We start from the raw sequence: 72,089 nt of genomic DNA, 5'->3' as shown, positions 1-72,089 counted from the left end.
ATTGGGTCTAGCTAGCAAGAGTTCAGCAATGCTAAAGTCTGGATTCTGCAAAGAAATCTGGATCTTCAAAGAAGTCTGGAGTCAGCTACAAGATAAAGAGTTCTGAAACAAGGTCCTGCGCGGAAATCTGGATGTGTTCTGGAAGCAGTGTGTCTATGTGGAGTGAAGTTCCTATGTTTATACTATCAAATGACATCACCAAGTTTTATGGTGTGGGCAGAATTTCAAAACACACCCCCACGGCTGTGAGTGGCTGCAGGTACATGCTTTGTTTTGGTTGGCAGTCAGAACAGAGCTGTCATCGTTATGATGGGATTTAGGAACTCCCACACTGATTTTGCCCAAAATATAACTTTTCCCCAAATGTACATTTTTAACATTATGTGCCCTAATAAAATTGGACACATACAGTTCATATTTGATTGTCTATATTCACATTCAATCCCCATCTTTGTGAGAGCTGTCTTTGTCATTCTATGGATTTTTATCAATTTTAACCATAACAGTTTGGATTACTCATTTCTAATTCGGTACATCTCTAGGCGCTTATCAGTGGGTCATGTACATACAATCTTAGGTTTGTAACATTCATCGCTCTGCTACACTAAGAATTTTTTCATAACTTTGGTTCCTTAAATGGTACAGGTTTCATCAATGTCTTCAAATCAAAAGCCTGAAATTAGATTAATGTCTACCAATTTTCAGATTTATCTCACCTTAGGTTGCTCAGTTAAAGAGTTTCAACTTTAATCACAAATATGGATTTTAAAATGTCCCAGCAGTTTTTTTTCTTTGTACCTCCCCTTCACAGGCAACAGCTGTCACAGTCCTTTGATCAGGGATGTGTGTCCCCTTCCTGGATTGGGAAGCTCCCTTGTAGAGATCAGTTGGGCAGCTTGCCATTGTTCTTGGCTCAGCCCCAGACAAATGTCTAATGCGGTCTCATTGTGCTCCTTGTTGTCATTATGCAGGAACCATTAGGCTTCCTTTTTTCAAGGGACTGTCAAGCTGAGATATCAACTTTCTCAGGCAAGGCACTGCCCAATCAGAATTAAGCAGTTACTTCCACTGGGTTACTGTAAGATTCACAATAAAGTCTTTTCTTTAACACATATAAAAATAAGCACAGTTTATAAGGGATTTGGACATTTAAAAGAATTAAGGTCTTCACAAACATGCTTTAAATATCGCACATTTTGGGTTTGACAGCTAATTTCCTTAAGCAGATGTCAGGCAGTGAGGCCTGGATTCCTCTAATTTCCTGGAGAATCTATGATTTCAGCCTACTTTTCCTTTCAATAAGTCACTGGGAAAATGACTGAATTTAGTGCCAAAAAAGCACTTTGAAGCTTGCCATTGATAAATCTGTATTTAAAGGCATTTTTAGATTTATCCCACTTTTGTGGCCTTGCTTCATGTGACAGGTGACAGCAGTGATTCCTGTTTGTATACCAACTTTGCCTGTGTGTGGCAGGTTGTGCAGCTCTTTTGTGGTTTATGAACCATGCGCAGTTTTGCAGATTTGGCGCGCACGTCAGTTAGTGCCTCCATTTTTGGCAGTTTCTCTTTCCCCATTGGCAAAGGGGTGTAGTAGGGTGCATTGGCATGGGTAGAAATAGTCCACAGTTTTATTTTTGTGTTCTTTAGATATGGAGTTTTAGACAACTCCATAGCCATCATCTTTTACCCAGGGTTTAGATATCTCCTCTGGGACTGACTACTGTCTACCAGTGAATGTAAAGTTAAATTGATTTTGCTAGTCTTTTTAAATTGCTAGACCGAGCACACACTGCCTTACAGCAGAGTGCTGGAGGAAATGTTTCCCCAACCTCGGCCTGTTTAAACGCTCCGGTAGCTGAAATCCACCAGAGCCATGTTTTTCAAGATGGCGTCTGAGCCCCCTCTGTAAAAACAGGTTCCGATTCACTTTTTTCACCTTTTCTTTTTGGAAAGGTCCTTCGATTGTTTGTCTCTGCGCGCCAAACCAGTGTTGGTCCCTTTGTTCATTTGCCTTCATTTGCCTCTGGTGGGCTTCGGTGCAGAAGTGCCTGAGTGTCTGGGGTGGACAGGATGTGAGGGAGTTGCCCGCAACTCCCTTTATTGGGTCTCCTATTCTCCTAGGAGACCTGAATGCACTCTGACATGATTGGCTGGCTGACTGTCCAGCAAGGACAGCCACCCTGCTGGGTGAGCAACAGCTAAGCTGGAATGAATGGGAGAAAACTGTTTAAAAGCAGGTCTCTGGGACTTAGAAGGCAGAGTCAACCACTGGAACTAAAGAACCGAAGATGAGCTGAAGGAAGACGACTGCTGCAACTCCTGGACCATTGGTTTGACCGGTGAAACCCTGCTGCTGGTCCGAATTGCCTGAAATTCCCTCGACAGAGAAGCCCCTTCAAGGATGACTTCTTCCCTTGAGCTGGTGGGAACAACCAACTCGCAAGCCACCTGGAAATTTTCTTCAGAGTGCTGTTGAAAACTGGATAGCCAGTGAGAAGCATACCAGTGTGTGGACTTTAAGGCACTTACACCTTAAACTGACGTTTTGCCAAGCTTGTGGCTTCATCTCCGTGCAGTGCAGGAACCTCCCGACGTCCTCACTCTTGCCCCCACGACTGAGGCTCAGGAACAGCGAGATCTGCATGAACTGCCAGGAACAACTGCCTCAGCTACATCTTTTCTTCGTTCAAAAGGTACTGTGCAAATTCAGTAGAGAAATCCTCTTTGTCGTGGTGAAGGTTTGTGAAACTTTCCCAACTTTGGAGTCTTGTTCGTTCCTAAACCGACCTATAACTCTTTCTTGTGCAAACTACTTCTATGAACATTGGCAAAGGCTTAACTATGTATTACCAGAACTCTGCTATCCTATCCAAGACACTGAACCACTGACTTTGGCCAAGGCCTAGTGAATTGAATTACCTCTTGTAGTGACCTGAAACTATTTGCCCTGTCTGTGAAAGTAATTGTGTTTTGATTCTTATAACTTTTGTCTTTTTACCCCTTTTGAAAGTTACTGAAGTGCCATTTTGCTCCCACTTCAGGGGAGCCTAACTTGTTCTGAAACGTATTGGTTTGTTATTGTAGTGTGTTCTAGTGTGATATTGAGTTGCTTATTACTAGTGGAATGTTTTCTAACTAAATGTGTAAATAAATTAAGATTATTTTACAAAGAAACCTTAAATACATGTTTGTTTGAACCACTGTGATTGCAAGTCCTTTGTGTAACACCTTGTACTGCTCACATCCCTCTTGAGATAAGCCTGACTGCTCAGCCCTGCGACCACAAAACTGTGTAGTACAGACGTATAGCAAAGGTGAGTTTGTGCTTCCACCTGTAGTCTTAATTGTGTGTAGTGTTCCCAAAGGGTACTGCATGTAATTCTGCCTAACACTGGTGGTAAGTAGTGAGGATAAAGTATAGTTGTTACATTGAGAGTGCTGCTCTTACTTTTGTTCAAATAACCTTCACAGGGCTACGCACCACTAGAAAAGCAATTGTTTTATCATGCCTGATATGGATAGCTACAGACAGGAGACCCTGGTCATTTTAACAGTTGATCAACTAAAAGAAATGTGTAAAGCTAGGAACCCCACTATTAAAGGCAAAATGAATGAATTGATAGAAAAATTGTTGGAATGTCAAAGTCTAGGAAATAGGTCTGCTGTACCTACTTCTGATGTAAATGTGGAAAATGATGATGAGGATGATAAAGTTTCAGAGTCCAACTCCAACGTTATTGATGAGTTAGAAGAGGCAGAGGAGTCTCAAGATGTAGGCCCCAACTGTACCTCTACCTGCTCTTAGGCCTCAACCTTTAGCCACAGGGACCCTAACAGGTCCAGTACTGAGTCCAGAGTTTGTTTCTCTTGAGAGGATGAGACTTGAGTTAGAATTCAAAAGGCTCCAAGCACAAACTGAAAGTAAACATCAAGAACTTAAACTAAGGGAAATGGAATTACAACATCCTCTTGAAATGAAGAAATTGTTTCTTAAGAATGGTTCTCTCCCAGAGTCTTCTAGGTCTTCCAGTCCTAAGGGGCCTTGCATGCCCAAAGATGCAGTAAGTATGTATGAGGTTAAGCTTGATATTTTGGATTGGTTGGCTGCTTTTGAGTATAACTATGGGATTCAGGAAATTACAGGGAACCTGCTGATTCCTTGGCTTTTCTCTAGGCTACCCCAGGTTGCAACTGATGCTGTAATGGAGGTGGGGGAAATAGACAGGATGGAGTATGAAAATGTGAAACTTGCTTTTATAGCTAGGTTTGGGAAAACTCCTTCCCAGTATCTTAAGAGGTTTAGAACCCTCAAAAAGCGGGATGGTACCCCTTGGACTACCTGGTTGTGTGAATGTTTGAAAAACTTAGATGGTTGGGTTAAGGGTTACAGAGTGGCATGAAAAAACTGTTTATGTTGGAATCTATCTATGATGCCTGCTCTCCTGAGCTGAGACAGCACTTGGCTGACTCTAAAGAAATTGATCCAAAGAAGTTAGCAAAGTCTGCTGACTTATAGGTTGCCAGCAGGGCTACTCACAAGGATTCTGGGGCTACTCAAAAGAAGGATGAGGGAAAGCAGCACAAGAAAGATAACAAAGAAAATTCCAATACCTCCAATCCAAAAGAGGGCCACAAACATAACAAGGGTAAGCCACATGGGAAACCAAATCAGGCTAGTGCAACCTCTGGTGCTAAATCAGAGGGATGTCAGACCAAACCCCCATTCATCAAAACCTTTGGAAAATGTTTTTCTTGTTGGTCAACTGACCATGTGAAAGGGGATTCCAGATGTAAGGGCAAAACTTCAGGGATCCACACTGTCTCCTTAGCCTTCTCCCCAGAGGAAGAAGTACAAATGGCAAGTGGAAACGTTCACCTACTGGCTGAGGAACCCATGAAAGTCTCAGCCAGTGTTTCATTAGTGTCCCTGGGTCTGTGGGAACAACAGAACATAGATGTCTACAATTCCATCCCAGCCATTACTAAAGAGTGTTACAAAGACAGTGTACTTGTGAATGGTCAGGGGACCCCTGCCATCAGAGACACTGGGGCCAGCATTATTGTAGTGGATGAATCTTTTTTTCAAGGTAGGGGATGTTGCTAAGGCACCCAAATACCTCACAAAGCTTTCTGGAGGCCCTGTCCAAATGTTTCCACAGTTACCAGCTCTCATCCAGTGCAATGACAGGACTGTCAAGATACCTGTTAGTATGCAAAGTGGAGTACCTGGGAGAGTCCTGTTGGAGAATGACTTAAAAACTCTTGGAGTTGTATGAAGCACCCCCAGGCCTCCCATCAAAAGGAAACAGGAGCAGACAAGGAAGGCCAGAGAGAGGACCTTAAGAGGCTCTCTAGGGGAAATTATAGAGGAAACTACAGCCCCCAGTCCACAGGACTTACTGACTGCTATTTCCAAGAAAAAAGAGGAAAAGGGGAAACCTAAAACCTCAAGAAAGAAGCCAGCCAGCACTCCTGTGCTACCCACAAGGACATCCCCGAAAGAACTGTCCAAAGTCACACCTGTGACTCCTCCACCTGCTGAGGCTGAGTGTGAGGAACCACCAGGAGTGGTTGAATCAGCTGCAGAGGAATCACAGCTGGAAGAAGACCTTGTCCCTATTGGAGAGCTGGATCCTGCAGACTATCCTGAGCTGCAGTCTTTACTGGCAGAAGGTGGACCCTGTAGGGCAGACTTCAGCAGATGTCAAAGGGAGTGTGCTACTCTTGAAGGTCTTTGCCAACAGGCAGCTTCCCAGTTGGTAGGGCAAGAGCCAGTGAAGCATAGGTATTACTGGGAAGATGGCCTCTTCTACAGTGAACCAACTGAGTCTATTCAAGGAGACTAAAGAAGACTTGCAGTGCCTCTGGAGAGCAGACACCAGTTCCTACAGTTAGCCCATGAGATTCCTTTGGCTGGTCACTTGATTTCAAAGAAGACTAAGGATAGGCTTTCTCTATATTTCTACTGGCCTAAGTTGGGGTCTGATGTAGATAAATGCTGTAGGAGCTATCATACTTGTCATACATCTGGTGGCAAGAGTGGAGCCAAGAATGTAGCATCCTTAGTCCCCCTCCCAGTGGTGGGAGTCCCTTTTGAGAGGGTAGGAATTGACATTGTTCGTCCCTTAGACCCTCAAACCTCTTCAGGCAACAGGTTTTTCCTGGTTATAGTAGACCATGCTACTAGGTTTCCTGAAGCCATAACTATGAGGACTGATACAGCTCAGTCTATTACTAAAGTCCTGCTTGGTATTTTTACCAGGGTAGGTTTTCCTAAGAAAGTCATCTCTGACAGGGGATCCAATTTTATGTCCCACTGCATGCAGGCCATGTGGAAGAACTGTGGAGTGACTTACAAGTTCTCAACTGCCTACCATCCACAGACAAATGGATTGGTAGAGAGGTTTAACCGTACAATGAAGAGCATGATGGGTGCTTTAGAGAAACCGCTTAGAAGAAAGTGTGACCTTTTACTGCCATGCCTTCTATTTGCTTATAGAGAAGTCCCTCAGGAGGGAGTTGGATTTAGTCCCGTTGAGCTCCTCTATGGCCATCCAGTTAGAGGTCCCTTGGCCCTAATTAAGGAGGGGTTGGAGAGTGATCCTTCCCCCAAGCCAGTGAGAGTCACTGACTATGTGATAGGTCTCCAGAGGAAGCTCTGGTGAAGCATTGGCATGACCAGAAGGCCAACATGGTTGAGTTTACTCAAGACCAGCAAGTTTTAGTTATGGTACCTACCAGGCAGAGGGCCTTACAGGACAAGTGGATAGGACCCTTCAAGGTTGTGGGAAAACTTGGAGAGGTCAACTATCTGGTGGACTTAGACAATCCTAAGGAGGCTCCCAGAGTCTTTCAAACCAACAGTCTGAAAGCTTATGTCTCAGGACCAGAAGTAGGAGCTTTGCTTCTAGCTTCAGCTCAAGAGGAGGAGGAGAGTGAGCCTCTACCTGACCTACTCAGAGGACAGCCTTTAGATGAGAACATAGAAGGAGTCAATTTCTCTTCTAATCTGACAATGGAAAAACAGGAGGAGTGTAAGTTTCTGTTACACTTGGGGCCAGCATGAAATTCTCACTGGTAACTGTTTACCTGTTAAAAGCAAGGGATACAGGATGTCAGACAATGTAAGAACCTACATAAAGGAAACGGTCAACAAGATGCTTGATCTCGGGGTAATAGAGCCATCTACCAGTCCATGGTCTAGTCCAGTTGTACTAGTGCCAAAGGCAGGATCCAAAGAGTTGAGATTCTGTGTGGACTATAGAGCTCTTAATGCAGTCACAAAGACTAATGTCCATCCATTACCAAGCACAGATGAACTGGTGGACAAACGTGGTTCAGCCAAGTACCTCAGTACATTTGATCTCACTTCAGGCTATTGGCAGATAGCACTGACAGACCACGCCAAGGAGAAAACTGCATTCTCTACCCGAGTAGGCCTCTACCAGTTTAAGGTAATACCTTTTGGACTAAATAATGCACCTGCAACATTCCAAAGGATGGTTAATCAAGTTCTGAATGGGATGTAGGACTTCTGCATAGTATACTTGGATGACATTGCTGTGTTCAGCCCTACTTGGAAAGAACATGTTGACCACTTAGGATATGTTTTGCAGGCTCTTGAGCAGGCCCATCTGACCATAAAGCTAAGTAAGTGTCAAATTGGTCAGAGTAAAGTGGTCTACCTTGGAAATGAGGTAGGAGGAGGTGAAATCAGGCCATTGCCTAGCAAGGTACAAGCTGTACAAAACTGGGCCATTCCTACTACTCAAACCCAAGTGAGAGCCTTCCTAGCCCTCAGAGGTTACTATAGGAACTTCATAGAGAACTATGGTACCATAGCTTCTCCCTTGAATGTAATCTCCTCACCCAAATTTGCCAAAAAGGTCAGGTGGAATAAGGAGTGCACTCAAGCATTTGAAGGACTTAAGAAAGCCCTTTGTCAAGCTCCAGTCTTAAGAGCTCCTGAATACAACCAAACCTTCATTGTGCAAACAGATGCTTCCAATACAGGTATAGGTGCAGTTCTGGGTCAGCTGGATGAGAAAGTTAGGGAGCACCCCATTTGCTTCATAAGCAGGAAGCTGAAGGAACCTGAAACGAGGTGGGCAACCATTGACAGAGAATGTTTTGCTATTGTGTGGTCACTGAAGAGGTTTAGACCATACTTGTACGGATCTACTTTTGTGATTCAGACTGACCACCAACCCTTGAGATGGTTGATGCAAATGAAAGGGGAAACCCCTAAACTACTAAGATGGCCAATCAGCCTGCAAGGGTTTGATTTCACCATTTAATACAGGTCAGGTTGTTACCACCAAAATGCCGATGGTCTCTCCAGGATGTTTGAGCGAATGGATTAAGGAGATTTATCCAGGAGTGGATTACATCCTCCTGTCCCTTAGTCTGGGGTGGATGACTGTTAGGGAGAATTCTCATAAATGTGCAAATTTTCCTTACCTTTTGAGACCCCAAGCAACTTTGTATATATGTTGGTTTGTGTTTTACTTTTCTGTTCTTTGGATATGGAGTTTTAGACAACTCCATAGGCATCATCTTTTTCTTGTGTGTCACACAGCACCCTCAGTGCAGTGGCACAGGGATGTCTTTTAGATTTCCCAAGGTTTAGACACCTTCTCTGGGACTTACTACTGACTCCCAGCGAATGTAAAGTTAAATTGACTTTGCTAGTCTTTTTAAATTGCTAGACCCAGCACACATTGCCTTACAGCAGAGTGCTGGAGGGAATACCTAGTGTTCCCTATGCCTAGAAAACTCATGTAGCTCTAAAAAGCTACCCTTTCCTCGCAGAATGGCTGGTGGCAGTGGTACTACCATGATTTCCCGGACCGCAACCCGTTTAAACGCTCCGGTAGCTGAAATCCACCAGAGCCATGTTGTTCAAGATGTCGTCTGAGCCCCCTCTGTAAAAACAGGTTCCGATTGACTTTTTTCACGATTTCTTTTTGGAAAGGGCCTTCTAGTGTTTGTGTCTGCACACAAAACCAGGTTTTCTCCCTTTGTTTGGTTGCCTTTGGCGGGCTTCAGTGCAGAAGCCCCCCTTTGGCGCCTGAGTTTCTTTTTTTTTTACTTTTCTTTATTGGCATGAGGCAAGAACAGGTAAACAAAACGGTGCACATAGCACATAATTTTACAGATAACTTAATGGCATTACATACAGGAGTTAACAGAAAAGGTCAGGCGGAATCTCGCGCAGTTCAAAGCATTTCAGGGAGTAGCAGGGGCTATGAGCCCGACAGGTGGGAGGAGAGCAGTTCAATATCATCTTTACTGTTCAGATAGCTGCAAAAGTCAGACCATATATTTTTTGGGTGAGAGGACATGGGGAGAGTGTTGATATAGTCTTCTTCACACATTTGGGTCCAGGTGAGGGCCTTCAGCCACAATTTGAAAGAGGGGGGGAGCGGCGCTTCCAACACTGTACTATGCATTTTTTGGCGACCATAGACCCGATGTTCAAGAACTTGGACGCCTTTCTCAACTCAGGCCCATCCCATAGTCCAAACAGAGCGGCCAGTGGGTCAGGAGCAATGTGGATCCCAGTTATCTCAGCGAGGGCCTCTGTGATGGCCCTCCAGTATGGGCCCAGCGCATCACAAGACCAAAACATGTAAATGTGGTCTGCTTCCATGGATTTACATCTCGGGCAAGTGTGGGCCTGGCTATGTGCAAATCTCCCCACCCTATACGGAGTGTAGTATAGGCGGTTCAGGAGCTTATATTGCATGCACCGAAATCTGGCGTTTAGGGAGAACTTACATGTATGCATGCACATCCTACCCCACATAGCATTGATGATAGTAAGGCTCAGTTTGTTATTCCATGCCTCCCGTGTTGACTGAGGTGTCTCACCCGACTTTTCAAGTAGCATTTTGTATAGGGAGGATGTTATGCCTTTAACCCTAGCTGAGTTCGTTATAAAGTGAATTTCAGAAGAGTCTAGGAGTTCATCGGGGAAGGAGGGCCAAATGGCGCGGATCGCCACCCTCAGTCTAAAATATTGTAATAGTTCCAGTGCGGAGCCACAGTGTCCAGGACGCCATGTCTGCGGGGTGATAAATTTCCCTTAGGGATATAGGTCAGACAGCGCACGGTAGCCATGGCCAAGCCAGTGTTGCATAAAGAGTTTGTTGTGAGTGGGGCTGAGACCCGGCAACTGCCATATGGTCAGCCACTTGTACTACGGGCGGGAGTCAGAATGGGATTGCAATAACCGTCTGCACGCCTTGGTTGTGGCAGCCATGGGGTCTGCTGGGGCGTCGGCTTGGTATGTGTGGTGAAGGATAAGTGACAGAGTGTTGACCTCTTCGCTTGCTAGTTTCTCAAGTTTCACATGTGGGGGGGTCTGAGAGTGCATACCAGTGTGTGTAGCATGTTGTGCTTGTGCAGCTATGCCAGTATTGAGCGAGGTCAGGGGCCGCAAAGCCCCCTTTCTCATGCGGGAGAGCCATGTGTTGCCACTTTTTACGAACCGCTCCGGAGTGCCACAGGAATTGGGCGCATCAGGTATGTAGGTTCTTGAAGTATTGCTTCCCCAGCCAGCCTGCACGAAAGGGAATGGGGGAGGTTGCGCCATCGCAGCATCCGGTCTTCCATATGCTGCGCCATGGCTGTGTAGTTGTCGGCAAGTAGCAAAGGTCTAGAAAGGGATATTTGGACCCTGAGATATCTGATTCCACCTGGTGACCTGCGGAGGGGGAATTCGCATGTTGGTTGGAGGGTTGCCGTGGTGAGCGGGAATATTTCAGACTTAGTGTAGTTTATAGCAAAGCCCGAGAATGTGCCTATTCTGGTAATGTCACGAATAATCGAGTCAAGGTGGGTGGATAGGTCCCTCATATAAAGGAGTACGTCATCAGCATTTAGCGAGATTATCTCCGGAGTATCTCGCAGACATATACCCTTTCGGGCGTGCTTGTTTCTAACGTTATCGGCCATGGGCTCAATAGCAAGCGCGAATAGTATTGGGGAGAAAGGGCAGCCCTGGCGAGTGCCCCTGTGGAGTGTGAAGAGTGGTGAGGCCTGGGAATTGACCAGGACCCTAGCCAACAGGTTTGTGTACAGTAGTTTGATGTATGAAATCATGCAAGGGCCGATACCAATTTTATGCAGCACAGACCACATGTATTGCCAAGACACCATGTCGAATGCGTTCTGAGCATCGAGGGTGACCGCTACTGTCTTGGCATCGGGATCAATTCTGGACATGAAATTGAACAGCCGGCAGATGTTGAGGGCCGTTGACCGGCCAGGGATAAAGCCACTCTGGTCTGGGTGGACCAAGTGGGTCATTATGGGAAGGAATCTATTTGCAATGATTTTGGCGAAGATTTTTGTGTCTGTGTTAAAGAGATAGGGGGTCTATAGGACCCACATTCGTCCAGTGGTTTTCCCGGCTTGGGGAGGTCGGTTATGAGGGATTCGCTATGGACTGGGGCAAGGTGGCCAGACTGAGCGACTCATTCCAGACTTCGAGGAGCCTGGGTGCTAGGATAGCAACGTGTTCCAGATAAAACTCCGAGGTGTGCCCATCTGGGCGTTGGGAGCCTTACCCCTCGGGAGGCCCGAATTGGCAGCTGTGATTTCATCAAGGGTGCTCGGGGCATCCAGCTGATGCCTGGTGGCACAGGAAAGGAGGGTCATGGGGTTTTAATCCAGAAGGAGGTCTATATCCTGTGCGCTGTGCTCCTGCTGGGGGCGTACAGAGTTGTGTATCATTTGGTGAATGTCTCGAGGATGCGTTGGTCGGACCAGTGCTGGGTGCCCCCAGCGACCCGATACAGTCTATGCGGGTTCTTCCCCCTTCCGCGTGGACCAGTCTGGCCAGGTTCTCCCTGGTCTCTCACCTCACCGTATTTTCGCGCCGCCAAGTGGCGGGCATAGTATTGTACCTCCCTTTGGGCGTGGGCCTCAAAGGACTCCAGTTCCGACCTTATATGTGCCAGGATGGGCAGGGAGGGGGAAGAGATGTAGTCCCTCTCAAGTTCTTTAAGCTTTGTTTCAGAGCGCTGCAGACTATTTTTTATGTCTTTGAGGACCCCGGCCTCCCTGGAGATACACATCCCTCTAATGAAGACCTTGAACGCCTCCCACCGAACCCCATCAGGTGTATCATGTCTGATATTGCATTCAAAGAAGGTGTTAATGTCGGCCGGAATATCAGCTTTGAAAACAATCTCCCTCAGTGCCTCCGACATGAAGCGCCAGGCGGAGCGTGGAGGCCAGGCTCGATCCGCAGCGTTAATGGGGAATGATCCGAAAGTGTGCATGGTAGTAGCTGTGTGTCTGTGGTCCTAACCACCATCTCGCTTGATATAAGAAAGAGGTCAATTCTCGATAGGCTATCGTGCACTGATGTGTAGAAGGAATACTCTCTGAGGAGTGGATGAAGGACCCTCCACACATCGCTGAGGTCCAGTGTGGCAGCGTGTGTACGGAGACGGTTGGCCGGGCGTGATATGGCTCTGCGAGAAGTGCCGTATCTGTCCAGCTCGTTGTTCAGAATTAGGTTCATGCCCACCCCCCGCAAAGGATTGGGACTCCAATGTATCTCAAGAGTATGGTGGTGACTTCATCGAAGAAATCTGGGGAGTCGAAGTTCGGGGCATATGTGTTCACAAAGAAGCATTCCATATTTTCAAGAAAGCAATGGAGAATTACATATCTACCCTCTGGGTCTAAATGACTGGTGCTCAGTGAAAATTTGACTGATTTGTGGACCAACGTGAGCACACCTCTAGACTGGGTTGAATATTTTGTGTAGAACCTATTTGAGCCCCAGGCCGGAGTTAGACATGTTGCTAGGCGCCCCATGTCGTGAGTTTCTTGAAGGAGGAGTATTTTAATTCCTGCCGCTGAGCATAAGTAGTTATCCTGCGGGTTTTAGTAAAATTACTCAGCCCATGGACATTCCATGTCATAAGATTAAGGGACATAGTGCCGTATTAAGGAACATCCCTGCAGCTATATTTGTTGCCATTCAATACCATACGCACAGCCTCAGTGAAGCCACACCACCTTGTAACCATAGCCCCCACTCTCATGCTGTTTTCAATTAAACAACCCTCAACTTTACCACCCCCCTCCCTCACTGCCCACCCCTAACAGCAGTGTAGTATTCCCCACCCAAAACAGAGGTGCAAGAGTGCCATGTCCAACCTGGCAACTCCAGCCCATTTGCCCAACAGGGGCGGAACTGAGAACAAACCAGAAATACTGGTATTGCAATTGCAGCGGGGGTCGCCACTGCCGTGTACCCAATTTAGCAAGTAGTGTGGCATGAGAAGCGCCTCAGGGGTGGCGTCAGCATTTCAATGTGCTATGTTCCAAGGAAGGCATAATGTCGGATGGTAGCAGACGAGGAGAAATATGGTTGCTGTTAGTATATTGGAAGTGTAGGACACCTCAGTCATTGTCCATCGGGTCGTCTGCTGGTGCTCTTAGTGGGATCTGTGATTCAATAAATTTCACTGCTTCATCCGGAACCGTGAATAAGTATAGCTTATTATGGTGGGTGAATTTCAGGCGTGCCAGGAATAATATTGCATATTCTATTTCCCTTTCCCGAAGCATTTTCTTCACCCTGTTGAACTGTCTGCGCTCCACCTGGACCCCCACGGAAAAGTCAGGGAAAATTCGAACAGTTTGCGAGTCCATCCTCAATTCGCCCTTCTCACGTGCAAGGCGCAGTATATGGTCTCTGTCCCTATAGCTAAGCAGGTCGCTGAGGAGATCTTTGAGGGGGGTCTCCACCGCCAGTTCCATACGACCCTTAAGTGCGGACTCAGGAACCCCCACAATGCGGATGTTATTTCTGCTTGATCTCGATTCTAGATCGTCACACTTGGCCTTGACACTCTTCATGTCGTGCACCAGCTCTGTCACAGTATTTTGGAGGGCGAGTATGCCATCCTCGTTTGCCCTGATTCTGGTTTCAGCCTCAGTAATCCTGGTGCCATGTTGATATAAGTTCGACCTAAGTGAGGCCACGCTCGCGTTTATATCATCTAGCTTCTCATGCAAGGAGGCAAAGTTCTTTGCCATGGACTCCATCATTGCCGTGAGGTCGGGCTGGGGGAGGTCCGATGGCGCTTCCATGTCATCGTTGTTCGAGGAGGTGGCACCCTGCTCCGCCCTCGGTGTCGGTTTGGTAACATTATCCATGGCCCCAGCATTGGGTGCTCCGCGAGACCTGTTGGACATCCTGAGGGTGGGTGATATGGCTTGCAGATGTAGGTGGGCGCTACTTGTGCAGTCCGGGGAACAGGTCTGGTAGGCCCCTGGAGCAGCAGTGTGAGGTGGCATGAGAAGCAGGCACAGTCTAGGCGACCAAGAGCGCCGGCGCACCCGTTGGATGAACTTTTCTCAAAGTGTGCATTGATCACAGCCACAACTCCCAATTGCCATTCCAAGAAAACCTGGTCCACGGCATATAATTCCTGGATTAAGGGCAGACTCAATAATGATTAAGCAAGCGAGGAGTCACTTCCTGACTTCCTAACATGGCCGCCTCCTAATTCCCAGAGGTTACAGTGTAGGTCTAGTCATCTCCACTCTTTCCCTACTTAAGCCCCGCCCCTCGAGTGCTCCGCGCTTCACGTCTTTTCTGCCTCGGCAGTTAACGCTTATCGCGGTCCGCTCTGTCAGGAGATTAGCAGCTATATTCTTTCCACAGTTCCACAGTATCCAAGTCTTTGTATTTTCCCTTTCTTGTTAGTTTAATTCAGAGGTCCTAGTTAGTTTTCAGTTCCCAGTGTTTTGGTCAGGAGTTTCTGTCAGTCAGCTGTTTCCTGTCATCGTTGCCACGGCATCGCTCCAGGTGGTCTGTGAAGTGCGTAGCAGCATATGGAGCTAATTTCAGTCACGGCACTTATTTCACAGCAAGTATATTCGTACATTTGGCAGCCCAGCAAAACTGTCTTACGCTCTGAGGTGGTTATGTAACAGTATGGTGTGATGTTAGTACGAGTGCACAAACATTGCAGAGTAGTCTTTTAGCTCCGTTTGTTGAACTCTGTTACATGCATTAAGCGCTCGCAACCTGATTCCTGAAACTTCTCTCAGAAGTTGTTGTAGCATTCCTCCGTATTATCCTCCATATTAGAATTCATTCAGGAACATTGGGTAGAGAGAAATAAGGTTCAGCTTTCTAACCTTTTTTACATTGTCAAGTGGCATTTACCTAAAATTGGGCATTTTCTTCAGGGTATTGTTTGTGACCTGTGTAGTACTAGGTGGTGCTTCATTATTGTTGGGGTTCCTTATTTTCGTGTCCTCAGGGTAGATTACCATTTTATCATACTACTCAACTTTTACCCTCCACTCCTCTCCACAGTAGTTTCAGTATTCCTTGTGCCCGTTCCATTATTTACCATTACTACTACACACAAACCTTAGTTTCTTCATTGACCATTCTTCAGAACAAGCGCCCCTGCGCAGATGCAGGATGGAGCGCTCACTGTTAAAAAACAGAAGGTAAATAGGAAGAACGTTAATCATATATTTTCACATTGAGTCAGTGCCCATTGTTTTTTCCCTGAAAAAATTTGAATCCTTGTTCTAAGAGGAGCCTTCTGTGTTTTAACAGGAATTCCATTACAGTAGGGAGGCCTCTAATTAGAAGCAACGTCGCTCTCTAAGAAGAGTCCTTGTGGTGTTCACGCAGAGTTCAGGTAAGCGTTACAGAACGCGAAGCCGTACTGAAAACACTCTGCCTGAACACCATGGAAACTCCTGAGGTGGATACCTTGACCCAACTATTGGGGGAATTAAGGGCTGAAGTCCATGAGGCCCGCTCAGAGACCAATGCTCTTCGAAGAGAATTAGTGGCGAATAGAGATAGAACTGAGGAACTAGCTCGCCAACTTCTACAGACCCAAGCAGGACAGGTTCCACTCCCCATGAGTAACCCACAGGCTTCAGTGTCCACTCCAGCTCCAATTCCTGTTCAAGTGGTGGTACCTGGAAATATTCCATTAGCGCCTCCGGAGCGTTTCACTGGATATTCGAAGAAGTTTGCGGTGTTTCTTAACCAATGCAGATTGCATTTTCTGTGCCGACCAGGAGTATTTCCCACAGATCAATCTAAGGTGGCCTTTGTTTTATCTTACCTGGGTGGCTATGCTGCTGACTGGTCCATTCCCTTAGTCAACAGAGATGACCCTGTGTTGATAAATGTCCATGAATTCCAACGAGAAATGGAAAAACTCTTCGCTCATAACTCCCAAGGACAGGCCTTGGATAATGAGTTGCTATCGCTTCGACAAGGCAATCAGGAATTACTTGCATATGTCACAACCTTTAACAGGTTGGTTGCTGAAGCCAATTGGCCTATGGAGAAAAGAACAACCTTGTTTTATCGTGGCCTGAGAAGTGAGTTAAAAGATGTTTTGGCACAGGTTGTAAACCCGCCCGAGGGCATCTCTGAATTTATCGACTTGACACTCCAATTGGACCATCGCTTACTGGATCGAAGAACCGATCGCTCTCGTCCTGAGAATAGGACGTATTTTGTTCGTACCAAGGAACCTGCAGGAAGACCTGGAACCGATGTTCATCCTGAACCCATGCAATTGGGTGGAATATGAGGCCCCATTTCGCAGGCGGAGAGGGACAAGAGGCGTCAACAACAGTTATGTCTATATTGTGGGAAGGCCGGACATTTTTTAAAGGATTGTCCAGTGAAACCATCAAGAAAACCATTGGGAGGAGTTAACCAAGATAAGAAGGAGCAGCTGTCGGAAAACTCAAGTGCCCGACAAGTGTAGAGGTCAGCTTGTCGAGCCTGGAGAAGGTTTCTGTGACCTCACACTTTGTGTTCCCAATTATCCTATGTGATTCAGAAATTCCCACAAAAAGGTTTGCATTAAACGCTTACATAGACTGTGGGGCTCTTGGCAACTATATGGATCTTCACCTGGCAAGTAGATTAGGATTTTCTATAACTGAGAAGTTGAAGGCAGAGAAGGTTTCCGGCGTGGATGGCACTCCATTAGTGTCAGGCCCAGTTACACAGTGCCTCAACAATCTAGTCATGACTTGTCAGGAAGGACACAAGGAGAGGATTTCCTTTGACCTAATCCAAGCCCCCAGTTTCAAATAATTTTAGGAATACCCTTGCTAGAGAAGCATAACCCAACCAATGACTGGCGTTCCAGAACATTAACCTTTGCGGCAGATTGTGAGAACTCATGTTCGAGTGTCGAAGGTGCTGTGGAAGCCCTACCGCCTGCACATACTACTGAAATCACCTTGGGTGCTATTGGATTCTTGCCCCCTGAATACAGGAAATTTCAGGATGTTTTCCAGGAGGAGAAGCAAGATGAAGTGTTGCCCCCTCATAGGTCCTATGATTGCCAAATAGATCTGGTTCCTGGAGATTCACTACCCTGAAGTAGGATCTACGCATTAACAGAAAAAGAAAATGGTAATCTGAGAAGGTACCTTGATAAATACTTTGCCAATGGATTCATCAGGCCCTCTAAATCTCCAGCAGCATCGCCGCTTTTCTTTGTTCCCAAAAAAGAAGGAGACCTGAGAACATGTATAGACTATCGAGCCTTGAATCTAATTACTGTAAAGAATCGATACCCACTTCCACTCATTTCCACACTGTTGGACCAAGTAAAACAGGGGAAAATCTTCACTAAGCTCGATTTAAGAGGGGCCTATCACTTAATCCGCATCAAGCAAGGAGATGAATGGAAGACGGCCTTTCGAACGCGGTACAGGCTTTACGAGTACCAAGTGATGCCTTTCGGATTATGCAACGCCCCGGCGGCCTTCCAGTCCTTTATGAATGACATTTTCAGGGAGTTGTTGGACATCTGTGTGGTGGTCTACGTGGATGATATTCTCATCTTCTCTGCCAATCCTCTGGAACACATGAGACACGTGACCCTTGTTCTTCAGAAACTTAAGGAAAATTCCCTATATGTGAAGTAGGAAAAATGTCAATTCCATGTTCCATAGGTAGAATTCTTGGGATTCATTTTGTCATCGCAGGGTGTTAAAATGGATAACAGTAAGGTTGAAAGCTTCTCACCTGGCCAGCACCGCCTCGGTTAAGGGAGTTCAGAGCTTCCTGGGATTTTCAAACTTGTACCGGCGATTGGTGTCAGACCTTTCGCAACTAGTTCATCCTATCACTTGTTTGCTGCGAAAGAATAAAACCTTTAATTGGACTAAGGAGGCGGATGAGGCCTTTCAAAGGTTAAAGGAGAAATTTCAGCAGCACCAGTTTTACAACACCCAAGACCAGATATACCACTTGTAGTTGAAACTGATGCGTCAAATGTGGCCATGGGAGCGGTCTTGTCCCAGCGCAATCCAAATTCGCAAGAATTACATCCACTCGCATTTTGGTCCAAGAAATTCTCCCCAGCAGAATTGAATTACACTGTTATGGACAAAGAGTTGCTAGCCATCAAAAGTGCCCTGAAGGAGTGGAGGCATTATTTGCTGGGAGCAAGACACACAGGCCCTCATTACGACCCTGGCGGAAAGTGACTGACCGGACCGCCACAGCGTAAATAGCGTTTCCGCCATTGCACGAAGGAGCAAAGTGCGGCCCATTCCGACCCATCGGGCACGAGCACCACGGCATGGCGGAAGTGCAAAGTCCGCGATGGCGGAAATGACCCCAAAACGGCCCACACCGCCGCCGTACGGCGCCCTAGGTGCAATACCGCCACCCATCACAGCGGACACCGCAGTGTGCGCCTACCGGAAAGTACGGTGACCGGAAATATACGGAAACGGAAGTAAAAACATGGGCCCGGAACGGGAAACATCCCGCCGTACACCTATAAAACCACTAAAACCACACAACCACCAAAAACACTACCCTGAGACACACCCCAACCCGTCATCCACCCTAGCGAAACCAAGAAAAATGGGAAAAGTAGCGAAGAAAGCGTGCGACCGCAAGCGGCAGGTCCACTTCTCCCGTGAGGAACTCACCGTGCTAACAGAGACCCTCCAGGAGAATGCAGCCGTCGTCTTCTCCACGCAAATGACCAGGACGGCACTTGCAAACAAGAAGGCCATATGGGCTCTGGTGGCACAGCGGGTAAGTGCGGTGGGGACCGCACCCCGCAACCCACAGCAATGCCGAAAGCGATGGGACGACCTGCGGATACGCGTCCGCAGCATACTCTCTGCCAACCGCAACATTGCCACAGCCACCGGGGGAGGTCCTGAATCACCCATCAAGTTGACCCCCTGGGAAGAAATCTGTGCCTCCACCATCGGAATGGAGAGCATAGAGGGAGTCGGAGGGATGGAGAAAGGAGTGCAGACATCCGAAGATTCAGGTAGGTGGGCCAGATAAAACAATGCCAAATCCACAAAGTCCATTCATGTGAAGTACCATGTGTCCACATAGTGCAACAGAAACACATGTCCAGGAGAACGTCCACACACATCGGCCTGATAGCGCACGTTAAAACCCACAATAAATACATAATTAATTAAAAAACCCTAAAACACGCACTACACGTGCAGCAGGCACACCCTAACTGCAGGCTGCCAAACAACTGCACCCTCACTCCACACACAAATGAAAGCACCTCCAAGGCCCCGACCCAAATCACCCTCAGGTACCACCCCAATGCATGTGATACAATGCCATTCCAATTCCCACAGACCCATCAATAACCCTCGCCCTCCTTTACTCCACCACAGGGTCCGATCCAAACGACGAGCATCAGGACACCCCTACCAGCACACCTGCAAAGAGGGCCAAGACCAACGGCCAAAGACCCTCCACCTCAGCTGCACGCATCAAGACACGGCAGCAGCACAAATCAGGTGGCAGCACAGAGGAGGGAACATCAACAGGCACCCCAGCAGCCAGCATGCCCACAACACCACCACCACAGGTCCCCCCAACGGATGCCACAGAAGGCACTGCCTCTGGTGGCAGCAGCACCATAGGTGACACCCCATTGATGGCAGCATGCTCCGACACAGAAGACGGGGATGTCGAAGTCAGATCCATCCATGACCTGTCCCAATCCCCCTGTCTGTCCCATCCCGTACAACATGAGGATGCCACGCAGTGGCACCCACAAGACGACGACTGGCCATCCCCCACAAGCCCTGTGGCAAGGCAACATGAGGTCCACAGCCCCTCTGTGACACCCCCGCAAATGGCCATGGCCCAGCAGAGGCAACAGTCCCTCGACCAGTTAATCGTGCAACAGCAGCAACTGGCCACGCTCCTCAAGGACCATGCCGATGAATGTGGGGGCACTAAGGCAGACATAGAAACATCAACTGAGACACTTAGGGCAGAAATGGAGAGAGGTACAGAGACACTAAGGGCACAAATGGAGAGAAGCACCGAGAGCCTGAGGGGGGAACTGCATGCGACGTCCAAAGACGTATGTGCCGAACTTGCCGCAGTGCGCCGTGTGCTCACTGAGCTCTCGCAAACCCTCAGGGACATGCATGGACGTGAGCAGGCAGAGACATCATCCGTTGCAAGTTCCGTCCAGGGCAGCCCCCAACGTAGATCTGGGAGGAACCTGCGCTCCACAGGCAGGGGTGCCCCTGACACCCGCAGAGGGGGCTTGCAATAGCGACTGCCCACTGACAATGAGCATCTTTGGACACTGGTGTTCGGGGGGGAGGTAGGAGGGTGGAGGGGGTGTGTTGGGCTCACTTGGGTGGCGGGTCGATAGGGTGTTCAACATGATATCACATATGCCATAAACAGTGCACGATCAACCAATGAGATGTGTGGACATTGATCTTTGTGTACTAGGCCATCATAGGCGTACAGTCCATATTGTGCATGTCCCAGACACACACAGTGCCACGAGTCCCGTGTCCATGTATCAGCCACCAGGCGTGAGTGCTAGAAGCATGCATCTATGAGATGCTGACGAATGTCACGGCCCTCCGGTGCCTCGCAGACTCCTTGAGGTGCTGCCACATCCCCACCCTCATCATGACCATCATCAGGTGCTTGCAGTTCTGCGTCAGGGGGCATGGGCACATTTCTACGTACGCACATGTTGTGGAGCATGACACATGCCATCACCATCTTTGCAACCTTCACATGGCGGTACAGGAGTGCCCCGCCAGACCTGCTGAGGCAGCGGAAACGACCCTTCAGTAGGCCGAATGCCTGTTCAATGACTACACGGGTACGTGAGTGGGCATGGTTGTAGTCCTCCTCATGCTGGTCCCGTGGGTTCCGGACTGGTGTGAGGAGCCATCTCTTCAGTGGATATCCAGCATCACCTGTATGTGGACGATAAACGTATGATGTGGAATGCCATTGCTACGTACGCACACCCCCCCCCCCTTCCTGCCAGGTCATTGCCGAATCACATACCCCACATTATCATGCATGTAATGAGACTCACCGAGTAGCCAGGATCTGTTCCCTGCGTGTCGCTCCATGTAGCGTGGTATTGTAGAGTTCCTCAAGACCATAGAATCATGGGTTGATCCAGGGAATCGGGCACAACAATGTGTAATGATCCTGTTGGAGTCACACACCATTTGTACATTCAGGGAATGAAATTGTTTTCGGTTGCGGTACTGGGCCTCCATGGCATGTGGGACGACCAATTCCACATGGGTGCAGTCGATGGCACCAATGCAACCCGGTATGCCGGCAAGTGCATGGAATCCCACTTTTGTGTTGGTAATTTCCTGCTCCGAGCGTGGTAGAGAGATGTAGTCGTCTGCGTGCTGCAGGAGGGCATCGAGCACTTGCAATAGTGTCCGTGAGAACAGTGGCTGAGAAATGCCATGCAACTGTCTGACTGTGTGCTGGTAGGTGCCTGTGGCCAGGAAGTGTAGTACAGACACCACCTTCAGTAGGGGTGGGATGGCGGTTGGGCTATCTATCATGCTGACAAGGTCAGCCTGTGTCATGTCCACAATGGCGGTTATGGTGTCCCGGTCCAGACGGTAGAGGGTGTGGATCTGCTCATCAGTGAGGTTGAACGGATGTGCTCGGAGGCGTGGGATTGCGGGCTGCCTGCGTGGTGGTAGTGGCTGTGCTGGCGGCCCTTGCTGGCCCTGCCTTGCCCTCCTCCTCCTCCTGCGTCTCCTCCATGCGGCCGGTTGTAGTTGGTGTTCGTCTTCTTCTTGGAGTTGGAGTACTTGCAGTGCTATCAGGTCCCCCAGGGCCAACATCGCGAGTCCTGCCGGTAGCATTTCGGAGTGGGTGTGGTTGTGGGAGGAGACTGGGTGTGCAATTTATGTGTTTTCAGGCTGTATGGCCTCCACCTGTGGTGATTCATTCCACCTGTGCAAACTGCTCTCCCCTTTGGCCGAGCACGTCCCGCACACAACGCTGCAATTCGAGGAATGGCATCTTGCTATTGCAATCATGTATTTGTACCCGATGGCCGTGTAACATTGGTTGATATGTTCATTCTGCTGTGGTCCCATTGTTTCACATACTATCTGTGCAGTCGCGAACAGACTTGTGAAGGGTCAGTGGTACGTAGTACTCGAGTAACGGTGGGCCCTCATGCATCACTGTACCGAGTTGCAACGACGGGCGGGGCGTCCCATTTGTGGGTGAAGGCAGTTGCCATTTTCACACACAGCCGCACTAGATGGATTAATTTGTGATTTCAAACGGCCACAGATGCCTCTTCGACGTGATGTTGCAAATGAGGAATTCGAAGGGCGGCGCTTTCGGTTTTCAGCTAGCGGCGAGGAAATGCCCACAGGTCTGACTGCAAATATAACGTTCTATTGTTCAATGTCCTTGAGACAGGGGCCATGGCGAGGATGCAATGATTGATATGAATGGTTTGGGATGCGCAATAGCGACGTGGGCGATGAGGCCGGACGTTCCCAAATACATGTTACTTCACTACACTGGAATTACGGGCTGGGGCACTGTGGATTTTGCAGGCTGCATAACGCACAGACTCAATGGATATTTCTAATGTTATGTGAGTAAATATTCAGGCGTTTTAATCCCGGGATGAGGGAATGATGAATGGATGCATGGGCAGGTGATTTGATACAGAGTTTGCCATGTACAGGGCTTCTTGGAATCTATCCGCCTCCCCTGCGCTATGTGATGCAGGGCTGCCATAGTGGGACCATCGTCTATCTGGCCTTGTTGAGCCCTCCCTGTCTCGACGCGCCCTCAGACACTTGTGTCCATGCACGTTACCAATCCCATCAGATGGATTCTGTTTTCACAGACGCATGCACAGGTACACTCGTTTGTGATGGTGTTTACACCTCGATATAGATAGTTATGAGTCGCAAGTGGTTTTTGGGTGGTGATGATCCTTTGGAGTGGGCTAGCATGCATATGGCTGTGGATTTAGTGTGATCATTGAAGTGAGTTGTTCGAATGTAGTTCTGATGGCCATTCTATTCTTTTTCTTTTCTTTTGGTTGACAGGTATCTCCTCCCCTTTTGCCACTGCCATCTGTATGCCACTCCTGCAGATGGCTTTTACTCCCGACACCTGCTGCTTCGTGTTAATCAGTGGAGCAGCATTACGATCTTATGGGACGATCGCCAATGGGCCACATGCCCTTACGCAGTACTGGTGGCTCGGAGCAACATTTCGGCCTTTCAGCTGGACTAGTGCCTCCCCATTGGGACGGCCCTGCGGTTCTGTGCGCTTCCATGTTGCCTTTTCGTACGTGAATGTGGCTCTGTGTACCATGATGGAACAGGGCGTCACACAAGTAGTGGCTGGTCATTTCTTGCGGATGCAGCCCACAATGGTGAAATGTGTTTTGGAGTTCATGGCCTAATGGCTGTATGGGCTTGGTGATTTTGTTGTGCATTAAATTTCTATTCTGATTTGGCCGTGTAGCGTTCTTCTTTGCAAGTGATGTGGCATATTCCTATTTGGGGAGCGATGTATTGTGAGGAGATCTGCATTGGTTTCCAGCTTCGGAGTTTGGTTGCGTGGTACTGTACTGGGCGCGTTTGCCTACGAAGCCCAGTGAGGTCAGGGATGGGGGCTGCCAATATGACTGTTTGAATGTTGTCATGCTCAGGGGCGGGGGATTGGGTTTTGTGTAACAGATGCCGGTCAGCCAGGTGGACTGGTGGCATGATGTGATTTTCGGAATATTGCTGGTCACAGGTGCCTGTGTTTGCGTGCGTTTCGGGGGGGGGGACTGTGGTCATGTCCATTGGATTGGCTTCTGTATTCGTGCCATCTGTGCCCTGCAGCTCCCATTGGCCCCTCTTGTGTTTCTTTTGTTCGTTGGCATGCATGGGTGACTTGTACATTTCACTGGTTGCATTGTGACTTCATTGCACCTACGGGGAGTTGTACTTTGTGGGCAGGGAGCGGTGTACAGGCACTCAGTGGGGCCGTTTACGGTTGATTCGCGATGCCGTACTTCTCACCATGGCGGAATGGTACATTCCGCCATGCTTGATGGCGTTAGGTACATGTCCGCTAGGGTCGGAATTAGCATACCCTTGCGCCATGGTGGTGTTTACGGTTTGGCATGGCGCGCGCGCGCGTGCTTGGTGCAGTTAGCGTTGGCGTTCACTACGGTGTCGCTAATGGCTTCGTACTTTGCGGTGACGGGTCATAGTCGCACCGAGCGCTATTCGATGGCGGTATTGCATTTCCGCCATCGTTTTCCGAATTCCGCCAGGGTCGTAATGAGGGCCACAGTCACCATATTCACAGATCACAGAAATTTACAATACCTATGTTTCGCCAAGGCACAATCTTCGAGACAGTTGAGGTGGGCTCTTTTCTTTTCAGAATATGATTTCATCATTACATTTCGACCAGGTATTCGAAATGGAAAGGCTGATGCCCTGTCGCGAATTGGGAAAGGGGAAGAAGCTTATGTTGCCCCTCCCCCAGTGGAAATCATTTACAGAGAAAAAATGTTGGGAGTCGTGGACATCACAGATTCAGTATTTGAAGAGTTGAGAGAGGAAGTCAAGCTCAGCATGTCAAAGGCGGATCTGCAAAAGTGGGAATCTGAAAAAGAACACTGTAGTGTGCAAGATGGCCTGCCATTTCATCAAGGACGTCTGTATTTGCCCACAAAAAAGATGCAAGGTCAAGTAATTGCCAATTATCACAGTGCCCTCATGGAAGGTCATCCCGGAATCACCAAAACCATGGAAAAAATCAAAAGATTCTATTGGTGGCCAACTTGGCGTCGAGACGTAGCACAATTCATCCAAACTTGTGGTAACTGCGCACAGAATAAATCACAGAAGAAGAAGCCTGCTGGGTTCCTCCAACCATTGAGTGTGTCATCCAATCCCTGGCACACACTCTCCATGGACTTTATCACAGATTTACCTAAATGTGAGGGTTTTGATACCATTTTGGTTGTTGTGGATCTTTTTTCCAGAATGGCACATTTTGTGGCCTTAAAGGGACTCCCTTCAGCTCTGGTTCTAGCGAGAACATTTATGGAAACTATAGTTAAATTACATGGATTTCCTTCAGTTGTGGTTTCCGATCGAGGAAGTCAATTTGTGTCCAAATTTTGGAAAAAATGCTGTGAATTAGCCCAGATCGAAATGCGGTTGTTCACTAGCCATCATCCACAAACTGATGGGCAAACAGCGCACAAATCAAACGCTGGAGCAATACCTCAGATGCATTCTCCATCAAAATGAAGGTACCTGGATAGACGTTTTGTGGGTGGCTGAATATGCCTACAATAATTCAGTGCACTCCTCCATTGGATTGACCCCTTTTTTCAACCTGAATGGCCACCATCCAAGAACTTCGGCTTTGGATCCACCAGAATCCTTGGAAATGCCAGCGGTAAAGAATCTGCACGACAACATTGCCACCGCCATGATCAAAGCAAGAGAACAAATGTCAGTAGCAAAAGAGTCACAGAAAAAATTTGCTGATCTCAAAAGAGTTCCCAGAATACAAGGTTGGAGACTCTGTTTGGTTAGCCACCAAGAATTTGGCATTGCGAGGAGCTCGGAAATTCCTTCCACGTTTTTTGGGACCCTTCAATGTGGAAAAGGTCATTAACCCTGTAGCTCTGAAGTTAACTCTTCCAAGGCATATGAAAATTCACCCAGTTTTTCATGTACCTTTGTTGAAATCAGTGAACCCAGACACGCGTATTCAAGAGACTCCTGCTCCAGTGGAAGTGGAAGACGACCAGCCTGAATTCGAAGTGAAAGCCATTCTGGACTCCAAGATGGTTGGCAATAAGTTATTCTATTTGGTCGACTGGAAAGGATATGGTCCGCAGGATAGGTCTTGGGAGCCCCTGGAGAACATCCACGCTCCAAGACTGTTAAAAACCTTCCATCGAAACAACCCACACAAACCAAAAAGGGGGGTTTCCAATTTAGGAGGGGTTTTGGGGGGAATACTGTCATGATCACAGCCAAAACTCCCAATTGCCATTCCAAGAAAACCTGGTCCAGGGCATATCATTCCTGGATTAAGGGCAGACTCAATAATGATTAAGCAAGCGAGGAGTCACTTCCTGACTTCCTAACATGCCCGCCTCCTAATTCCCAGAGGCTACAGTGTAGGTCTAGTCATCTCCACTCTTTCCCTACTTAAGCCCCGCCCCTCGAGTGCTCCGCGCTTCGCATCTTTTCTGCCTCGGCAGTTAACGCTTATCGCGGTCCGCTCTGTCAGGAGATTAGCAGCTATATTCTTTCCACAGTTCCACAGTATCCAAGTCTTTGTATTTTCCCTTTCTTGTTAGTTTAATTCAGACGTCCTAGTTAGTTTTCAGTTCCCAGTGTTTTGGTCAGGAGTTTCTGTCAGTCAGCTGTTTCCTGTCATCGTTGCCACGGCATCACTCCAGGTGGTCTGTGAAGTGCGTAGCAGCATATGGAGCTAATTTCAGTCACGGCACTTATTTCACAGCAAGTATATTCGTACATTTGGCAGCCCAGCAAAACTGTTTTACGCTCTGAGGTGGTTATGTAACAGTATGGTGTGATGTTAGTACGAGTGCACAAACATTGCAGAGTAGTCTTTAAGCTCAGTTTGTTGAACTCTGTTACATGCATTAAGCGCTCGCAACCTGATTCCTCAAACTTCTCTCAGAAGTTGTTATAGCATTCCTCCGTATTATCCTCCATATTAGAATTCATTCAGGAACATTGGGTAGAGAGAAATAAGGTTCAGCTTTCTATCCTTTTTTACATTGTCAAGTGGCATTTACCTAAAATTGGGCATTTTCTTCAGGGTATTGTTTGTGACCTGTGTAGTACTAGGTGGTGTTTCATTATTGTTGGGGTTCCTTATTGTCGTGTCCTCAGGGTAGATTACCATCTTATCATACTACTCAACTTTTACCCTCCACTCCTTTCCACAGTAGTTTCAGTATTCCTTGTGCCCGTTCCATTATTTACCATTACTACTACACACAAACCTAAGTTTCTTCATTGCCCATTCTTCAGAACAAGCGCCCCTGCGCAGATGCAGGATGGAGAGCTCACCATTAAAAAACAGAAGGTAAATAGGAAGAACGTTAATCATACATTTTCACATTGAGTCAGTGCCCATTGTTTTTTCCCTGAAATAATTTGAATCCTTGTTCTAAGAGGAGCCTTCTGTGTTTTAACAGGAATTCCATTGCAGTAGGGAGGCCTCTAATTAGAAGAAACGTCGCTCTCTAAGAAGAGTCCTTGTGGTGTTCCCGCAGAGTTCAGGTAAGTGTTACAAAGTGGCCCGAAGGTGGCCCCAGATGAGAAGCCGCAAGGTCAGGGGCAGGACTCTCCGCCAAGCACCCCGGATCAGCAGGAGACCGTAGGGGTCCCCCCGCCTCCAGGCGCAGCAGAGGAGGGTGCCGGAACAGGATGAGCTCGAGAGGAGGGCAGAGTGGGCCCCAGGTACCAGGTTCAAGCGGACAGGGGCACGCGGGCGAGGTGTTTGAGGTCCACCCAGTCAACCCCGCAGAGCAAGTGTGATGATTTTCTGTGTCCAGGGGCCAGGGTGTGAGGCCTGGAGTGGAGCCCTCCACAGGCTGGTGATGACACAATATGAATGGTAGCAGATGCGCACCTGCAGCCCGGGGCAGCGCCGGGGGGGATCCCCCTTTTGAGAGTATGGCTATTGCCTGCCTGGATGTCTCCCAAATGCAATCTGCAGCGTATGATAAGTGGCCCACCGGAGGGCGGAGGCCGCGCTGCTTGGTAGGTTGGAACACCGGGCCCTGACAATGAGTGTTGCAGTATATGTTGGAAGTGCAGTGCCCTTGATGTAACGATGGCAGCCGGGTGCAGGAGCTGGGGACTGTGTGTATAGTTAATAGGGGGCATGCAGCTGTGATCTGGTGGCCCCCCAGCTCCTCACCTGCAGTCCTGAGCGGTCCGGATGCTGTGTAGGGAGGGCCTCATGGCAAGATGCAGGTGCCCGCCCAGGAAAGCTGGCCCCGGCTCCCCCCGCAGCGCAGGATCCGGCGTGACCGCAGTCACCCACAGCCTGCCGCACACAATGATAGGCTGGGGCCACGCAAGGTAGGCGGGGAGCCGGCGCCAGGTGGGGGATCATCCGCGATGACTGGCACCAGCCGGGGCGTGAGCCCAGTCCTCTGTCAAAGAAGGGATGTGGCCCCGGAAGCCCGAGGAGGGCCCGGGGCGGAGTGAGAAGGGGAGAGTCCACTGCAGGCACCGCAGCAAGGCGCACCATGGAGGGGCGGAGGACAGCACCCTCGGGGAGGCGCACAGCAGGCACCTGGAATCCAGATGAAGCACGGTCCAGGGTAGGGCCCACGCAGCCCGCTCGGCACAGAAGTCAGGATGCCACAACTCGGCCGCAGTTGTCCCATTTCTGCCAAGTTTGGATGGGGATGTGGCTCAAGACCAGCGCTACTCGTAGCATGTATTTTCGCTGCAGGATGTTTTATTTAGCCGCTGATGTGATCCGATGAGCGGTAGCTGGGCACGGAGCTCAACGGCTAAGCAGCCATTTTGTAGGCTGCTCAACAGCGCTCCCCGCCGCCTGAGTTGCTGGGGTGGACAGGACGTGAAGGAGGTGCCCAAAACTCCCTGTGCTTAATCTTCTAGGAGACCTGAAAGCACTCTGGTGTGACAGAATCACCCTACTGGGCGAGTGACAGCTAGGCTGGAATGAATGGGAGAAAACTGTTTAAAATCAGGTCTCTTGAACTTGGAAGGCAGAGTCGACCACTGGAACGAAAGAACCAAAGACGAGCTGAAGGAAGAAGACTGCTGCAACTCCTGGACCGTTGGTTTGCCTGGTGAAGCCCTGCTGCAGTTCCGAATTGCCTTAAACTCCCTCGACAGAGAAGCCCCTTCAAGGAATTGAGCTGGTGGGAACAACCAACTTGCAAGCCACCTGGAAACCATCTCCATACTGGTCGAATTTTCTTCAGAGTGCTCTTGAAAACCGGATAGCCAGTGAGAAGGATACCAGTTTGTTGACTTTAAGGCACTCACACCTTAAACCGCAATTTTGCCAAGCTTGTGGCTTCTTCTCCGTGCAGTGCATTAACCTCCTGACATCCTCCCTCTTGTCCCCATGACTGATGCTCAGGAATAGCGAGATCTGCAGGAACTGCCAGGAACAACTGCCTCAGCTAGGGCTTTTCTTCATTCAAAAGGTACTGTGTAAATGCGGTAGAGAAATCCTCTTTTTTCGCGGCAAAGGTTTGTGAAACTTTCCCAACTTTGGAGTCTTGTTCGCTCCTAAAGCGACCTATAACTCTTTTTCGTGCAAACTACTTCTAAGAACATTGGCTAAGACTTAACTGTTTACTACCAGAACTGTGCTATCCTATCCAAGATACTGAATCATTGACTTTGGCCAAGGCCTATTGAATTGAATTGCCTCTTGTAGTGACCTGAAACTATTTGCCCTGCCTATGAAAGTAATTGTGTTTTAATTCTTATAACCTTTGTCTTTTTACCCCTTTTGAAAGTTACTGAAGTGCCATTTTGCTCCCACTTCAGGGATCCTAACTTGTTCAGAAACTTATTGGTTTGGTATTGTAGTGTATTATAGTGTGATATTGAGCTGCTTATTACTAGTGTAATGTTTTCTAACTAAATGTGTAAATAAATTAAGATTGTGTTACCAAGAAACCTTGAATAAGTGTTTGTTTGAACCACTGTGATTGCAATTCCTTTGTGTAACACCTTGTACTGCTCACATCGCTCTTGAAAAAAGCCTGGCTGCTCAGCCACTGCTACCACAAAACTGTGTAGTACATACTTATACCAAAGGTGAGATTGTGCTTACACCTGTAGTCTTAATTGTGTGTAGTGTTCCCAAAGGGTACTGCATGTAATTCTGCCTAACACCCACCCTCCTTGAGTGCTTTCACTTTCCTGTGTATGGGCACTATATAAATAAACAATACAATACAATATAATTCATGAGCTTAATTAGTCACAGAAATTAGGACTTAGGTATGCTTGGTGTGGGTTATCAATGGAACATAATTTGATCTTTGTCAGGTTGAGTTTCAAGTAGGTGCTTGACATCCAGGCCTGGATGTGGGCCAACAAGTGCTCGAGATAATGGATATCATCGATCTAATTAGACTTTCTATAAAGCTGTGTGTCATCTGCGTATTTATGTATCTTGATGCCACTATTGATGAAGAGGCTCCCAAGATGTTCCATTAACAACTCTAAAACTCTACGATGAAGCCCGGTGCGAGTCAAGGGCGGTGCTTCGTTTTGTGCCTACGCTGTTTTGCTGCTGTGGCTCTGGTTTGGACTACAGACCGTTGGAGTTGGAGTTGGAGTGTGAGCTACAGCGCTTTTGATAGCGTGTTAATTTTCGAATTTTGAACTTTGAATTTGGCGAGCCTTTCTCCTTTAAGGCTTCTCGAACAGCAGGCCACGCCCCCTGGAGCCAGGAAGTAAAAAGCAGTGTCCTGAGCCCTTGCGGCGTGAATCCCGGTGCGAGTCAAGGGCGGTGCTTCGTTTTGTGCCTACGCTGTTTTGCTGCTGTTTGGCTCTGGTCGGCAGCGGAAAGTGAAGTCGCGGAGTCCAGCCTGCCCGGTCCACCTCAGAGCGCGTCTGAGCGTTTGTGGCTGTCTGGTGAGTGGCGTCAGCAGCTCGGGCAGATGGAACTGCCCCCAGGCGAGGAGATCACAGGTGTGGGAGCACACACGCGAAACCGGCTGCGGAAACAACACTCTAAAAAGGAGCCAGGTAAGACAAACGAACTCCACCTTACATCAAACGTGGTGCCACAAAAAGCTGACCTGTATGCCCTCGACCACCCAGTAGCAATCCCTTCAGAGACTTTGAACGATGGCTCACCTAGTGTGCAACAAATCGCATCTCGAGTTAGACAGGTATTACCATCAGCTGTCACACGGCCACCCTCAACGGCAGCCGCGCACACCGGGTTAGCCGTGGATGAGGTTGAGGCTGTAGTTGCGATAGAGGCAAGAGTGGGTGTCGGAGCTGCAGGGGACGAAGCAGCTGACGTCCCTCCCGCATCGGTCCACTTTGAGGCAAACAATAAAAATCGTGCCGCTTATATCGGCTCAAATTCTAAAGTGGCCCTCCGCCTAACCGGAAATTCCAACTTGCAGCCTGTACTGTTCCCGGTGTTCGACCCAAAATGTACAAAAACTATAGAAAGTCATAATGAGCACCTAGTACAGAACAGGATTGAACCCACAACGCGCTCGCCTGTTCCACCTACACTTGCGCAAATTGATCTCCCAGAATATCCTCCAACAGCATATCTAGACGTCTCCGAGACCTTCTCATTTGACATTACTGATGCAGATTTATTGGCACTGCGATCTCCATCAGTCGGAAACTTAAAAACTCCTGAACAACAGAATAGTTCCATCCAGCCTGATGACATATCAAAAAATACAGGAGTGCTGCAAGGTTATTCCAATATACAAGACCTTCAAAAAACAACCAAATCATCTGACACGAGGCTTTCTATTCAAGAAGATGTTTCTCAAATGCACATAGCCACGATTGGAACAACATGCATTGCAAACAAGGCAGTTAGATGTTCCCCTAACGACACGGTTAACAAAGCCGCATCAGCTGTCCGGGCAAGGTCTGAAAACAATATGCCCAAGTTAAAAGCACAGCTGATACCTAATGTGAGCACATCCATGTCTTTCGACATTGCTGCGCGGGAAGCACGACTAACAGCCCGACTCAAATCAGATTTTAATCTAATGCGTGAGCGCCTAAATGAAAGCTTTCCATCTAACAACGCTAGTATGGAATCACCTGGATGCAAGGCAAGCACTCTGCGCAAAGAAGCAAAACATATTTTTCAAACAACACCATCTTCATCACACCCTGGTTCCATAGTATGCCATTTGAACTTAGACGCACCTGAAGTCCATCAACTAAGTAACAAACAGAATAAAACGGAGAACAAAAAACACGCCGAATACAATGGTATTCACACTGCAAATAACTCGACAGAAATTGGGCCATTGGAAATAAATGAAAGTAACGGTCCTGAAAACTACACGAACACCAAAGGTAACATTTCTATCGCGGCCGGAATTCAGATTCACAATAATGTCTTAGCGGCCACCTCAATAGCATTAATGCCATTCATGAAATTATATGAGATCCTAAATGAATCCGTACAAGACCAAAACGCCATTCTGGCAGTGATAAACAACAAAATGTTGACCTTAGAAAAGAGAAATGAACATCTAAGCAATCGTTTGGACCTTGAAGCTGCGTCGACCCATCAATGGCACTCTCGTCTAAATGAAATCACACGTCGGGAGGCACATGAAAAATTAGATCTCGCTGAAGCACTATTAGAGTGCACAAAATGGCTCAGACATAATGTCACTGTACAACCACTCATCAACTTAATGAGAGAGCCTGCTGCCGGCAGTCAAAATCGTGCCGAACATGGGAGGAAGTATACGCATCAAGGGAATAATGATCACCCACAGATGCAATTAATCGATCTAGAGAAAAATCTCACAGACACTGAGATTAGCGGTGAAAAAACCGCAAACAGGAACGAGGAAAGCATCAGACTCGAGAAAGCAATGCCCTCTACTGATGAATCTACCATCAAAGTAAACAATACAGTGGGCTCCGCAACTTCAACTAACGCTCAACGACGATCGACCGCAAGAAATGAGGCAGCAGACATGGCAGTCGGAGCCGGGCAAAACGAAGAGCCCACCACATCACTGATCACATCGGTGAAACAAGTAGCATCAACAGAAAAGAAAATCTCTTTTGACATTTTTTCAGGCACAGCGAGAACAATACAAACAGCAAAACTATCAGATAAACTGAAGCCAATTCAATCCTCCACTCTGAAAACTTTAAAGAGAGGTCCAGCTCCAAAACGTCCACGAACTAACGAGGCAAAAAAATTCATAAGAAACTTAAATACACCGCCACGTCTCGTGGCACAAAAAACCACAATCGCGCCGAAAAAAGCTGACACACAAGAATCTGTTAGGCCAGGAGCAGCTTACCTTACAGATAATAAAGAACCACCCACCAAACGCAGAAGAGATGACATCAGTCCATCGGTTGATCAATCCATAGAAGGGGAAATTGAACTTTGTGATCTATCGACTTACTCTGTCGACAACGAACAAGAAACTGATGACGTCTCTAAGAGGCGCGACTCATCAGAAGGAGAACGAGTCACTTTAATACCATCTATTAGAGAAGTAAGAGACGCACACTCAGATCGCTATCCTTTGGGCCCTGTTGGGAGAAGGACTAATGAAGCTGAAAAACGGCGAGAAACGTTCGGCATGAACAGGACAGAAATAAAGAGCCGATCTCAAAGATCACCTGAAAACTCACTACTAAAATTAAACCCGAAACATACAAAGGCCCAAACAAGAATTCTAAATCAACCTGGTACACAATGCAGAATTGACCAACAGACCCATATTACAGGTTGTCTGGATAAACTGGAGCTCGAAAACATACTAGAGGAAAAAAACGAAATAAATCTCAACAGAACAAATGTGATGAGACTGCTGCACAGTATACCTGCCTTGAGGAATATTCGATCTGATGATATCAATATCGTCGAATATAAAAAAGAATCCAGATCAGATTGGGTAATTTTGCACATGCGATCCAAAACAGTAGCGCGCCCAATTCTTGAAGCAAAAGAAGATCTACTATTCTATGGCTTCAACTTAACCACAGCAATCGGCTCTCCAGTCTCTACTAAATCGACACATGGAAAAGACCAATATCAAAAGACATCTGCTACAAAAAGAGAAGACCTGAGAAACCAACTCAAACAACAAATGTCACAGGTCCCTGAAGCTTATAGACAAAAAAACAACGTATAGGATGACGCAGGGTCCAGGCATGTGACCCAATTATTAACAACTTGGAATACCAGAGGATTTGCCCATCTATTTCGGGAAGGAAGAGCGCTAGACATCAGAAGCCTGTTTATTTGTTTCCAAGAAACATGGCTTAGAAAGACGCCCTCCTGCGACGGATATACAACATACCTAAACGAAGCGGGCAAAAACACACTGGGACGGCCTTTTTCCGGTCTTCTTGCCATGATAAAAAATTCGTCAGGATGGAAAGTAACCGGCATCCAGAATCCAAATTTATTTGTTCAAGCAATTACCCTTGAAGCGTCGTCCTATACCCTACATGGATTAGAAGGAAAACAACATCTGTTGCTGGTAAACACATACTGGAATCCCGCAATGATTACCGACGATGACTACCTGCGGTCAGTAACCACCCAAATAGACAGCTGCTATGCAGCATTTACTGCACCATTCATACTAATCTGCGGCGATTTAAACTTTTCATGGTTCACAAAATCCAATCAGTCCAATACGGACGCCATACAAGTGATTCCATATGAAGGGTCGGATCGTAGTATGAAATGGACATATGAAATATCAGCTCGCAACTGCGTGCTGCTGAATGGTAGCACAAAAGGAGATATCCCCGCTGCAGCAACGTGGCAACGTGGTGATATATCTAAAACCCTAGATTATATATGGGTATCCGATAACCTACATGCCCTGATTTCCGGCCTACAAGTAAAGAAAATGCCCAATAGTGATCATAACCCACTTATTCTATCATGGTACATGGGCCCTACAACAACGCAGCAATGCTATCCTATGCAATTGGATATCAACTCTTCCCAAAATCGGCTAAAAATAACCAATAAGCAAATTGATACCATAACCTTGGCCTTTATGGAGGCATGTTCTACAAATTTATACAGAGATTATACTGCTTTCCTGGATCCATACAGAAAGACAAACAAGATAACGATTCGAGACCACATCCATCCATTCAGTCCAGCACTAAATGAAGCGAAAAAAGTACTTGCCACCGACTTAAAAAAACTAAAATCTATCGGAGGGACTAATCTACCATCACTAATAGCCACCAGACGGCAAAAGTATCGGAACTGGTTGAAATCCTTCAAAATCAGTAGAAGACAGGAACAAGCAGAATTAATGCTGCGGTTACTAATTCAAAAAGACAGCTCCAACATATGGAAAATAATAAACAATGGTTGCCTGACCCAACCCAATTACCTAGCAAATGGCGTAAACGCATCCTCCTGGACAATTCATTACGACACAGTTTTCAATAACACTGGCGATGATAAAACCCCAAACCTAAAAATAGATTATTGTTCCTGGGATGTAAGAGAATCACTTGAGAACATCTTACACGCAATCCAAAAGTTAAAATCATCAAGAGCCGCAGGCCCTGACGGAGTATCCAACATTATGTTAAAAACAAACAAAGCAAGTTGGGCAAATCTCATCAAGGTGCTATTTGATCAGATTGCCCGAACATCAAATATTCCCCACTCATGGACGAAAGCAATAATCGTTCCAGTATTCAAAAGAGGAAACAAAGATGATCCTGCAAATTATCGCCCCATAGCGCTGCTTGACACTATGGGGAAGATATTTGCCACATTCCTCCAAGAAAAAATTGAAAGATGGGCAAAACTAAATAAGATCTACGATGAGAGACAAACTGGATTCACCAAAGGAGTCGGCGTGGAACTCAATTTGGTATTGCTAAACCTGGTTAAACTAAATGCAATAAAACAGAAAAAAAGGCTGTTTTTAGCGTTCATTGATCTAAAGCAAGCCTTTGACTGCATAAACCGGAACTTGCTGTGGCATAAACTAAAAAAGTGGGGATGTCCCAATGAATTATTAGCCCCACTGGTGGCATTACATACTAAAACCAGTATTCGTGTACGTCTAAACGCAAAAGGAGACTTAACTGATGAAATAAAAACTACACAGGGTGTGAAGCAAGGTTGCCCACTTGCAGCCACACTGTTCAAACTTTTTATTTCAGATTTACCCGAAGCTTTTGCCATAACGAGGTGCTTTCCTCCAAAAATCAACGGCACGCTTGTATCACATATAATCTATGCGGATGACATAGTGTTGCTTGATAGCACCGAAATAGGCCTACAACGATCATTAGCAGCTCTGCAAGCCTACCTAACAACAAACCATCTAATGATAAATGTAAACAAAACGCAAGTGATGGTTCTTGGACCAAAAAACAACTTAAGAAAAGTGAAGTTCAACTGGTACATCAATAAAGAAACACTATCATGCACAGAAGCCATCCGATATCTGGGTGTTTCATTCAATGGTTCGATCAGAGAGTGGAGTTGGACAAACGAAATCATCTTGCGTACGAAAATGTTTGCTTTACAAGGTCGCAAACTGCACTTAAACTACGGGAAATTTTCACTCCAACCAGTAACGACCTTCTACTTACAGAAAGTGATCCCAGCAGTATGCTTTGGGAGTGAAACAGGGTGGAATATCAGGGCAAGCCTATGGGCACAAGTCGAAGGCTGCTTCTGGCGTAAAGTCCTCCAACTACCACAATGCGTTTCAATGGTGGCTGTGAGGCATGAACTTGGTCTCGACTCCCTGCACTCCATTGTACTATGGAAATCCATACTACTACTGAGGAAAATCAGAATGGTGCCAGTAGCAACTGCTTACACAATTCTGGCCAATAAAAAAAACGATACCTCTGCATCCATGCTAAAAAACTGGGAAGAAAACCTATTGGACATCCTGGAAGAAGCAAATATAAAATTGCCTCTGGTGCTACGGTCGCCGAAATTGGCAAAAATAAAATTCATGCAATCCAAGTGGATTAAAAATGCAGAAAGGCGAGCAGCACTATCCACAAGCTTAGACTACGGAATATGCGAACAGGAAAGAGGCATTTTACCGAAATATCTGTCTAAGTTTCCCTCTCATTATCATCGGAATCAATTTTTAAGGCTCCGCCTTAACTTGTCCAACACCAGGTTATACAAAAGAAGAATAAAAGATCCCACGACTACTGATGCCAACTGTCGTTTTTGTAACCAAGAACCTGAATCGATCAAACATCTCATAATCGACTGCACACAGATTAATGAACAGCGTACCCTCCACCTTGAACGCTATGCACCTAAAAACGGCAACATGGATGAATGGTGGTCATATTTGATAACGGGACGAAATGTACAGTTAACCTGTAATGTGATTAACTTTATGGACATGATACTGGCATAATCCCCTATAAAATACTAGCTTTCTAAGAAAAAGGAGTTAACGCAGATGATCCATTATGCCCACGCCTGCCTAACTTTAAGGAAAACACATTAATGGCAGGACGTGGGTTGGGGACCGCAAGTGATTTGAAACTGACAAAAAAGTTTGTTTTTCTTTACAAAACTAAGTCAATAAAATAAAATTAAAAAAAAATTAAAAAAAACTCTACGAAATGAGCTTTAAGAGCTGTGTAAAATGTCCAGTGAGATAACTACTTCAACAGATGTCAGTATGTAAATGATTATACATGAAAACGTATGGAGCAAACATTTAATTCAACTGTCTATCTTTGTTCATTTTGTACCACAGTCTGGTTAAAGGGTAATTTGCAGGTAGTGTTTTATTTCTCAGAAAGTGGACAGTAAAAGTGAAGAGTAAATGTGATGTCACCTTGATTTTCTATTCACGATTACACTCTGCTTTGTGAGTGAAAAGAAATTGCCTGCAATGGACCCAATAGCACGTAAGTGCTAACGTTGGTGGTCACATGAATGCAATTTGCATTTCATTGAAAATGACCCCATGCTTTAGGAATAATACAAGAACAGTATTGTTATAAATTATGTGATGTTATTTAAAAATTAATTAGAATCAACAGTGCATATGAAGACAGCGATAACACAAAGTGACTTTTTAAAAGAAAAAGTGTTGAAATGATAAAACAGTGATGCTGCTCTTCAGTGTGCATAGATAGCTTTTATTTAGAATGAGCGCTAATGACCTCCTCCTCGGCTTGTCCATCATTTAAAAATAACTACAAACCCCATTGGGAGTTAATTATTATTGGCAGAACAAGAAGCTTCATTGAACCAGGTTTCAGCCAAGCAGGCAAAATCTGTCTTTCGGTGCATGACTCTATCACTGATATTGAAAGCATCCAAAGCAGGCCGTGCATGTAATAACGCAGTGCTGGATATGCTCCAGTTACAATTTCATCAGTGGGGAAGACAATTTTAAACTCAAGATAGCGCCAAATGGATTTTCTGAAACTCATGCCCGCAGGACATGCACATAGGCACCTGCGAGAAGCACTTACGCATTCTACGGAAAATGCTCCCTTTCGTTGCAGCCAAGTTTCTTGCTAGGGTGGGGGCGCGCTGGTTCTCGGCACAACCGATTTCTGCAACTCGCTGTATATTGGGCATCAGCGTTATCTTATTAATTGGCTTCAGATGCTCCAACATGCTGCTGCCCGAGCTGTTCTGCAGCCGCCATTTCGAGCCCATATGTCTCCACTTCTCAGACAACTCTGCTGACTCCCTATCGAAAAGCGGATCCTTTTCAAGTCCATGTGCATGGTTCACAGGGCCTTCTACAAAAAGGGAGCGGAATACCTTCAAGAAAAGTTTGCACAATATGTTCCCGCCCAGCCCCTTTGATTCCACTCTGCCTTCCTGCTACCCGTTGTGCCAGACTGTCACGCACAGGTGGCCGTGCCTTTTCTGTGCTGGCTGCCAAAACGTGCAACGATCTTCCGCTGGCCTTTGCCAGCTACTGCTGACCACCTCATCGTCCGCTGGTCCTTGAAAACATTATTATTTTAGGCCGTTTTTATATTCTGCCGCCGTCCCTCTTTCTTCTCTAGCGCCATGATGCCTTTGGGGTACGTGCGCTTTACACATATGTTTAACATAACATAAATTAACAAGTCATCCTTGGATTCTAGGTTTTGTTTCCTCTTCCCCACTCAGGGTCCCCACTGCAGAGCTACTTTTTCTTTAGGATACAGTGGCTTGCATATATGTTGCTTGATCAAGATGTTTGCACACATTGATGTATCTGCTCCCTGTGAGTTATAAGATGGACAACTGTGCCACGGCTTAGTATTGCAAGTATAAGGACAATATATAAACAATGTCACAGACACACACATATCAGTGGTACAATATAAGAGATATTTTTGTACATTTCTGAACAGAACAGAAGATTTGATGTAGTTTATATTGGTTTCATATGTATTGAATTGCTTGTATGCACCATGCTGTCTCTATGTTATTGGTGTATTTAAAATTAAAATGTGAAACTGAATTGTTTTATTTAATTTTACATTTGATGTTCGGATGGTATTGTTAACAAATATTAACGTTTATTGTGCCATCTTTTGTGTAGCTACACCAAACAATATTGTCTGACATACAGTAAGTATATCATGTTTGAAACAGTTATATAGAAAAAAGGAGGCTCATTGTTTTGCTGACGTGGCGCCTGTGAGTCACCCATTTCATGAGATTCATAACGAACTCCTGTGGTGGTCATCGATAGTTGCGAAATCTAGAATATGGAATTCCTTGACAATACATTAGCACCTGGATGGGCTCGGCCAAGCCATCCTGTTGCTCCATATGCACCCCCTGCTTGCCTGTGTAAGCCAACAAACAAAGGCAGCTGAAGGCTGCTCTCTTGTGTGCCCATCCACCACTCCTGCATCCTGCTTGTCTGAGCCCCTACTTCTCGCCCTCTCTGCCTGAATTAAAAGACAAAAACCTGTGACTTACCCACTTGCCCGGGCGCTTGCCATTGCTCTCTTGTCTAAGCCTACAGCAGCCTTCCATTACCATGGTGACCATGTTGGATGTAGCTTTTTTAGGGCAAAATCGGCTCACAGACTCCCTGCAGCCCGATCTTTCTCTAAAATGGTATGGCTTGGAGGGCCCTGGCCGATCAACCTCAGCCAATCGGTCTATTCCAAATAGACCTCATGATCATTATCTTCATGAGCATTTGGGAATCCTTGAGGGAAGATCAGGGATTTATAAAGCAGAGCAAAAGAGCCTGTGCTTTCTTTACTTCGCCTACCAGAAGGGAGACATAACTAGACTTGATCCATAAGGGCAAGAATAGTTCCTTATTTATGAGTTTAAGATGTCATTATTTTACCAATTGGTTATGTCCTTGCCCAGTGGAACCAATCCTTAAATTTCCTAATAACCTGCCTGCACTATCCGCTCATGGAGGAAAGCACTATTAGGATATAGGAGTATTACTCTGTTGCCAATACTGAGAAAGTGAGGTTTTAGATCACTTAGACCTGCCTTACTTCACCTATTGTAAATCCCGGATATGGTTGTGTAGCCAGTGGCCAGAAAAGGGCCTGGCTAGAAAGAGTTACATGCGTTTGTGCATGCGTTGCTTTTACTTTTGGAAGAGTCCAACCTGGGCCCTTTGATCTTCCTTTGCCTGCCTGGTCTGGCCCCCGGATGGGCTGACATCTGCTATGGCCCTTTGGGTGGCCAGGCTGCTGCTGCCACAAAGCCCGGCCCCACAGTTCACTCAGTAGGAGTTCCCCATACATAACCCAATGCTACAATGTCTGTGGGCCATGGAGGAGTCGCTCATGGCTTTGTCACCCCTCGCCCCAAGGGAGTTGTTTCCTTTCTCCTCCATCTGTCTCTTTTTTCTTATCTCATTTTTTTTTTAACTCTCTCTCAACTGTCTTTTTTAAACTGTTTCTTTTTCAAATCTGCTTTGGATTCCTCTCTCCCCTGCCCAGCCAATTCCTGGTCAGGATAATTCTGTCTTTTTGTTCTTTCCTTCTTTTTCCAACATTCTATCCAGCCAATGGTGGGCTGGATTGACTATTCCAAAAGTAAAACAAACACACACATACAGCCTGCTGTGTGCGTCTTTCTTTCTAGATTTTCCCTTAGCGGAAACGCATGCAACCCAATCTAGCTCGGCCTTTTTGGGCCATGGGCTACAGTTGTTTCTCTGGCTATACAGTGATACCTTACTGCAGCTTTACAAATCAGAAAAAGTCAGGCCCTTAGCACACCAATGTTATGACTCAGCTTTACGAATCAGAAAAAGTCAGGCCCTTAGCACACCGATGTTATGACTCAGCTTTACGAATCAGAAAAAGCCAGGCCCCTAGCACACCGATGTTATGACTCATGTTATAGAGATTTCTGTAAACCAAAATTCACATTTACATCTGTGGTGGTATGAACTTAAGATAGAGCATCTGCAATGCTTTGCATGTTTGCTGGGTGTGTGTTTTTATAGTTGAATGTGATTTTATGGGTTTTACGCATCTTATGGGTTGAGTTTTTTCTACTTATTAAGGCATTTTGCCGAAATTAAGCTAATTAACTCGAGCTTGATACATTTCCTTTAATTGATCATACTGATCATACTGCCATTCAGCCGAAAGCTGCACATAGCGTTCTAGTCTTTTTTCTGGATCCACTGCATGAAGAGTGGGTACAAGGACATCATGACAAGTGTGTGACTTTCATGACCTTCAACGGAGATTGATTAAAAGATGGCACCGGTTCTATCTTGCCCAGAGCAGAGGCAATGCATGGCTTTGGACGGCTGAACCCAGCCAGGATTGCTCCTGTCGATTGCTCCATAGGTTTTGCTGCAATCATTACTAATCACTGGTGATTCTTGAGCAGAAGGGGAGGTTGTGCTCCTCCAGGCTGTGCCCTGGTATTGTGTCATTGGACCAGTCGCTTATGTTAGGTTGGTCCTTTCACTATATTTTTGAGCGCACTCAAAAAAGGTTTGCCTGCGGTTGAGACTTTGTAGGTGGCTCATTTCAAAAAATTCTTGCTCCATGTCTTTCGACAAGTCTAAAATAGAAACATGACCTGTTTTGAGCAGCCGTTACCGGGTACTAATTGGAATATATATCTAACTGCTAGATAGCTTATTGAAAATGGCGCAAATACAACATATCATTCTGATTCCTCAGAGATCACTGATTTGCAGAAAATACTGAACAGAACTGTCAGTTATTAGACTGATCACACCTGGAGGAATAGCAACTCTGGTGAGCGCAAGATGCTCTCTTGTATGCAATTGGTAATCCCTGGCTGCACAAAACACAAATATACATGAAGATTCTCTTAAAATCATAAATGTGGTCTAAACAGAGACTGATGTTAGATCCACCTGGTAAACTTCTCTTTGGTACTGATTGTTAAAATACTTTTGTGTGGAAATTAAAACAGTTAAGATGTTCAAGTTGTTTTTCTCTGTATTTATAATTCCCTTTTTGTTATTCATAGCACTTGCGTTTTTCATTATATGTAGCTTAAGGGCCTGATTCACAGAAGCATTTTACAATGGTGCAATCCAATAGGAAAACGCTCTGTGAATCAGGGCCTAAAGATTATGGGCCCGATTCATGGAATTTTTTGCACGGTTCAAAGTGACTTTCCACTGCCGACACAAACCCTGATTCATGGAACTGTGCAAAGACAGTGCAAAATCATTTTGTAATGCAAAAATTACTGTACTGACTCTTGCACTGCAAAAATACACTTTTCACAGTTCCATGAATCAGGGTTTGTGTTGGCAGTGCAAAGTCACTTTCCAGCAGCGCAAAGTCACTTTGAACCGTGCAAGAAATTCCGGTTGCCAGACATTTAGTCGAAAAAAATTAGTCGACAGGACATTTGGTCGAAACCATTTGGTTGAAAACCAAATGGTCGAATTTTTTTTATTTTTTATTTTCACTTTTTTTTGGGGGGGGGGGGTCCTCCCCCCAACTCCCTTTTTTTTCTAAAAAAACTTTTTTTCCCTAAACTACAACCTAAAAAATATATATATATAAATAAATAAAAAATTCGACCATTTGGTTTTCGACCAAATTACGTCGACCAAATGTCTTTCGACGAAATGTCTTTCGACGAAATGTCCGGACAGCAGAAATTCCATGAATTGGGCTCTAGGTGAGTAAGTAAGGTAAATATATGCACATCACAAAAATGCAAAGCAGGTGCATCTCCTCCAGCAACTAGAGTTTCACGACCAGCAGTGGTCATTAATGAAAGAGCCTCCTGCGCAATTTCCCTAACTGTAGGGCTGTCACCACCAGAAGCTGAGGAACCATGGACAATGGTACAAAGAGAGATGAGCTGAGATGCCCACAATCAGCTGATGAAACCACAACCAAAAGTTGATGGCTGGAAGGTTTTGAATACATCATAACCACAGGCACAGCTCTGGGCAATCCTCCAGACCATCGTTTTTCAGCCTGCCAAGCCATTGCAGAAGGGGAAATACCATATGCAAATCAGGCTTGGTCAGTCATCTGATGAAGCAGGATACTATCAATTCCTCTGGACAGCTCATAGAGAAGTCAGCTGCAGCTGTCTCAAGGTACAATAAGTACCTCACAAGGTGGCAATGAACACATGCCAGAGTTAGGGCATGGCTGAATAATCCTTTGTTCTGTGACAACTGTAAGAGGATTCAATTCAACACTACAGCTAAGTCAATGCCTAGTCTGGGATACTGAATGGAAACCCTTATTGATATATCTTTATGTCCAGTTCATGCGTTCTGGATGACTACCCCTATATAACACCCCTCTCTTTGAATAACCCTGACCCCACTGAGCCCAGAAGTAGTTCTGTTTTGCAAGTTAAAAGGTTTATTTGATAATTTAAACAATAGATATATATATCACGCTGTAGAATAAATTAATAATTGAATATCACACTTAATCTGAGCAGTAATCAATAATGGATAGTCTGGCACTAGCACACTTGTGAATAGGAACAGAAGAATAAGGTGGTAGAGAATGCTTTATATAAGTTCAGATGGATGTAATGTTGAATGAAAATGCAATACAGAAAATACTCAATATGATTTCAACAAAACAATGTAATCACTTTTCTCTGGCAATTCCCTCCCCCCTTTATGCAATGCAAGGAAATGGAAGGAAAGCACACAGTTCTCAGAAATGCAATCAAATGTAATTCAGTTCACCCCAGCAAGCTTAGACTACAGAAGTTGGAAACACAGGCCCAAAATGCTTTTATATGTGCTGGCAATGAAGTGAAAAATATGCTAAAAGGCTTTTAATTCCCCCTAGAGGTTCAGGGTGAGTGGTATCAAGTTAATATTAGTCCAGGCTCACTTTAGCAAGGATCTAGGATGGTTCTAGCAGGTTAAACGAATTTTTGGCAAATGAAAGCAAGAAAACTGCTGTTTTCACACGTGGAGAAATTTGCAAATCGCGGCAAATTCGCGAGTGCGTTTTTCGCGATTGCGGCAAAACTATAGGGGGTAGGAATGCGGTTCTAGGTCCGCAGAAAAGCCAAGATTCCCAGCTTTCAGAGGAACGTTACTGCAAGTCTCTAGCACAAACGGTTACGGAGATATGAGCGATTAAATAAAGGTCGTTTTTCAGATTTGAAATTTTAAAGTTAAAAAAAAGACAAGTGCAGCTTGCAACTAGAAAATGACAGGTGACAGCTTTACAAATGACAGGTGACAGTTAGGAGACAGTTCTACTTAGATTAAAATAGCTTGAATTATATTATTTTAACTAAGAGATTGGTTCTGCACAGTTCTGCTATGTACTCACAATATATTTAGAAATAGAATGGGCCTCGCCACGGATCTGGTCAGGTTTTGGACTGGACTCCGGTTCAGCTCTCTGGTTCTGCTGACAGCGGTCTGGTCTGGGTCTGCTCTCTCTCTGGATTCTGGAGATTGATGGATTTAAAGTCTGGATCTTTCTGCACAGCTTTCTCTAGAGATTGATGGAGGTAAAGTATGGATTTTCCCGGCAGAACTTCCAGCTGCAAATGGATTTGAAGGTCTCTATCTGTCCTGTCTGTCTGCTTTTATCTGTTTTTAAAATGGGTGTGTGTGCAGCATCACTAGGCTCTACCCCTCTCCACTTGCCATTGGCCCAATTCTCCCCTCTCCCATGATTGGGGAAGGAACTGTGAGTCAGAGTGATGCTGTAGGTTTTATGGGTCAGAGGATCCTCCCCTGTCAAATTGCACACAATCTATATTTGATAAAAAAAAACATATTTCATAGCTACACAGTGGTTTGAAATTACATGCACCCATCATGCATTACAGGAGGTATACCCTGTCCAAATCTGCTCTTCCTGGGAGCTTGCATTCAGAAATGGCAATATTTGCACTTTTTAACTGATTTTGCAATTTCGGACATTAACCCAAATTTACACACATGTGCGCAAGGAGTATGGACATTACTTGATGAAGTGTCAGATTTTTCACATGCACACATTTTGAGTAATATCCTCTTTTCCGCTAAAACCCCCCTGAACATACCACCGGGTCCTAACACGTCTTAAAATGTGGGCAGAAAAATCACAAGAATTATGGTGTCATTTAAATAATTTTCACAAGTCCGTACTATGAGTTATTCATCTTTTTAGAGTTATGTTCTGGCCCCAAAGGGGTGTGGTTTCCCCCCAGCACAAGGTTGAATTTCTGGTTTTTCCAGTTCTGCCAAGCCAGCTTGCTCTCACAGGCAGTGCCCCTCCCCTGTCCTTCCAGGAGGAAGCTCCATTTACGACTCCCGCCAATAAAACATTTGCCTGAGTCAGGACAGGGCTTTGTTCAGAGCTCCTGTATTCTGTGGGGGCTCCCCTTAATTCAATTATCAGAGAGATGGCATATCCTTAGTGTGGCCAGCAAAAGGCAGATAGGCCTGGGAACACAGCTGTGACTCAAGTTTCACTCCTGATGGGGGGTAGTTGCCAGGCAAAATTGGAATCTCTTTAAGCCAGTTTTTAGCTACATGTCATTTCTGTTCCCCAGTTTTCTGCATTCAAATAAACTAACAATTTTACATATGCAGCTAGAATGCTGATTCTAAGTTTAAAACTATGACATTTAAACAATTGCAACCTATGTGACACTCAAAAGTAGGTCACTCATTTCTTTTAAACATTTAGATTTTTAGTGTCTTTCAGTCCAAATTTACTTAAACTGCTGAAATCCACAGCTCAGCCAGTCTTGTTATAAACCTTCAAGTCACTTCAGAATATAACTTTACATTGTATCCACCTCTCAGTAAGTCTTTCTTTGGCATGTTTTGGGTTCATTTATTCAGTTTTCTACAAAAAGTAAAATCTGGTGTTGTTTTAAAACGCCGGCTTTCTGATAGTGGTGAGTACTAGTACTGCACCCCTTTTTGGGATTTAAGAAAATGAATTCCCAACAGTCATGGGTTTGCTTTTGGCAATCAGCATTGCCATTCCCAATGGTTTCAGACTACTGTGTGGGTAGTCCAATGGTGGTTTTAGGCAGTGCCCTTCTGTGCCCATAACATCGGCAAAATGGGTGGCAGCCTATTCTTCATGCACTTCCCTGTGCATTTTCTGGGAAGCTCTGGCCATCATGATGTTTTCCATGTCAGTACTGCACAGTTTTGAGGTAGGGCTTGGATGCGTGGATAAAAACATCCCACAAGCCCCCCTCTTGCGATGGCCATTTTGTTTCACTGATGGGACTCGCAAGACCTGGGATGTTTCCTCATCTTCTTCCAATAGATGGCACAGTTCAGCATCTTTTCCTCCATCCGGTACTGATCGATCGGTTCTCCTCGCCGGTCCTGATGGGAAGATTGGGCGGTACCCTGGGCCCATTGGATCTTCGTTCCCGGTCCCTGGGTCATCCTCCTTGGTCATTCTCCATGGTTTCATCTCTCCTAGGATGATAAAGCAAAAGCGGCAATACCTACCCATAGACGTTTTTCCACCACTGTTGAGATGGTGGGGCAGCATATGCATTTCATCATAACGAAACATTACATTCTTATTTTGAAAAAAAAACAGTATAACTAAGAGACAGTTTCATGCAAATCACAATATTTTAGAGACTAGATGTGGTATGTTTTATGGTTGGAACTGAATTAGTCTGAGACAGTACCCGCTAGGATTCCAGAGGATTCCTCCAGTTGTTGCAGAGTGTGCCTAGGATGGCAACATTTCAACTGGTTTATGTGGACCCACTTGTCTTCCCCCTCTGCCAAACCGCCTTTGGGGATGTGGATCTTGTAGGCCACAGGGGAGATCTTGTCGATGATCTCAAAGGGTCCCTTCCATGAAGGCAAAAATTTGCGCTGCTTGGCCTGGTTCCTTTGGAAGTTGTATAGATAGACCCGGTCTCCCACCTGATATTCCTTCCTGGAAGTTTTCAGGTCATAATGGGTCTTCATGCTATCAGCCGATCTTTCTAGATTCCGCTGAGCGTAAGCAAAAGCATGTTGAAGGTGTTTCCTTAAATTCTCCACATACTCATGAGTTGTGGAGGCATTTATCAGTGTCTGCTCTTGGGTCCTGTAGAGCAAATGCTGAGGAAGCACCATCTTGCGTCCAGTCATCAACTCGAATGGTGACATTTTGGTTGCAGATGAAGGGGTAGATCTGATGGCCATTAGGACCAGAGGTAATCGGATGTCCCAACTTGGCCCAGAATCTGCCACAAACTTCTTTAATATGCTCACAATGGTTCGGTTATATCTCTCTACTGCCCCAGAAGAAGCTGGCCGGTAAGCAATATGCAACTTCCTTTTGACCCCCAGTATCTCCCACATCTTTGTCATTACTTCACTGGTGAAGTGGCTACCTCTGTCTGACTCAATCCTTTGAGGTAGGCCGAAACGGGAAAAGATGTGGTTAATCATCAGGGCAGCTGCTGTTTCTGCCTTGCAATTTGGGGCTGGGAGACATTCCACCCACTTGGTAAACAAGCATGTCACAGTCAACATGTACTTATTCCCCCTAGCAGAGCGAATCACGGGGCCTACGAAGTCGATTTGTAAATCTGACCATGGCAGTGTCATCCCCCTCTTTTGGAGAGGCGCGCGGTGTGTGAGGGACGATGGCTGAAATTGTGCACACACAAGACACCCCTTCAAGTATTGGTCGAGGTCCTGCCCCATGTGTGGCCAGTATGCAACCTCTCTTAAGATTTCCAATGTTGTGTGAAACCCCCTGTGACCGGCAGTGGCCGCATCATGGGCCGACTTAACATCAGGCTTCGGAATGAGGTAGGAACCACCCACTGATCGTGGCCAGCTTTGGATTTCCTTACCAGTAAACCGTCTTGGATTCGGAACATTTTTGGACATTTCATCAACACTCTTAGGTCCTCTTTCCCAATGTAATCGGTATCCGTCAGGGGAAAGTTCTCAGGGTCCTCAATGTGCTGGTAAAATTTACCAATTATTGGATCCCCCTTCTGAGCGGTAATCAAATCAGCATCAGGGGTCTCCTTACTCCATTGTGCAATTGAAAGGTCGTTGTGAGCATTTGTCTGGGACCTAGTGATAGCAGTGACCTGGATTTCCCCCAACAGGGACTCAATCTCAATTAGATCCCCTTGGATGGCCCCGGTTTTGGCCAGCTGATCAGCTAAGTCATTTCCAGTTTTGTCTGGTCCCTCTACTTTGGAATGACCCTTGATCTTTTTCCAATAGATGGTCATCTCATTCGAGGTGACCAGATCATCAATGTTTTGGATCAACTTCCCATGTTTCAAGGGTTTGTTGTTAGCACATAACATGCCTCTGGTTTTCCAATTAACCAGGTGCTCCACGAACCCGTTCCGTACATAATCAGAATCTGTGATTATGACCAGTTCGTGGAGTTGGTGCTGGACAGCAGTGAGGATGGCCTGATGCACAGCCATCAATTCTGCCACCTGACTACTTCGGGGACCAATTTTGTATCCAGCGGAGGGTTCTGGGGACTCATTCACCCATGCATTCCCTACGCCGGTCACCAGTTCTTTCTCCCCGTCGTTGTCAACATGGTAAGAGCATCCATCCACATACACAGTGGGCATTCCCTCACACTTGTCTTCTTCAAAGACTTTGTGTGGGGAATTAAGGTATGCCTCCGTGTTGTCCTTGATTTTTAGACTTTCGTCCTCGAGACAGTTTTCTCTGGCACAATCATGCAAGTCAGCCAGACCTTGCGCGAGGGGACTCTTCTTGTTTTGGCCATATCTGACCTCCACAGGAAATCCTTGCATTGATAGAATCCAGGAAGTAATTCGGGAATTACTCACATTTCCGGCCCGGATTCTGTCACTTTGGAGATATTGCAGAGGCTGGTGTGGAGTCTCCACTATGATGTGTTCCCCATGGATAAACGGGCGGTAATTCTTTAATGCCCACACCGTTGCCAGGAGTGCCTTCTCACAATCGTTGAATTTTTCCTCCACAGAGGATAAAGTTTTGCTCGCATAGGAGATTACTTTATTGACCTTGTCATGCTTTTGGTATAATACTGCCGTCAAGCACGTATTAGAGAACCCCGTCTCCAGGAAGAACTCCTTGTTTCTGACAGGGTAAGCTAGGCAGGGCGCTTGTGAGAGGCTTCTTTTGAGTTGTTTTACTGCCTCGGCTTGTTCTGGACCCCATTCCCACTTGACCCCCCCCTTCAGGAGATGAATCAGGGGTCTGGTGATCTCTGCGTAGCCCTCAATGAACTTTCTGCTGTAATTAGTCAGTCCAAGGAGGCTCCTTAGTTCTCGCAGAGTTGTGCGGTCTTTCAGTTTCTGAAGTGCTTCCACTTTCTTTTCCTGGGTAACAGAGACCCTGAGGAGTAATCTCATGCCCCAAGAAATTAACACGGGTTCTGCACCACTGTGCTTTCTGAAAGGAAAGTTTTGCTCCGGCGGCCCTCAACTGCGTCAGAACATAACGGATCTCCGCTATGTGTTCCTCCACAGATGAACTTTTGATGAGGACATCATTTACATAAGCCAGGTTACCCCTCGCACCCAGGTCGGGCATGGCCTTATGTAGGAAAATGTTAAACTCATTACCGGAGTTAAGGTATCCGAAGGGAGTCCGGGTCCATGTGTAAGGCTGGCCCCCAAAGGTAAAAGCCAGCTTGTATTGGTCCTCCCTACTGACAGGCACAGTCTAGTATCCATTGGTCAGGTCTATTGCAGTGAATACCTGTGACCCCTGGATCTGGGCCAGCCCTTGGTCAATGTAGGGAAGAGGCCATCGGGAAGTATGGACCCGTTTGTTGAGCTCCCTAAGGTCAGCGCAGAGTCTCCACTGGCCGTTTGGCTTTAATATTCCCAGCACCGGATTATTGAAGGTGCTGTGGACTGGACGGATTATTCCCCGGGACTCAAGGTTCTTAATTATTTCAGTAAGGGACTCCATTGATGCGAGAGGCAAGCGATATTGCTTCACAAACACAGGAGTCATGCCAGGGTCCGTGGGGATTGTTGTTGTGTGGATGTCAGTGCGACCACAGTCATATGAGTCTACCGCAAAGAGATCTTGGAAATCCAAGAAAACCTGTTTCAACTTTTGCTTTTGTTCCAGAGTCACACAGGCATCAGCTAGGTTGACTCTCTCTTCCACCATCTGCCTGAAGCCTGGAAAGACTTCTGGTTTGGCTATTTCAGCGGCCTCCTCCAGCTGGGTGGAGAAGTCCCTGGTTAGAGTGCTGATTTGGACTGGAGGCTTCAGGTAGGAAAGGCAGCCCTCATGGACCTGGAAAATCACCTCATCCCTCCTGAAGTCACAAGTCACATCTTCCTTACCATAAGGGCAAGAAGTGTACACCAGGAAGTTCCCCCCATGCCGGGTAAAAATCCTGTCTGGTGTTGTATTGTCATCACTGTCAAAGCAGTCCTTGGGGATTGGCCCTAACAGTTCATTACCTAAATCTATGGAAAAATGTCGGTCATCAACCGCCATTCCAATAATGGTGCCTGCGGCTAGAGTAATACTCTTTAAGTCGCTGTTATCCACCTCTATTAGAATGGTGTCATGTTTTATGTTGACTAATGGTGTTGGGTTTACCCCCAACCCTTGCTGTTGGAGAGAAGCGTTTAGATGTATGTAAGCATCAGGGTTTTGCAAATATTGTCCTCTTTTAGCTTTCACTTCCAGGGAGAATTGTCGGGTCCTTTCTGGGATGGTGACTTCCTCTTTGATCTGAATTTCAACTGCATAAGGTAGCAATTGAGCTGACCTAAATGCTTTTTCTGGATCATCAAAGCCCATGGGATTATCCGCTAATCGGGACCAAGCTTTGAAGTTTATTAGGTCCAAACTAATGGCAAAGCGATAGAGAATGTCACTGCCTAAGTAAAAGGCGGCAGTGACGTCTCGCACGACCCAACAATTATGGACTATGCTCTTGTTGCCAATGGAGATTTTGAGCATACACCTGCTTGGCAGGAGATGTTTGGAATTGGGTGCTTCCAGGTCCATTTCCCATTTGTCTATCAGTTTGAATGTGGGAATAGCTGGATCCTTTGGGAGTTAGCGGAACATGGCTTCGCTGATGAAGCTCTTACCGTTGTTCACACACACTCGAGCGAGAACAGAGTCCTTCCCATCATTTAATTGGACAGGGATGAACAACTGCTCTCCACTTTGCTGAATATCAGCCAGGCTCTGAGCTGATTTCACATCTTTCTGGACTATAGGAGTGGGAGTTTCTGATTGTGGATTAGTAAAGAATCTCAGAGTGTTTCCTTCCAGCGTGGAGTACCACTTTAGACTGGAAGGAAGGTTGATTTTCAGAAATAGAGAGGACCCTCCATCACCAGTCTGTTGTCCTACTGCTATTACTGTCACGTCTGGAATTTGGTTGTTCTGGAAGTGAAATTCTACTTGATCAGATTTTTGTTCAACCATGTGGCAGGTGCCGTTTAAACTAACATGGTTGACACTCTGTTTTAATTTTATGGGTCGGCTAGTCTGGGTCCAGAGGACCTTGTTTACACAATCTATTATGGGTGACAACCTTCTAAGGAGGTCATTCCCTAGTAAACAAGGGGTGCCCCCTGGAGTCACAACTATGACCGGGTGTTTCAACTTGTGTCGCCCAATTTTAATGTCCAAATCTGCAGTCCCCTCAACGGGAATTTCCTTCCCGTCAAAGTTCTGCAGTTGTCCAGGAAGAGAGGTGAGAGAAATTTGGTAATTCTCTCCCCTTCCTGCATTCAGTTCGTCAAAGGCCCTTCTGGACAGAAGGGTAGCTTGAGATCCAGTGTCCACCAGTGCCAAAATTGTACCCTGCCCCTGTACTTGTACCGGGGCATAGTATCTTCCCTCCTTCTCCTCAAGGGGGCACAGATAATGCACATTTTTGGACAACTGGTGGGCTAACTTTCTGGTTTTGGACATTGCTAGCGAAGAGATTTGGGCAGAATTCTGTGGAGAGCCTTGGGAATCTGAAAGAAAAAATTGGCAACTGGAGATCAGAGCCATTGTGGGTTCCCCTGGCTCCGGTTCCGGGCCGCCCCCCCCTTTTTGGAGGCAGTGACCAGAATGGGCTTGAACCAGGGGATTTTCTTGCTGTTGGTTCTGGGATGAGATGGTGGGCAGCGGTAGCTCAGTCTCCACATCTCCCCAGTCTGGATTTGCATCCCTAGGGACCCATTTTTCTTTGGGAGGAGTTCCCCCCTCTCTGAAGGAGAAGATCCTTTTCCCAGGATCCTCTGAGGATCCCTCTCCCTCAAATTGGAAGATCGGTACCTCCTCCTCAAATTGAGTCTGTTTGGGTCTGTTGTTTCTCCTACCACCCCTCTGCTCCTTAGGAGGCAGACTTTCAGGGGCAAGAGATTTTGTTTCCGGTTCCTGGGTTTCCAGGGGCTGTTTACAAGTGAGGAAGGAAGCTTCCTCCAAGGCTTTACACCCCCCTTCCCTTTGTGCCTCCTCCCTGGGAACCGGTGAGTTATCGGGGTGCTGCCCCCGTCATTGTTCTGGGGCACCAGGTCCAGAGTTGGGTGCGTTCTGCGCCGGCATGCCGATCTGAGGGTTCTGCTGAGCCCTCAGTATGTGACCCAGTTCCCGCGCCATATTTTGAACCTGGCGCTCTAACTGGGAAACCCGCTCAGGCTGATACGGGGCCCTGTTTTCTCCCCTGGGCTGATCCCGGGAAGGGTAGCTATCCCTTCTTTGGTAGTACCCCTGGTTGGGAAGATTTGCATACCCCTCCACCCTTGGCCTCCCCTCTCCCGGATTCGGTTGTCTGGGCTCAGGGAATTGGGGAAAGAAGGGTGGAGGATTTTGGGGCTGGAAATTGGGTGGATACCTGGGGAAAAAGTTCTGCCCAGGATTTGGTGAGTTTCTGCCCCCCTGTGAGAAGTTGGGAGGGAAGTTCTCTGGGTTAGGGGCTTGGCTGGATCCCCCCCCTTGGGCTGGAGGAGTCCACACATAACCCAGGATGGGTCGATTTCCCTTGTAACGGGGACTTACATAGTCAGGAGAGCGAGGGACCCCATTCGTGGGACTTCCTCCTTGACTCCCTGTTTGTGACTGGCCCGAGGACCTTCTGGGCCTAGCATTATTAGGTGCAGGTAGGTTTTTAGGCCCCCCCATCTCCAAATCCAAAACGGGGGCAACCTTTACCTCTGCCACCTTGGCAGCAGCAGGGGTGCTGTTGCTTTTGGGATTTTTCTGGGTATTGCTTTTATTTTCTATGGGCTTCTGCACCTCATAGATCCGGGTCGCCTGTTCAATGACCCAGTCTAAAGATCTTTTCTCATGAAAATCTCTCACGAGCTGGGTCATTATATATTTGGGCAAGGCATGGAAAAATGTATTGACAAATTCTCTGCTGTCTGTGCGCACCCTTCTGGTGGTCTGCGCAAAGGCACGTTTCAGTTCTTGCACAAACTCTTGTGGGGCCTGATCCTCCCCACACTGCAAATTGTAGGCTGCCTTGCGAGCCTCTTGGGGATTTCTGTGAACAGAAAAATGTTTTAATATGGCCGCCCTATAGGTGGACCACCTGGAATGATTTTGGTCCTCCAGCCCTGCAAAGAAACTGGAGTACTCCGGGGAGAAGGTCCACTTTACATATTGAATACAGCTTTGGCTGTCTTTCAAATGGAAAGTCTCCATCATTTGCTCATAGAGCTCCAAGTGTTCCCAAACAGAGTACTTGGCGTTCTTATGATAAGGCGTGATGACACTCCTGATTGCCTTAATCTGTTTCAATGGGTCCTTAATCAAGGCCCTTTTTGCCTTATTGGCCTTTTTGGTTCGGGTAACCCTGGTCCATTCATCTTCTGACTCAGAGACACTGCTCCCAGAGGTTCCCGTCTGTTCTTCCAGGTTTTCCCGGATTCTGCGAGCCTGGGAATGGCTGGCAGAATGTGGGGACCTGGTCTCTTGTGTCCTGTACCGCTCAGAGGAGTCTTCAGATCCCTCCTTGCTGCCAGGATTTGATGGGTACCCCCCCCACTGACCTAACTGGGCAGAGGTTTTCAGGATGCCCTTAATGGGCCTACTCTCCTGGGGTTCCCCATCAAATTGCACTGTGCTTGGGTGCCCATACCCGGATGCCCGCCCCTCCATTCCTGGGTGGTACTGGCCTATGAGCCCCATGCTTCTGGCTGGATAGTAATCTGCCATCCCTGTGGCCCTGTGCTCATGTGCGCCAGGGGACATGGGGGTGGCAGAGTCCAGGGACTGAGAGAAATAAAGGCCTCTGGTACTAGGGCTCCTGGGGTTATGCTCAGGAGTTTCTCTTTCCCAGCGAACCTCATCTCTATCCGCCCCTACTCCCTGTTGCAATGCAAGAGCCTGCGCCTTCAGTTCCTCAGTTAAGGCCTTACTAGACTCTATCAGTCTCTCCTGCATCGCTACCTGTTGTTGGAGCCTATCATTGTGCTGGCAGAGAGCCTCATTCTCTCTCTGTGTTTCCTGATTGGTCCTGGGGCACTGGGCCAGTCTTTGCTGCAGGAGGGTTACCTCCTGAGCTGTGTCCCTATTGGCCTGCTCCTGTCTTGCCAGAGCCTCCTCCACCCTCCTGGTGTGCTCTAGCAAGTCCTGGTGTTCTTTTTGGAGGTCACCCAGTCCCTGGTGGGCCAGGTGATTTTCTTCTGTTTTTCTTTTTAATTGGCAGACTTCCTGGCCTAAGGCGTCTCTTTCCTGGCTAAGAGCCTGCATTTGTGCCGCCAGGTCGTCCCTCTGCCTTTGAAAGGCACCAGCTTTCTGGCGTTCTTCATCAAACTCTGCCTGGGTATCCAGGTCTTTCAAAATCAGCTTGTTGCTCTCTGCCTTCACTCTATCTAGATGACTTTGCAGGGTGGCTACCTGCTCCGTGCATGCCCTGTTAAAGTCTAATTGTTGCTCCAGCTTTTTCTGGCTCTGCAGTAGGGAGTCCAAACCTTCTTGGTACTCCTTCTGCAAGGCCAGAAATCTGGTATCCTGGTCAGCCTTTTCCTGTTGTAGGATGTCCATATCCCTCTTTATTTTAATGATGTGCTGTCTACTGTCATTTTCTGACTCCTGGCTCCCCTGCAGCCTCTGCTCAGCAGAGACCAGGTCAGATTGGACCTTCTCTAATGCCATCTGTCGCTTATTCGCCAGATCTTGGCTTTCAATACATTTATCCTGCATGTCTCCCATATATAGGTACAGGTATGCGGAGTGGTGGGGAAGAGAAGTATGGTAAAGGAGCTGGTACGGAGATAAACTATAAACCAGTGGATCGAAAACAAGGGGAAAGGGGCGTGGCTGCACACGGAGAACGCCGGCCATGGCAAGTGTAAACGGGGGAGGAGAACGGGGAAACAGGACGACTGTATAAGATCATCGTAAGGGGTACGCAGCCGCAGGGGGCTGCGTGCGCTTCGGCCGCAGGGGGCCGTAGGGAAAGGAATATAATATAACATAATATTTATTATTATTGCATAATTTGTCAAAAGGATTGTCGAAGTCCCCACATTTGCGGGGCGAGGTAAGCAATACAAGGTTGTATATGGTAAACTGCTAGTAAGGGGAAGGGTAAAAAGGGGAGCGAATTTATGTCATACGAGAGAGGGTCGGGAGGGTGGGGGAACACCCTCACTACCCCACTACAGCACATATGCACCACACTGCCACCACATAGGGAGAAGTTAATTAAGTACAGCATAGAGTGGACCCAAGGGACGGATAATAAAATGTTAACACCATGGCCGCCTAATGGTAGTTTCGATCCATATGCCCAACATTCACTACTGAACCATCTGCACAATACATACAAGGGGAAGAAGTTGGCAACCATGTGGAGGTGTTTAACTTATGGAGGATGTTCCAGGGGTCTAGACCAGGACCAAATGGAATGTTCACTATGGGGGAAACACCGGAAGAAAAGGAGATTAAGAAAGAAGGAACGGATGGGGAAAAGGAGTGCGAAAGAACAAAGAATACGGGGAACGAAAGACAGGGGGGAGAAAAGATTGATAAATCAGACGACATAAAAAAGGAACCGACCAATGGGATACCCATAACACCGGGAGTGAAAACAGAGGGAGGAGGGTTGTACCCTTTAAGAGAATTAGGAGAAATAGCAGGACAGTTAAGGGCGGCTGAAGGATACTCAAACCCGGCATACAGCCCTCCACCATATGTGGCTCATGGGAAGATACCAATGGGGGACAGGAGGATTAGAGAAGAACAGACTGTAGAGATAGGAAACGATGAGTGGATAGCTGCACAGATATTGTTGAAATTACGAGGATCACTAACTGGAGAAGAAAAGGAGGCGGTAAGGAGAACAAACGAGGATAGTGCCAGAGAGAGTGAAATGAGGGGAGAGGAGCTACTACGGCAGAAGGAAGAGATTTTGGAGGAAAGGTTAGCAGAACTAAGGGATGAGCAGAATGAACTGATCAAACAACTTGAGCGGGAGGAAAGAGAGAGAGTGAGGAAAAGGAAAGAAGGTAAGGACGAATTGGAAAAATTAAGGGAACGAAGTGAGGAACAAAGGAGAGAAGCTGAAAGGGTAAAAGGAGCAGCAGATAGGGTATCAAGGGTAGTGCTGAGAGAGAAGAAGAAGGAAGAAGAAGAAAAGGAAAAAGAAATGGAAATATGGAGGAGGAGGATAATATCAGAGGCAACTAAGAAATATGAAGAGGGGAAGGTAATAGAGAGTATAGTAGAAAGAGAAAGGGTGAAATGGGAAAGGAAGAAAGAGGATGAAAGGATATTGGAACAGATGAGCAACGAAGTAATGGAGGAGTTGAAAAGGAAAAGGGAAGAAAATAGTAGGGAAATGGAGGAGAGGAGTGAAGGAGGAAGAGAAGAGAGGGGTTGGGAGAGTGAAAGATGGGGAGATGTATATAAAAGTAGAGAGGTAGCAACAACATCAGCACAAAGGGGAACAGTTGGTAACAACGGAAAGGGAGAAAGAGACCTAATAGACTTAAAAACAGTAACAATAAAAGGAAAAAAGGCAGAGTGGGGGGTGCCATTTATGAATGATTTTTGTAGTGAGGAGGAAGGAGGAGTGGAGAAGGATGGAAGGAAGAGTGAAAGGGAAAGCTTAGATAAACTATACCTTACTAGAACAAACATAGATTCGCCCTGGATGAGTAGAAGATGGGAGGAGCTGGAGAGAAGTAAGGAGGAAGTGAAAGGAATAGGGGAAATACAAACCAATGAAACCACGCCACCCACATCACCATCGCACACTCCCACGTCACGCCCTACATGTTCAACCACCGCGCGCTCTCTGCACAGAATAAAGCTCGCGCCCTTCATGAATGAACTTACACCGTATGCATGTCGGCTTAGGGGCCTCCCTAGTCGTAGGCAAGACAGACAAATAAACATACCCATATTGAACACAGGAAATGATGAAAAAAGGGGAAAGGAAGAAGAGGGAGGTAGGAGCAGAGGTAGTAAGGAAGAATTTGAAGTAGTAAAAGAAATGGGGGAAGAGGAGGGGTGTGAAGACTCAACATTATGGAGCGTAAAGGGTGACGCAAGACAGAATTTAATGCCACTGCTAGAGAGAGGAGGGGCTAGACCACAGTATGTACCTTGGAAACATACGGATAAGGAAAATATAAAATGTAGGCTCCCATCACTAAGTGGAGGTGCGGGTAAGTGGATATATGAAATGGAAAAACACACCGCAGGACAGAAACTAGCAGTAGGAGACGTGAAGGGCCTGTTAATATCAATATTAGGGGATAGAGCGGATGACATTTGGAAAAGAGCGGGATTCCATGGGGTAACAATAACGAACACATCGCATGATGGGGCACCCTTTGCAAATTGCAGACATGCGCTATGGCAGGCACTGAGAGTACAGTACCCAGACATATCAGACATAGGAGCCATTACTTCCCGTAAGATGGGTGAAAATGAGGATCCTGTTGATTATATACAGGATATTCAAGAGAAGTGGCGCATGGAAACTAGAGAACAATGGGACAAAACACCAGCCATATTTTATCATATACTAGTACAAGGGCTCCCAGAAGGAGTTCAAAAACAACTAAAGAAAGTAGTGGGGATGGAAGTAAAACCATGGCCAGAAATACAACTGACTATAGTACATCACTGCAGAACATGGCAAGGAAAAATGAAACAAAAGGAAGAGGATAGGAAAACAGAAGAGGCCAAATTAGTACAGAAAAAACTTACTAAATACACAATGGAAGGGGCACTAATAACTACGCCCACACCAATGGCCCAAAGCCCAACGCAAGTAGTGGCTGCACAAGATCCCGCTCAAATAGCGCCTCCACAAGGGGTAATAGAGCAAGTGCAGCCTCTGCAATTACACGCACCAAACATGGGAGGAGGGTACCCAATGCAAGGAACTGGGTATTATAGTTATAACAGAGGGAGAGGAGGGTTTATGAGAGGGAGAGGATATGGATATAATACCCAACAACAGGCTGGGGGACTCAGAAATAACTACCCCACAGGGCAACCCGTATACCAAGACAACGCAGGGAGCTTCCCATGGCAAAACAGGGAACCACCCGTGTGTTGGAGCTGCGGAATATTAGGACACATGTCACGTACATGTAGGGTCAGGCCAGGAACACCAGCATGGAATGAACAAACACAACCTAGGACAGCACAAGAACAGCAGGGCATACAACAGCAGCAGATGTCACAACAAGGGAGTGGCCAATCACAACAACCACAACAGCCACAAACCTATTCACTGCCACAACAACAAGTAGCGTTAATACAACCACCACCACAAAATGAACGAACACAATTGGGTGGGGTGACGGTGTTGGGGCACAACCCTTACACGGGGAATGGCCAATCATTGTACCCCCAATAGGCCAGCCCACAGAAGGCCTTGGTGTGTCCCATCCTGTCAGTAACACCTAATAGTGCGGAGGAACCACGCATAGAGGTAAAGATAGGTGACAAAAAATTATCATTTCTTGTTGACACCGGGGCAACCCGGTCTTGCATAAGGGAAGGTAAATTTAAGATGTCAGGCGAAGCCATGAACACCCAAGGATTTTCTGGGGCTAAAGGGTTGGTTCCATTTACTGATAACGTTCCGTTATCTATTGGAGATTATGATCTGTCAGTTCCACTTTTGTATTATAGCGCCTCACCAGTAAATATACTGGGGAGGGACATAATGAACAGGTTGAACATGACGATCTCGTTTACAGAGGATGGCATAATTTGCTCTACTCCAGGGATTAACATGCTCGCAGCACGACAGATTTTGCAAGCATACTGTGGACAGACAGCGATTAGGGCGGAGCCAGTAGATGGCGAGATATTTCAATATGGCACTGACATGGCATTTGCATGGATGCCAGGGATAGAAGGGAAAATATGGAGGAGACCAGCAGCCTATCTATTCCGACCAGAAACACCAGGTAATGAACTAGAAGGGAAGGTGTTTGCAGTGGACATTGAGAGCATTATTGCAACAGCTGATTATGTTGCTGTGCACGCCCAAGATAAAGAAGGGAGAGCATGGAGGGCGGTGATAGCACTAGCAGAAGGATGTAGGCTGACCCAGGTGTCTGATGAAGAGCTGTTCTCAGAAGAAAAGGAAGAAAATGAAATGGTGTTCATGATGAGTGTAGAAATATGGCTAAGAGTGGCTCACAAACAAATAGCACAGAAAATTGCAATGGCACTTGAGGCACCCGCAGGCACCCCAGTCCCATTTTTTAAGGAGGATATGTCAAAGGTGCCCAAATCATTATGGACTATTAGCCCTTATGACGTGGGATGCATAAAAAGCATAGGGGGTGTAAGGATAAAATTGAAAAAAGGTGCGATATTACCAAGAGTTAAACAGTACCCATTGTCAAAAGAGGCAGATGAGGGCATATTTGAAACCATAACTGCCCTTATAAACAATGGCATATTGGTCCCCTCAGAATCACCATGTAACACAGCTGTGTACCCGGTGCGCAAGGCTAGAGGGGGGTCTTGGCGCTTCATACAGGACCTCAGACCCTTGAACAACATAGTAGAAGCAGAGTATCCAGTAACAGCGAACCCGGCCACAATATTGTGTGGCATTCCAGCAGAAGCATCACGATTTACAGTGATTGACCTTAAAAATGCTTTCTTCTCAATACCATTACACCCAGACTCACAAGATTTGACAAGCTTCACTTACCGAAATACAAAGTGGAAACATACCAGATTACCACAGGGGTATTGTGAATCACCCTCAATTTTCAATAGAGTAATACAGATGGATTTGGGTAACGTTGAGGTGGAAAGCACAGTGTTACAGTATGTGGATGACATAATAATTTGCAGTACAAACGAAAGTAAATGTAGAGAGGACTCCTTAAAAATGTTGACGATACTGGCAGAAAAGGGGTACAAGGTAGACATGGAAAAGATACAATACTGTCAGGAACAGGTACTTTACATTGGTCAACTGATATCCCAACATGGAAGAAGGATTGCACCACAAAGAGCACAGGCCATCTCAAGCACTCCCGTGCCACAGACTGTGAGAGAACTGCAGCAATTTCTGGGGCTGTGCAACTACTGTAGAGCATGGGTATTTGATTACAGCTCATACATAGGACCCCTGCTTGAGGGTTTGAAGGAAGCAAATAAAGGGGAGAAAAAGTTGGGATGGACTATGGAAATGAGGGAGGCATTTGACGAACTAAAAGACGCGATATCAACTGCTCCAGTACTTGCATCCCCAGACTATGAGCGGCGCTTCTTTATATTTTCACATTGCGACTCAGCAGTGATGAAAGCAGTATTAGCCCAAAAAACTAGCATGGGCTATAAACCAGTAGCATTTTACAGCGGTCACTTAGACCCTATAATGTTAGGCCACTTCTCTTGTGAACAAGGTCTTGCTGCAGCTGCTTTTGCAGTAGAAAAAGCATCAGCAATAACTATGGGGTGTCCAACTACACTATTTGTGGAACATGCACTATTTGCGATATTGAATAAACCTAAGTCCACGTTAACGACACAGAGGGCATCAGGTTATGAGATTATTTTGTCTAAAGCTGAACTGGCAATTGTTAGATGTAGCACGGTTAACCCTGCAAGGTTCCTAGCAGAAGTAATTGAAGAGGGAGATTACGCCCACGACTGCACCCAAGTAACTGAAATATACTCATGTACTAGGAAAGTTGAAGAAAACGCACTAGAGGGAGGTGAGCTTTTGTTTATTGATGGATCATCAACTATTGATCAAGGAGATGGGATAAGAAGGACTGGGGCAGCAGTAGTAAAAATGATGGAGGCGCCGGTGTGTGTGGCTATGAAGTGTGTACAATTACCACAGCACTACTCTGCTCAAGCGGCGGAACTCGTTGCGCTAATATTGGCATTAAAGGAAAGTTTTAATAAAAGAGTAACTATATATTCCGACAGTGCATATGTTACATCCACTGTCCACTCAGGGCTATCAAAATGGAGAAGGAGAGGGTTTAGGAGAGCTGATGGCACTCCAGTACAACATGCCCTCTTGTTGGCTGAACTAATTGAAGTAATAAACGACCCCCAAGAACTAGCCCTAGTAAAATGCACCGCACACACCAATGGAGAAGACTACGTTTCAAAAGGAAATGCAGCAGCAGACGCACATGCGAAATATGCTGCATATTTTGGTGAGATATGGAACCCCACAGACTCACAGAGAGGGAGAGGGAGGGGAATAGCGAGAGAAATGTTAATAAGAGAAGGGTACACCCATCTCCCAGCAACACAGATTATGGAGCTACAAGCGGCTGCACCAATGGCCGAAAAAGAAGTATGGGTGAAAAGAGGATGCACAATGTCACCAACCGACGCACTATGGCGCCAGGGTGGCACTGGGAAAGTTGTAATACCGTTGGCACTGTTAAATACCGCCTTGAGCCAATTACATCACCCTGCCCATACAGGCAAGGAAATAATTGCAGCACGAATTAGAGAAGATTGGTTTTGTCCCGAGTTAACCTCCCATGTGTCAAATTTTATCAGCAATTGCCTCACATGTCAACAGTTTACGGCCGGTCATACTTTAAAAGTGATAAGAGGTACAATACCCCGGCCAGAAGGACCTTTTCGGCACCTTCACATTGACTATGTTGATATGATCAACAACTGTCAAGGCAATAGGTATATGATTGTAGTAGTATGTCCATTTTCTAGGTGGATTGAAGCAGGGCCCTGTTCACACCCTGATGCGTTTAGAGCAGCCAAATTCATAGTAAGGGAGGTCTTCCCCAGATGGGGAGTGTGCGAGGTGTTAAGATCAGACAATGGCCCACATTTCGCAAATGAAATGTTCCAGCATATCACATCCCTGCTGAACATTAAACACAAATTTGCATGTGCATACCATCCACAGGCTAATGGTGTATGTGAACGCCTGAATGGCCTATTGAAGGAGGCAATTGCTAAAATACAACAAACAACAAAGAAAAGTTGGTTGTATTGCCTTCCGTTAGCATTGTTTGAACTTAGAAACAGGCCAGGGTCCGACCACCACCTCACCCCTCACGAAGTGGTTACTGGACGTCAAATGCGCCTTCCCCTAACTCCAACGTCAAGGGCATTCACCGATAACGAAAGTTCAGCGAATGTGTTAGGAGATGAAATGTATCAATATGTGTCTTCTTTGATTACTAGTGTGGTGTTTGTGTCTCAACAGCTCGAGCGCACACGGGGCGGGTCCACCAGCAATCAAGAAAAAGACGAAAGTACGGAATTGGGAAAGGAGAACTCCTGCAAACTTGCCAAAGGTGACCACGTACTACTTCGCAATTTCAATAGAAGGTGGCACGAGAAGAGGTTCACTGGCCCCCATCTGGGAGAGGACGTATCAACAAGAGCAGTAAAACTAAAGGATAAGCGTGCCTGGAACCACCTACATGACGTAAAGATCTACAAACTGCAGACCCGCCCCAGCGCCAACGACAGGTCCGTTGGACGAACAGCAACAACATCGCCGACAGCGGAAGAAAGTTCCACCACAGACAACGACCCAATTGTTCTCTCGGAGACGATAACTGACGAAGAAAGGGGTGATCCCCATACTGCCCACCCCATGGTCACGCGCTCAAAGAGTAAAAATACTTCCGCCATCCGAGCGCAAACCCCCCCCATTGACTCCTAAGTACAATTGTAACTAAAACTAAAGGACATTGCTTACACCAATACACATGTAAACACGTGAATGTTCTCTTTTTCTCTCGCACATACAGGAACTGCGTAATATTGTATTGTTAAGAAAAGCTAATTAACAAGTTCAGTGTACAGGCGTAGATGGTGCTGCCAGACGATAACTACCCAGAAGAATTGTCACACCAATTTGTATACGAAATAAAGAGGCCAACATACCTAAAAAAGAGAAGGGTACGTGTATACTACACAGCCTTCCTCCTGGCCATAGAATATCACATGCCCCACCTCCACCCATACTTGCCAGTCCTAAGAGACCCATCACTTAGAGTAGCGTGGGAGCAGCTCTTCGCCTGGGCACTGAATGACTACTTGATAGGGAGAGCTTAAAGGTAACAAAACTAACATTTAATAACCAGCACTTTTGAGAATTTTCAGGCGGGCAACTGTAACGTCGCAAGAATAAGCTGCCAGGACCGCAGCAAGGTAAGAGCAAAATGCCGGTGAAATTAGCATATGTAATAAAAATAATAGGGATTTTTATGATCACCGGGTTCTTGGCTGCTTCTGTCTGGCAGTACAGCTATGCTATTGATTTTATTGCTGCACCCAACCTTAATATACCCCCGTCCCCTGCTGCAACAGGTGTTACGTCAGGTGGTAATAGTAATTTTGCACCCAAGCAAAATAGAGTTAAACGCAGCACGTACTCAGACAATAAAGGTATTGATAATTATGTACAAGATTCAGCACACGTCACAAACAACATATGGTACCAACACATGACCCGCATTGGTAAGCAGACAACTGAGGATAGCTGTTACGTTTGCTCATTAATACCATACGCCATGAGCGCTTCACGAACATTTGTTGCCACAGAAATAGATGAAAAAACAGCACAGTGCGTAATATATTTGGCCCTGTTCCAAACGAAAGGAAGATTTCAAGGAACAGTAGTGCACATGACATGGAAAACACGAGACTCATACCCATATGAAAACAACTTCCTCAAGACCTATCTGAGTTATCACAAGACCAGTTTACATGCTGAAGCATTCAGGTACATAACAAGTGGCCCTGCAAAAGGAGAAACAAAGAAGGTAACACTGCAGTACCTACCATGTGATTGGTACGCCACTGAAGTTCCGGGTAAACAAGGATGCTGGGAAAGGCCGCTACTGACGATAACAGGAAAGGTGTTCCTGGGCAACAGCTGGGAGATAGGAGTGATTGGCAGCAACATGGTAACAAAAGAAACTATCTCAACTATCGAGACACACAATCATCGATGTTGGACGACGTGGATCAAGTATGTACCAATGCTCACATGGGTAGAAGAAGATGAAGACCCGATAACTATACTACCATTGACTGCACCCAAAGTATGCTACCAGCATAAAGGAGAGGTGGACGTAGGATATAACACCAATTGTGCAAACGTGATGGAGTTACCTGAGGGGGGAGCGGGAACAGCAGTAATAATGGACCATTATTGGGCCTGTGGGGAAAAGGCATATCATACATTGCCTCCCCTGTGGAATGGTGTGTGCACAATGGTACACGTCAATGTACCATCACTAGTGGTACCTAAGAAGCATGTCGATGTGGCGAAATTTCCTAAAATGGATGAAGGGGATAAGAGAAGAAAGAGATCTGCACCACTCCAGAAGGAGCAAGGAAACAGGACCAACAGCAATGATACTGTCCTAAACAGGAGAAAAAGACAAGGAGAGCCATTGACAGGAAATTACCTGTGGGGAAGATCGGAAACGGAACTAACATCAATACCGCCAGAACATAGACTATTCAGCAGAGCAGCAATGTTCTTCTCCTCAATAATACATCCGGGACTGCAGGCATACGCAAACGCAAAATGGCTCCAAATAACAAGGTGGGAACTAATGATGACCATCAATTCAACAGTAAATGGGTTCAACGCAATTAAAGAGGAGCTGCGAGCTGTAAGGATGGTTGCACTCCAGAACAGATATGTATTGGACCTCCTCACAGCAATGGAAGGAGGAGTTTGTGCAAAGATAGGACAATCTTGCTGCACGTTCATACCTGCCAACGATGCTGACAATGGTACGCTGACAGAAGCAGTTTCACAATTGGCCCAGATGCACTCCAAAATGATGGACGAAAGTAACGGTGTGAACAAGGATAAGAGCTGGTTTTCACTATTATGGTCATGGATGCCATCTTGGCTGTCAGATGGACTGAAAATAATAGTGGGATGTGCTATTTTGGCTGGAGCTGCCCTGATCATAATTAGGTTTTGGAAGGCCCGGAAGGCACGCACGACTGACGAGTTGCTGGAAATGGTGGGAATGCACCCCTTAATGCCAGCAGATGACGGCCAGCATACAGGTGTGATAATACAAGAAAGGGAGAAGTTGCGCACCCAAATTATCACCAATCATCTAGACCCACCATCAGTGAAGATCGAAAACCCAAGGAACCCCAGGAGCTACATAGGAAGATGGGTATACTGTACTCCTGGAGGAACATGTGAATACATGTATTGGTCATTTGAAGATCATGTAAACCATTATGGACATCTCGGCGGGATAACTAAGATATGGAGGGTAAGAGGAGATAACGAGAAGGATATGTTTGTGGTCGACAAGTCGACCAGAGGGGGGACTGAAGTGGGAGAATGGAAGACCAGGCTCCCGTCCTTCACCTCTCGCGTTTGGCCTAGAGGGTCACGGCCCAGACACCCGCCGCGAGAAGAATTTGTCCATCTACCAGACGACCAGGTACCCTGGTACAGGAACATACGGATGTGTCCACCTGCCTGCCCAGCAGCCCGCACTGGCCATGCCGACACCTGCGGCTCGGATCAGCTAGACTAAAAACCACACGTCGTTAGAGATGCCATGACGACCTAGACAACGGGAAGCACATCTGTATAAATATACACACTTAACATTCCCACACCAATCTACACGAAGAATATACTCAGTGCTCTGACGTAGGCGACAGGCATATTCACGGACGTGCATCTTTATTATTTTTACATAGGCTTTCAGAGTACAGAAACGCAAGACGCATCATGAACTCATCTATAACGCTTGCTCATGCTTCCCTTGAAACCCGTTACCACCGTGAGAGGTATAATGGAAACACGATATTGGTCATGGAAATATATGCCACTATAATCTAAAACACCCATGCACGAAATGGATCACTTATGCACCAGGCCCAAGTAGGCCTCAAGCAAGAGTTCCGTGGACATTAACAAAGCAAGAGTCAGGTTGCTGATCCTGCAGAAAGAACCCGATGGAGCAACCAGCCAAGGTCGCAATGTTGCAAGCCCACATCCAAGAACAAATCATCAAAGGCACGATGTTGCAACCTCGTACTCCGCGTACCAACGTTAAAGTCATATCTACAAATTAAACCAGACACACAGTGGAAAAACAATATTAATTGTGCAGAATTCTGCCTCAAACACGGTCCCGCCTCACGTGACCAAGCCGAATCTGACGAGATGCCAAAACTCAGGAGAGAAAAGGCGTCTGGGGTCCTCACTACGAGACACAGGCCGAGACACTTGCAAGGCTCAATGGACACCTGCTACAGTGGGAGCGGTCAGTGGGAACGATCAGCCTTCCACCTATGAATAAATCCTCACAGTGTCTGCACGTACCCATATTGAAACATTGTTGCAAACACAGGTACACCGAGAGCTGGGAACAACGGTGGTCCCGGGCTGGGGAGCTCACGGATGCACCAATCAGAACATGGGGCTCTTATCTCAGACGTCAGTAACATTAGCCAATCCTCAGGAGCCTTCATGTAACAATTCTTATGTATCTAATTGTAGGGACAACCCAGATATACCACCTGACTACACCTTGTCCACTAATATCATTCTCTATATGTGTACTATACTAACCCTACCACTCGAGTAACCAATTAAGAGTGGCGATAGGTTTTTGTTAACTTTCTGAAGTGACGCAAGTAGCGCGTCATAATGCTGTAAAAAGGGCCTGCGAGCCCCACGATTATGTGTGTGTCAGGACGGACGCGTACGCTCCTTGACCCATCCCTGCCGTTTTGTATAAATAAACAGCAGAGTCGCCTTGCTCCTTGTGTGCGTCTCATACTCTATCTCACACCTGGGATATACGGGAGGTGTTGGGGCCTCCCTGCCCGGAGGTCTGCGGACGGCCCGGCCGACCCCGGCAGAATTCCCCCCCGACACTATCCTAACCATCTTGTCTTGTTCATCCTTAGCTTTAGGAGCCATGTATAGTTCACTCAGGGCCACATGTAGGGGACCCTGATCTCTCCATATATCTGACCCTGTTTCCGTGACCTGTTGCGTGATGGCCTGCAACCAGACCGTCTGGTCCTGATGAGTCCACTCACCTCTCACAAATAACTTATGTAAGAAGTGCTCTCTGGCTATTTTCATGTCTACTAAGGTCGTCATTCTAGAGATTGGTCTCTGTCCTGACTTACAGAAGTTGTATTTTATTTTTGCAAAACAGACCTTTTCCTTAGAGCGTTCCTTTGAGGAGTGCTTTACAGCGTAACACATCGTGGTGATCCGACCGGATATGTGTATCTGGTCAGCTGGCACACTGTATTAATCTGCACAAGTGATAGATCTAACCCAAACGTCCGGCCCGAGCCCCCAATTTGTAAGAGGATTCAATTCAACACTACAGCTAAGTCAATGCCTAGTCTGGGATACTGAATGGAAACCCTTATTGATATATCTTTATGTCCAGTTCATGCGTTCTGGATGACTACCCCTATATAACACCCCTCTCTTTGAATAACCCTGACCCCACTGAGCCCAGAAGTAGTTCTGTTTTGCAAGTTAAAAGGTTTATTTGATAATTTAAACAATAGATATATATATCACGCTGTAGAATAAATTAATAATTGAATATCACACTTAATCTGAGCAGTAATCAATAATGGATAGTCTGGCACTAGCACACTTGTGAATAGGAACAGAAGAATAAGGTGGTAGAGAATGCTTTATATAAGTTCAGATGGATGTAATGTTGAATGAAAATGCAATACAGAAAATACTCAATATGATTTCAACAAAACAATGTAATCACTTTTCTCTGGCAATTCCCTCCCCCCTTTATGCAATGCAAGGAAATGGAAGGAAAGCACACAGTTCTCAGAAATGCAATCAAATGTAATTCAGTTCACCCCAGCAAGCTTAGACTACAGAAGTTGGAAACACAGGCCCAAAATGCTTTTATATGTGCTGGCAATGAAGTGAAAAATATGCTAAAAGGCTTTTAATTCCCCCTAGAGGTTCAGGGTGAGTGGTATCAAGTTAATATTAGTCCAGGCTCACTTTAGCAAGGATCTAGGATGGTTCTAGCAGGTTAAACGAATTTTTGGCAAATGAAAGCAAGAAAACTGCTGTTTTCACACGTGGAGAAATTTGCAAATCGCGGCAAATTCGCGAGTGCGTTTTTCGCGATTGCGGCAAAACTATAGGGGGTAGGAATGCGGTTCTAGGTCCGCAGAAAAGCCAAGATTCCCAGCTTTCAGAGGAACGTTACTGCAAGTCTCTAGCACAAACGGTTACGGAGATATGAGCGATTAAATAAAGGTCGTTTTTCAGATTTGAAATTTTAAAGTTAAAAAAAAAGACAAGTGCAGCTTGCAACTAGAAAATGACAGGTGACAGCTTTACAAATGACAGGTGACAGTTAGGAGACAGTTCTACTTAGATTAAAATAGCTTGAATTATATTATTTTAACTAAGAGATTGGTTCTGCACAGTTCTGCTATGTACTCACAATATATTTAGAAATAGAATGGGCCTCGCCACGGATCTGGTCAGGTTTTGGACTGGACTCCGGTTCAGCTCTCTGGTTCTGCTGACAGCGGTCTGGTCTGGGTCTGCTCTCTCTCTGGATTCTGGAGATTGATGGATTTAAAGTCTGGATCTTTCTGCACAGCTTTCTCTAGAGATTGATGGAGGTAAAGTATGGATTTTCCCGGCAGAACTTCCAGCTGCAAATGGATTTGAAGGTCTCTATCTGTCCTGTCTGTCTGCTTTTATCTGTTTTTAAAATGGGTGTGTGTGCAGCATCACTAGGCTCTACCCCTCTCCACTTGCCATTGGCCCAATTCTCCCCTCTCCCATGATTGGGGAAGGAACTGTGAGTCAGAGTGATGCTGTAGGTTTTATGGGTCAGAGGATCCTCCCCTGTCAAATTGCACACAATCTATATTTGATAAAAAAAAACATATTTCATAGCTACACAGTGGTTTGAAATTACATGCACCCATCATGCATTACAGGAGGTATACCCTGTCCAAATCTGCTCTTCCTGGGAGCTTGCATTCAGAAATGGCAATATTTGCACTTTTTAACTGATTTTGCAATTTCGGACATTAACCCAAATTTACACACATGTGCGCAAGGAGTATGGACATTACTTGATGAAGTGTCAGATTTTTCACATGCACACATTTTGAGTAATATCCTCTTTTCCGCTAAAACCCCCCTGAACATACCACCGGGTCCTAACACGTCTTAAAATGTGGGCAGAAAAATCACAAGAATTATGGTGTCATTTAAATAATTTTCACAAGTCCGTACTATGAGTTATTCATCTTTTTAGAGTTATGTTCTGGCCCCAAAGGGGTGTGGTTTCCCCCCAGCACAAGGTTGAATTTCTGGTTTTTCCAGTTCTGCCAAGCCAGCTTGCTCTCACAGGCAGTGCCCCTCCCCTGTCCTTCCAGGAGGAAGCTCCATTTACGACTCCCGCCAATAAAACATTTGCCTGAGTCAGGACAGGGCTTTGTTCAGAGCTCCTGTATTCTGTGGGGGCTCCCCTTAATTCAATTATCAGAGAGATGGCATATCCTTAGTGTGGCCAGCAAAAGGCAGATAGGCCTGGGAACACAGCTGTGACTCAAGTTTCACTCCTGATGGGGGGTAGTTGCCAGGCAAAATTGGAATCTCTTTAAGCCAGTTTTTAGCTACATGTCATTTCTGTTCCCCAGTTTTCTGCATTCAAATAAACTAACAATTTTACATATGCAGCTAGAATGCTGATTCTAAGTTTAAAACTATGACATTTAAACAATTGCAACCTATGTGACACTCAAAAGTAGGTCACTCATTTCTTTTAAACATTTAGATTTTTAGTGTCTTTCAGTCCAAATTTACTTAAACTGCTGAAATCCACAGCTCAGCCAGTCTTGTTATAAACCTTCAAGTCACTTCAGAATATAACTTTACATTGTATCCACCTCTCAGTAAGTCTTTCTTTGGCATGTTTTGGGTTCATTTATTCAGTTTTCTACAAAAAGTAAAATCTGGTGTTGTTTTAAAACGCCGGCTTTCTGATAGTGGTGAGTACTAGTACTGCACCCCTTTTTGGGATTTAAGAAAATGAATTCCCAACAGTCATGGGTTTGCTTTTGGCAATCAGCATTGCCATTCCCAATGGTTTCAGACTACTGTGTGGGTAGTCCAATGGTGGTTTTAGGCAGTGCCCTTCTGTGCCCATAACATCGGCAAAATGGGTGGCAGCCTATTCTTCATGCACTTCCCTGTGCATTTTCTGGGAAGCTCTGGCCATCATGATGTTTTCCATGTCAGTACTGCACAGTTTTGAGGTAGGGCTTGGATGCGTGGATAAAAACATCCCACACAACATGTGCCTAATAATATACGTACATGTCATGAATGTTTGTTGGCTATGCCAGGATATAACAAGAGATCACCAAAAGGCTTATACATCAGTGGAAAACCAATACTTTAAGAGTGATGAAAAGCAAAGGGAACAAGGTACAGGCGTGATGCTCAGCTGTGGAAAGGTAGGAAAAGCAAGTGGCCATTCAGAACATATGTAATGCCACTACAAACAATTGAGTATCACTGTGGCCGAACTCCTGAAACCGCTCGAAACACGTATGGACAGATCTTCATACTGCATGCCAAGATTAGTTTGGCAGGCATAGACACCTTAGCATCTGTCCATTCGAAACAGAATTACTGGAGCTGAGTACAAAAATCATAACGAACACCGAAAATGCAGAAATTACCTCGGGGAGCAAACCATGCTCAAAATGGTACTTGTGAATATCAAACATGCATGCCCACATTCCTGAGCATCAGTGGAGACTTGGGGCCTGATTCACAGGAGCCTTTTATAATGGTGCAATCCCATTGGAAAAACTCTGAGAATCAGGCACTTAGCCACTGTAATGGTTCAGAAGGAGAGAGATGAGACACAGATGGCATATTTCTTTGGATTAAAGACTTTTATTGATTCAAAACGAAAGCAACGGGGGTTGGGAAATGGTCTAACCTCTCTTACTACTATAAGGGGTTGCCCTGCCTCAATAACAGAATACTATGGACCCGGTCAGGATGTTCTTCAAACAAAAATGTCCACTGTCCTGTGTCAAAGCCTATTTCCAACCAACCTAAAGATAACCCTGTTCCCCGCTCTACTGGAG

Source organism: Ambystoma mexicanum, chromosome 4q, assembly GCF_040938575.1.
Source record: "Ambystoma mexicanum isolate Mex_15411 chromosome 4q, UKY_AmexF1_1, whole genome shotgun sequence".
Classification (NCBI taxonomy): Eukaryota; Metazoa; Chordata; class Amphibia; order Caudata; family Ambystomatidae; genus Ambystoma; species Ambystoma mexicanum.
The sequence above is the reverse complement of the archived record's forward strand: the minus strand, read 5'-3'. Positions refer to the sequence as shown.